This window comes from Galendromus occidentalis, unplaced genomic scaffold (genome assembly GCF_000255335.2).
Source record: "Galendromus occidentalis unplaced genomic scaffold, Mocc_1.1 scf7180000077526, whole genome shotgun sequence".
Classification (NCBI taxonomy): Eukaryota; Metazoa; Arthropoda; class Arachnida; order Mesostigmata; family Phytoseiidae; genus Galendromus; species Galendromus occidentalis.
Genome location: NW_003805514.1, coordinates 95400 through 165907, shown reverse-complemented (window position 1 = coordinate 165907; position 70508 = coordinate 95400). Strand labels below are relative to the sequence as shown.

At 51.7% G+C, this 70508-nt stretch overlaps 4 protein-coding genes and 1 pseudogene across 4 annotated transcripts in view; 4 read left to right on the top strand and 1 right to left on the bottom strand.

Annotated features, from left to right (window-relative positions):
• LOC100906609 (netrin-1) overlaps positions 1-4982 on the top strand; it is a 20350-nt gene extending 15368 nt beyond the window's left edge. Inside the window, exons 2-6 of the mRNA XM_029112730.1 lie at positions 3248-3436; positions 3596-3745; positions 3866-4021; positions 4192-4380; positions 4511-4982. Coding sequence (XP_028968563.1) covers positions 3248-3436; positions 3596-3745; positions 3866-4021; positions 4192-4380; positions 4511-4641 — 815 coding nt within the window. The 3' untranslated portion in view covers positions 4642-4982. The remainder of the gene's footprint in view (positions 1-3247; positions 3437-3595; positions 3746-3865; positions 4022-4191; positions 4381-4510) is intronic.
• Positions 4983-11847: 6865 nt separating this feature from the next.
• LOC100900998 (netrin-1) lies at positions 11848-29379 on the top strand. The gene is made up of 7 exons (XM_029112729.1): positions 11848-13126; positions 27135-27323; positions 27479-27628; positions 27712-27726; positions 27818-28033; positions 28213-28404; positions 29243-29379. The coding sequence occupies exons 1-7, from the start codon at positions 11848-11850 to the stop codon at positions 29377-29379; spliced, it is 2178 nt and encodes a 725-aa protein (XP_028968562.1).
• An 8566-nt stretch (positions 29380-37945) lies between these two features.
• Positions 37946-41128, top strand: LOC100906466 (uncharacterized). Its single transcript, XM_018641202.2, has 5 exons — positions 37946-38194; positions 39418-39621; positions 39781-40011; positions 40176-40304; positions 40458-41128. The coding sequence occupies exons 1-5, from the start codon at positions 38096-38098 to the stop codon at positions 40626-40628; spliced, it is 834 nt and encodes a 277-aa protein (XP_018496718.1). The 5' UTR covers positions 37946-38095; the 3' UTR covers positions 40629-41128.
• A 12541-nt stretch (positions 41129-53669) lies between these two features.
• LOC100905884 (uncharacterized) lies at positions 53670-62958 on the top strand (annotated as a pseudogene).
• Positions 62959-64455: 1497 nt separating this feature from the next.
• On the bottom strand, positions 64456-67748 carry LOC100905741 (calphotin). Its single transcript, XM_003747916.1, has 5 exons — positions 67672-67748; positions 67363-67522; positions 66645-66746; positions 65178-66497; positions 64456-64914 (listed from the first exon to the last, which is right to left on the bottom strand). Exons 1-5 carry the CDS (start codon positions 67746-67748, stop codon positions 64456-64458), a joined length of 2118 nt encoding a protein of 705 aa, XP_003747964.1.
• Between the last annotated feature and the right edge of the window lie 2760 nt (positions 67749-70508).

The following is a 70508-nucleotide window of genomic DNA, read 5'->3' as shown; positions in this document are numbered from 1 at the left end:
CAGAAACATGTCAAGCTGACGGAATTAACATCGATATCTTCGCTCTGATGGCCAGCATCAATGTGAGTAAGGGAGCTCCACATTTAATCAGAAGTTGCCGTGAAGACATCGCATCCGTTCCGCTCACAACTCGCTCGGATCGCCAATCATGCAGAAACGTTCATCGCGTCGAGGTGGAATTAACAGCTCAATGTCATTAGATCGAATCGAACGCGTGCTCAGGTCCGGCCCGCCGAGAGATCACACGACGAGATTTATTTGCAAACAAAGGCGGCGACCAGTCTTCAAAAACCAATAACGATGCCAGCGGCGAAAAGCAATCGAGCCTCTTTACGGTTACCTATTAGGAGAGGCGTCTCATTCACTCAAAGATGACGAGCTATTTAGATTGGCGCCGTGTACTTCGTATAATTACTTCATGTGATAGGCATTGAGCGTCTTGCGTGATCGGGATCAAGCGGACTTTGTCTTCTCCATCGTGGTCGTCATCGGGTTCGAGCTTCACTTCACTTTCTCTCGGTACGAAGACGGAGAAGTGATTATGAAGTATTCGCTGCGCCCCCGCTTATCTCGTTGTCTGATGGGCGGTCGGACGGGCGGCGCCGCTGCTTCGCGTACGCCGACTTGGAGTTGCATGGCGGAGTAGCACGACGTCGAAGCCAACGAAGACGACGGCCGGCGGAGAAACGCGACACGGTGTGAGTTCACTGTAGCTGCTCGTCTCGTGTCTTTCGGTCGTAGCTTGTTTGCTGTGCTTCCTTTCTGCTGCTATTTAAGGGAAGTTAATCCGGATCGAGAACTCATTCTGGCCGACCTGCCGAGGATCCAACGTTACTTGAAAGGAAGAAAAAAGCCGTACGCTCATTTCGGGAAGGGACTTTCGAAGAACAACGAAGGAGGAGTCTCCGGAGTCCGCGAACCGCAGCGTTTCAGTGGTGGCAAGCAGTAGTGAAGATGTTACAATTTCGTACAACGGTTGTAATCCGCTTGTCGGTTCCTTCTGAATCGTCTCGCGCTCTCTCATCGTCTCTTTTGCTCGACAATCTCTTTCGCCGCCGCCGCCGCGGCATCGGCAGCGGTGGCTTTCTACGATGTGAATAAGGGCCATAAGATGGGCCCCTTATCGCGTTTATTCGAGCAACCGACACTGACGGCGATAATCCGATGACACACGAATCACAAATCCACTTCGTTTTTTACGCTCTTCCACGACGCCTACGAACAGAAAGAGGGAGCCGACGGTGTCAAGCACATGCCACTTGGCAGCTGCCTGCGACGGCGCTTCTTTTTAATTGAACGCTTCGGTATCCGGATGGTGTGCCGACGTGATTTACTAGTCATTCGCAAGATAAATAAGAATACATATTTCTCCTCTCGACATGAAGATTTCTGACAGCGCCATAACCTCGACCGTATCGGATATCGCGGTGTGAAAAAATGAAGCGGAAAGGAATCTGCTCGGCGTCTTCTTCTTGAATGAGCCGCCGAGCGCAGGGTCGGAATGACGACGCCGCCGAAGACAGTTGGATGTTCTTTCCAGTCGAGCTCACCGAATGAAAAACATGAAGCGATATTTTCTCATCTTCAAATGCGACCGCTTCTCCCAGAATCCGATGCCGTTGCTTGCACAGCGGCCGTTGCCGCGGTGGAACATGGAGGTGTTTACGTACTCCAAAAAGATCCCTGAGTGGCCTCGCTTCATCCCTGTCCAATTTCTCATGGTCTTTCAAAACAAACCGGAAGAGACCGTGACGATATTCCTCGAATGTAATCGACTCAAAGATGCTCCTGCGTTCCTGCATCCGAGCTCAGAATCGAAATCAGTCTCCGTTTTTTTCCGGAAAAAATATTACCGTTCTCGATTCCCCCTCTAAATGGGGGACACTTGGTGGTGCTTCATCCAGTCTTCGGCCGAACAACTCCCCCGTAGAGGGCTTTGCGGGGGAAAGGATTTACGTCCATCACGGCGGAACGCGCACTCAATCGTTCGAATGACAACAATCGATTAGTAACAAACGCAAGCGTATCCTCCGCGTCCGAGTTTGAGTGAGTAAGTGTGTGTGCCGGTTTAATGAAGCACTGTGGCCGACGTAAAGATACCGAAGGCCCCATAATTCCCGTTTTGAAAAAGCAGCCGTATAACAGCAACAGCGGACAGATAACCTAAGAAGGGCAGAAAATACTGATCGTCGTCTTCTTCTGATCAGCGTAGCAGCAAGAAGACAGGTTCCTCGAGCCTTCTTTTCCTTGCTCTTTATTAATACGCCATCGAGGGCGAAGGGATCTGAGATCTGAGCAAAGAGCGGCTCTGAGCGAAGAAGAACGCTCCCCTTAGAGGCGCGGTCGCAGTAAACATCGCTGTATCAAACGACTACTGGCAGAAATAATCCACTATCCAGTTTGGCTTCGTGTACAAAGAGATAATACGACGCATCCATGAAGATGCACTGCCGTTCGGCCCGCATCTACATGTTGCCAACCTTAATTATTTCACTCGGCCAGGCGGCCGGCCGGTCATTCTATGGCCCGGGCGTCCGTCACACAGTCGCATATAGACCCGAGAGGGAAGTGATTCTACAATCGCTAATGCTCCCTCGAGCCTCCATCCGTAGGAACGACCGCCATGTCAAATCCATTGTAGTTCTGTGTTTCCTTTAGGATTAGGAGGGAGAAAAGAAAGTCCCCGGCTGAAATACGCCTTAGCCACACGTAGAGCACGCAAGCGGGCATCGGGCACGGAAGGCACGTAAGCCGCTCACGACCATTACGGATGAATGAGCCCGGTGGAGTCGGTTTTGGGTCGCCGTCCCCGATTCCACTGCTCTTCCGTGTGTATTTTCTTAAGCGCACGCTTTTTTTTTTGAAGAAAATCATAATTTCTCCGCCGAATTCTCGGAACTGACTGTCAGCATGCCCGCTGGCGGACTGACAAAGTAGTTTTTCTAATAAACCATTAAGTAGGCGTTGTCGGTGAATGTTTTTACGGTCAAATGAACGCACCAACTGATGACAGAGAGCGCAGTAGCGGACGGCATAGAGCCGCGTCGGAATCCGCCGTTCTCGGAGGGCTCCCGCGGCCGTAGGAGAGTCGGTCCCCGGGGGGTCGGCCGGCCATTTCGCACGCAGTTTCGAGTGGCCAACCTATCGATTGATTCATCTCTAGATGTTGTCGCTTCCGAGTTCGAAGTCGATCCGCGCAGTATACGACATGTCGATCTCCGAGTAACTTGGAACCCTTTCATTGCAGCTTGCCAATGCAACGGTCACTCGCGATCGTGCCGATTCAACATGGAGCTGTACAAGTTGTCCGGCTCCCGGAGTGGCGGGGTTTGCATCAAATGCCGTCACAACACAGCGGGGCGTCACTGCCACCATTGCCGCGAGGGCTACTATCGCAATCCCGAAGTTGCCCTCAACAACAAACGAGCTTGCAAACGTAAGTCACATAGCGTCGTTGCATCATGAATTCGAGAGAGGATAGCGTAGCGATCTTCGGCTCCACTTGGAGCGGGTATCGGTCCTGTTCGTACAAGGTGGAGTATCAATTGGTCTGGAAGGACAGCATGCACATTATAGTGTCGTGTTACTTTTGCAGAATGCGAGTGCCACCCTATCGGATCTCTTGGCCGCATCTGTAACATGACCACTGGACAGTGTCCGTGCAAGGACGGGGTTACGGGATTGTCTTGCAATCGATGCCAAAAGGGTTACCAACAGTCACAATCCCCCATCGCACCATGCGTTCGTGAGTATACGAAGACGAAAGTGTTCGTCTGATGGAAGAATGCCGGGATAGATAGCCGGGATGTTGTCGGTACGGCTCCGTCGATAGCGTTGTATCGTCTCACGCGGCTCGAACGTGCAGGAATCCCGCAATCTGAGGAACCGCCGATAGCTGACGGACCGGCGGACGAGGATTTCGAATACGACACCGACGAGGTTTCCAGCGAGGACAACGAAGGAGCATGCGCCGAATGCTCGAGGGATATCAATTTTGAAATGATCTGCAAGAAAGCCTTCGGTGAGTTTGAGCTGCACGCCCACGGAGAGACGGTCAAACCCACGGGGAAGGCGGCGGCCGGAGGGGCGAGCTCTCCTCAGCGAAAATCCAAATCACGCTTGAATCGCGTACGTGCTCATCATGGGAAGGAAGGGAAAAGCTAATTCTCTGTTTGGTCTTTTCGTATCTAGCTATCCGTGCCAAGATATTGAGTCAAGAGAGCTTCGGTCAGTGGGCGCGATTCACAATTGAGATCCGACGGATTCTCAAAAACGGGCCCGAGAGACTCCACAAGGGTCTCAGACACCTTTGGGTACCGACGGAGAACTTGAAGTGTCGCTGTCCTCACCTCGAAATCAGCTCCACATACGTCATCGTTGGTGAGTATCGGCGCTTCCCCATCCCAGAAGAATCACGCTCTCGTTTAGCCCGAATGGACTGTGCGAGTAGGCGACAGTTGTCGGTCCTGATTTCCCCCAATCGTAGCTGAATCAAGAGTGCTTTTTACAGGTTCGATGCAGATGCACGGAGGGCAACTCCAGCCAACGTTCGATCCGGACGGAATTATAGTTCAAACATCAGAAAGCCTCGAGAAGAGAATAAGGAAAATGGTTCGTAAACGGAGCCGTTGTCCCGAGTGAAAGCATTTCGCCAGTACTCTCAGTTCGAACAGAGAGAAAGAAACTCCGAGCAGCCCACCTTGACGCTCAGACCCGTTCACAGACGGGGTCTCCCATTTCATGAAATTGATTTCTGAGAGCAGTTTTCTTGCCTTCCTCGAATAGAGTTTTGTTCCTTTCGTTTTTGCAAAATCATTCGATTTCGGAAGCGTCTCGCCGATCCACACCCGTCGAACTGGCGTCGCTCGGACGGCCGAGAAACGAGTCGCCACGGGACGATTGCGTATTCACGACGATACGCCTTTATGTCCCAGACAGGGTGGAGGCCTTCATCTAATGTGTAAATATGGTGTTGTACATAATCCAAACACTTCTAATTTATACAAATGACAAATAAACTGTGTCTCTCACCTAATACAATCCCGGGCTTCTGCTTATTTGGGTGAGTGTACCTCGTCGGGTGGAATTCCGAGCGAGGATCCGTGCTGCAGGTCCGAGACCCTGGCCTCGAGTCAGCCGAGGGAAGCTCGTGTCGAGTCAGATAAGAGGGACAGATCGGAGACGTCAATGATCAGTATCGAAAATCTAATCTGTCGGGTGTTATTCGCTGTTGGAAGCATCCATCTGCAGACGGCGAAAAGAGGGCTATTGGCAGGTGTACGGGCAGGTGCCTTAGCTTTGTGAAAGTTAAGGCTGCCGTTGAGGCCCGGGAAGGTTGTTCAGGGTGGTCGAAAGAGAGAGTCGTATTAGGGAAGAAGAAAGCAGAGTGCGAATGAAAGAGCATCTTACCACGGCCAGCGGCACCGACTGCACCATTTACCCGACCGTTCGTCTGTAGCTCGGTCCGCCTCTCTGTTCATCGATACTCCATCCATATCAATGAAGGAAATAGTGGCGGCGTCATTGTTGCGTGCGGAGATTAGCGGCCGTTGCGAAACACGCACGCACTCACTCACTAACTCCCACACATACATACAACAACGAGAGCGACTGAGTGAGTCGGGGGAAAGCGGACGGGAGGGGCAAGGTGGGAGGGAGGATATCATCCTGTCCGTCAGAGGGAATGACTGCCTTCCTGTCCCTCCGAGCATCCGTTCGCTCTCGAGTGCAGGCAGCGTACCGGCGAAGACGACGCTTACGTTCAGCTCCCCCTCGACGTCACCGATCTGTGAGAAGGAACTACGGGTAAGAAGCATTCTAAGAAAAGCGATATGAGTCGCTGAGGTAAGCAGTTGTATATTCGGATAGCGTTTGTCATTTGGGGTTTCCCTTGAAAGATGTGCCGTCAAGACTCACAGCCAACCCGCTTCCCGCGATCTTCGTGGACTGACGACAAAGACAACGTAGAGACGTAGAGGACCACACTCCTCAGCATCGTCCGCTATCATTCACCTCGTAGAACGACCGAGCGAACGTCCGGCTTTCCCTGTCAGATTGTGTCTCTTCTGACGATATGTACATACCAACAAGAAAACAGAAGTGAAAAAAACGCGGATGAAGCGACTTCTACCGCCGCCGCCGTTGCTGCTGCGGTGGCGCGGGTATGACAAGGGAATGACGGTATCGAGGGCAATTTGTCCATTGGGCCAATGCGGTAACCCGAGGTCCGTTGGCCTGCCTAATCGTCTTCAGCGACGAGCCCGGCGTCAAGAGGACAGTCTCCGTTGTCGTCACCGTGACCATCGACGTCACGGCCGTCGACTGCCGAAGCGAAACGCACCAGGACAATGGCCGCTGTGGACAAGGGGCACGCCTTCAGCTCCGCCCAGACGGTGCCTTATGATGACAATGCCTGATTGGATTGTGGACAGGACAGGCGCCCATCAGCCTGTTCAACGACTTTTCCTCGAGGGCATCCCACTCATTATCAAGATCACCGACGTCGTCGTTCGGCACCATTTTGCACCAGCATTGTAGACGTTACACGACCTATAGAAATGTAGAAGATAGCGATATGAAGAGACTCCCCTAATGGCCATGTCCTTTGACAATCGGAGCCCTGAGGGTGGGATCCGTTTCCTCTGAGCCGTGGGCCACAGCTCTGAGTGTTCGCGACATTTCTGTGCGGGGCACTGCCTGTTCCCGTCGCAGGATTTCTGTGTGCCCGCTGTGAAGGCAATGCGTTTTTTCTTCTTCAATTGGCAGGGAATAAATAAATCTTCCCGAGCTACCAGTCTTCCGTGTGATATCGTCGTGACGTACCGATGGCTTCTGCTCGATTGAGGTTTTCGGGATTATGAGATGGCGGCTTATCGAAGCGATAGCCGATGGAATTACCGGGGACCATAAACGGATAGGAATCGTCCGGCGCAAAAATGCATATGTGACGAGAATCCTCGGCGAGGGAAAATTCCTCAGTAGATTGAACCCTAGCCGTGACCTTGCCCGTGGAGGCTGAAGACTCTCGATGTGAAAAATCCATTAACTCTTCGACGATGCCGACGCTCCACGGGTCCGACCAGAACTCATAGTCTGTAAAGTTCCGGCCTCTAGCCCTTCAGACGGAGGATATGGTCGCGACAAGCTCCGTGAGCAGCCGCGCTGAGAGATAACACGATATGAGTTGTGAATGAGCGGAGCAGTTCACTTCTTTCCTGCATTCCCTTCGGAGGCGATAATACATCTCAGACCGAGAACTCCCTGATAGCCCGAGGGTCAAGTAGATATTTAAGCTCGGAAGGAGGAAGCTTGAGGGAGTGTTCTTCTCTCATAGATCGGGAGAAATGCGCAGATAGCTGCGGGGGTTTTTCTTTGAAAGACAGACATGAACGCCCGATAGAGAGCTCGGAGCGGATCCCAGCGTTTGAAACTTGTTCTACGCGAGATTCCCCAGAAGCCTGAGGAGATTTCCTCCGTCCAAGTCTCAGAATCCTAATTCGGAAACCCTCATTAGCAGAATGGAAACTTCTCGCCCTGTGTGAAAGACACCGCGGTTCCCTTCTCACGACGATCTCCGGACTCGAAACGTCCGAATTCTGCTGAATCCCCGGTATCCACAGATCTATTCGATCGAAGAAGAGGCATCGGAACCGCGAGAGTAGTAATGGGAGGAGTGAGTGGAACGGCAATAAAAGTCCAACGCGACGGAGGGCTTCGAAGCCTATGAAGTATCATCTCCCGTCTCTCAAACTGTTGAATAATTTCCATTTCTCCCTCCTCCCCACGACGGGTCGCCGCCGCCGTCGCCCGTCTGCCGGCTGGGGAGTCCATCCGTCGCACGGGCTGTTCTCCACTCGGCTTTCTTATCGTGGCGCGCGAGTTTTTCTGCTTTCTGCGCGACCGATCGATCCGTCGCTTGATCGGTCGACGATGCGATCGCAGGTTCCTTTTTCTATAATTCTTCTCCGAAGTCTTCTGTGTACCCACTGCGAGATGTCTCGCAGCGCGAAGAGAAATTGGAATCGATTCGAGAGAAATTTAATTCCGATTATAAGTCCTCGAGTGACTCTCGACGTCCGGAACAGGAGAAATTTCGGAGGATCCGTCGCCGACGGAGTTCGGCGTCGTCTTTCGCGCAGTAGCGGTCCGAAGCAAACGAAACACTCGACTCGGGAGCATCCGCTCCTTTCGTCAGCGAGCCAATCAGAGTGATATCTGACCCTTTGCCCGACAGAATTTGACACGTTATTTTCAGCTCTGCGGATCCGGGCGTGATTCGGCAGGCCTTCTGATACGGTCGCATCTTGACAAGAACCCGTTGAGATTAGGCTGCTTCTAATGAGCCCTGAAACGGGTTGCGGATCTCGGCTTGGACCTCCCTCTTCTGAATGGGATTTGTCGTCCGAAACTGAACATCCTCCGCGACGAGGAGCCTTGTCCGCCGCCCCTGCGACCGCCTCTTCGCCCCGTTCTCAGTGAATATTGCGCCGGTGTTGTTTACAAGGTTGTCTCTTGAAACTTTTCTTCATCCGACCCGATACTAGGAAAAGTGATTCAATTGACTGCGACCGACGAATGTTCCCGGGGATTGTTCGACTTGTCTTTCGAGTTGTCGTCGTCCGCAGCGAACGACGACGGCGCGGCGGATGGATGATGCCGCTGCTGCTACAGTCTGTCTGACAGAGAAAAGAACTGGCAGAAGGCGGACACTCGCTTTGAAACGGGATACTACTATCCGAAGGCACGAGAGAAGACTCCATTCGAGGAGGAAATCGCTACCAGGGCAACCTTCCGGGCGGAAAAATGACCCGGAGATTCTCGTGAGTCGCGCCCGTTTTTAAGCCGAGCAATCATTTCGCAAGAATGCACACCGTTTCTGTTGTTAAGTCAAAACTACCGGCGCAGGTCCCGGGGGGACGATGCGCTGTCCACAGAATCGCATGCGGGTCGAAAAAACTCAAAATCGCATATTATTTGAATGACCAAAAAAGAGGGAATCTTCGCCTCGGATAAGCTCCCGGCGTGTGAGACTTATTCTGAGGGCTCGCGTCGGACACGTAGCGAAGTTGACTTTTTGACAAATTGCTATTTTTTCGAATTACAATGACTGATGATCGCTCCCTGACACCGTAGCTCACTCGGGGCGAAGACTGATTTCTCGGACTGAGTTTTCTCCCCGAGAAAACCTCCATCGCTCCCGAAGGAGACCGGCCGCGAGTGCGATTCGCCTTTTTCGACCTGTTCCGTTAGGTTTGGGAATTCCTCGGAATTCCACGTAGCTTGAAATCCTCGTCTCCACCTCCTCAAGACTCCCCCGATGTCCGGCGTCCGCGTCGAGGCGTATCGACTAATTGCCTCCTTCAACATACAGGTCGTGATCCGTCACATTTTTCCCGAATGAGCTCGCTTCAGCTGAACTCTACTACATAGGTACGAACAGGACGAACTTCGAGCCGCGCCTCCTTGAGGCTCAATATTTCAATATTTCCGGCTTTCCAGGACTTCCCCTGCGGTTCCAAATCCATATCTCGTTGCAGCTCCAGTGCGCCGCCCTTGGCGAGAAGCGACACGCGACTCAATGACCTACGTCAGTACTCCAGAAAGATGACAAATCGAGAGTTCAAGAATTGGGTGCATCATGACTCATTTCTTGCGAAATCCCTCGCTTTCCCTCGCAAAACTTGATTGATTGAGGGCAGACGATACATTGAATTCTTCAGTGGCGCGGCTCATAGCGCGAGACCATTACCATTTTCTAGATAGCGTCGGATGATGTCGAATCCACGATCACTGTACCGATTCGCTGTCGCTCGGCGATTGATATATGTATGCACGACGGGAGCAGCCTCAGCCTCCATGGAGGGTCGTTGCGACTCGCTCAGCTGGAAATCCCCGAGAAGAGAGAGTGGATTTGGCGAAGCTCACAATTAGCGACAGAGCCGGAAGGTCCCGTCGAAACAAATCAGTCTGATTCCTCAACTCCCATAAATTTAATTTCCCGATGAAGAACGAGTTGATACCCGCTGCCCCGAGTGCAGTCCTCCGGAAGATCATTCTCACATCATTCTCGAAGCCCATAGGTCGCGGAGAGCCGCAGCTGCAATCAAATTATCGACGAGATCGTTCGGTTTTGCTGGACAGAGAACACAATGCAGTCAAAGACACCGCTCTCCACCTCTTAGTCGGTCGCGCGAGCTTGTCGCTTCCACGACTCCAGCGGAACGAACAATTGTCGGCTTGACTGAGTGAGAGAAACGAGACTCTTCGCGGGTGGAGTGCCGAGCCTCAAATTCCAAACTCCGGCTTCCAAACTTTAGAAAATCGAGAGTTCAAAAGCCGCGCAAAATTCAAGCTCGGCTCAAATATCATCGGATCCGCTGAACACCTGCGCGAGATTTTCTTCTAGCCGAGAATCGACTGGGGATTGGAGATACATTAATCATGAATCAACGGACGGAATACAGACTTCGATTTCGATTTCGAAAACAATCGACATCATGATACTCCCCGTGTGGCTTGTTCATATTCTGTCGGAGACCATCAATTTTCTCGTACCAAATTACTGAAAGGAAATCTATCGCCTCCCCACAATACTAGCGGGCGAGTTCGCTCAAAGTGAAAACGGTGTAGAACAATGATGATTTACAATAGTTTCTCTCTGACCGTCAGTTGGCCGGATAAACAGTTTTTTTTCCTCTCCTCGATAGCTTCGAGACAACACCATGGAAAGGTGCTGGCAGCAGTCATGACGGCGGACTGTTTGTTTCTCCATCGATCGGGAGGCGTGAGGCATCGAATCGCAAACGAGTGCAGTATGTTCAACGATCCATCGTCGACCGATTGATTATTTTTCACGTCAGCGAGATGATTTCCGAGTGCTGCGGAATATTCGTTAATCCCAATCTCTCGTCATATCTCGCGAATGAAGGGATCGTTCCCACTCGCTAGACTAATATTCCACGAACCGATCGACGGTGTCATCAGACCCGCACCGACCGAATCCAGCCGATCGATCCCAGCCTGCGAGCCGTCAATGACTTCGCGGGACTTCGCGAAGACTGGATTAAGTAAACCGAGTCAATCCGAAGCGCTCGCTTTGAATGTTTTGATAGGGGGGGGGAGGTCTGGTATTCGACGACTTTGCTGCCTCACTCAATCACCTAGTCCCGACTTCGAGGAGCCTCGGCCCGGGTGTTCCCGGTCGGGAGAATGTTTGCGCTCATTTCGAACTTATGGCTTGGAAATTCCTAAGTTCCGAATTGCACAATCTCCGAATTGAATGAACGGGAATACGACGGGGCGTGTGTTGGAATGTTCCAATTATTTTGATAGATCGTTTGCCGCGGTGACGGCGATTCCGAGAAAGGCGACACGTCGGCATCCGCGATGTTTGCGTCATCTCAATAAACGTTTTCATTCATCAGCCGACGCGATTATAGTCGTGTCTCGTGGATGTTTCAGTCCAATACTACACACACAGCGTGCATCCTAATGAAGAGCATCGACCTCAATGCATGAATGTACGCCTCTGGCATATCTCAAGTTATTTCAACACCTCGGCAAAGCTTTTGCACTCGATCGCTCGCCCACTCGGTCGAGTCCTAGAGTGGCCTTCCCTTTCCATGTCGGCCTCTCCTCCCTCGGTGGAGGGGTTCCGAGGAGAGTTGCGGCGACTTCAGTCGGCTTCGATCCGCACGGAGTTCGCTCATGTTACCTCGGCTCCTACCGTCGACAGCACGTTGCTCGCGCGCTCCGAACGGGCCAACCATGTGATCGTGCGTGAACAATACGTGACAACTCGAGTGTTTCCTTGTGACAGCTCAGACACGACAACTGTTCCTACTCAAGATGCACGTTCGTTTCGCTCTGCTCGCAGCTGCGGCGGGCTCGATGTTGCTCGTGCAGCTGGCCGAGGCCGGGCCCCGGAAATACCGGAAGAAACATCGTCACTTAGAGAGCGACGAAGACGAAGCCAACTCGTTGTCGTGGTTGTCGATGTTTCAAGCCGAGCAAGCGGTTATCGATCCGTGTCAAGACGAGGCCGGTGTCGCTCGGAGGTGTATACCGGATTTTGAGAACGCGGCCTTCAAGAGACAAGTCCACGCATCGTCCACCTGCGGCAAGATTCCCACGAGACACTGCCAGGTTACCGCCGTCCCGGACTCGATAGGATTCGCCGGAGCGACGAACGAGGAACTCGTCCGAACGTGTCAAATGTGTGACAGATCAAATCCATCGACGAATCATCCCGCCTCATTCCTCACCGATGTCAACAACCCTTCAAACCTGACCTGTTGGATGTCCGAAGCTTTCAATCTGAACAACCGCCAGAACGTTTCGCTGCGACTTTCACTCGGGAAAAAATACGAGTTGACCTACGTCTCGATGCAGTTCTGCGGCGCGAAGCCGGACTCGCTGGCGATCTACAAAAGCAGCGACCACGGCAAGTCATGGCAAGCGTTCCAATACTATTCTACGAGCTGCCAGAAGACATACGGCAAGCCGTCCCGACAGAAGATCACGGTCGAGAACGAGCACGAAGCACTCTGCTCGGACCCTAACGGCGACAAAAACAGTAACAGCAATAATCGCATCGCGTTCTCAACTCTCGATGGCAGACCGTCGGCGTACGAATTCGATAACAGTCCACTGCTCCAGGACTGGGTCACGGCGACCGACATCAAAATCGAGTTCAATCGACTGGTGGATCCTCGTCAAGAGATCCTCCCGGGCGACTCGAGCATCGAAGATGTGAATGCGATTCTTGACGACTCGGACGAGTGGAACGTCAACGACACCCAACAGCTCAATGCCTCGCCGCCCTCGAGCAGTCAGGGCCAATCCTCAGCCATCGTCGCACTGTCGTCATCATCGCAAGGGAACCAGGAATTAAAGCAGGCCTACTACTTCTATTCGATGGCCGATCTAGCTGTCGGTGGACGATGCAAATGCAACGGACACGCGTCACGTTGTTCGGCCGTCACGTCCGATCCGAAAGGCTCTCCTCTAGAGCTAGAATGCGATTGTAAGCACAACACAGCCGGTCGGGACTGCGAGAAATGTAAACCATTCTATTTCGATCGTCCCTGGGCCAGAGCTACAAGTCAATCAGCGAACGAGTGCCGCCGTGAGTAATCATCCAAGTTTACAGATTTCTTTCACTTCCGACCCACTTCCTATTCGGAGTATGTACCATTGTGTGAGTAGACGCAAACACTCCGGACATGGAAGTGGACCCCGTCCTCGGGGCCCATCACCTGGCAGGACGGGAACCTCGGACATCGTCCGTCCCATTAGCCCGAATGAAAATTCCCGCGAGCGGTACGATGAATTCCTGCATCTCGTTTCATTGCATGGAACATCGGAGTATCACGTAGAGGGGCGAGCGACGCAAATACGACGACGAGGATATCATCCTGATTGGGCTTCTCTGCCTCCGGGCGTCGTCGTTGGTACTAATCCGGTAAACACGCCGCTGCTGCTGTTGCCGCCACTGCTACGCTAATTCCGCCCGGGGGCAGCTTGCTCCGGTCGGTCGTAGCTCTTGAAAGTTCATTCCGGGGGATCCGCAGCAACTCCAGCTGCTGCTGCTCCTCCGCCGACGTCCTCTTTTTCCTGCCGCGCGCGCCGCCCTCCGTCACGCCAGCCCCGCGTTCCCTATAGGAGCCGGCGACGGTGACATCGACTCAGAGGCCGCGCACAGCAGATGGAGCGACAAAGCTGTACAGATGGTGGTATGTAAAGTTTCGCTTGGAGAATTGCTGATCAGAATGGAAGCCGGTCGAAACCCACATCGAAAATTCCCCTCGTCAGCGAACGGCCGGTCGGTCCGGGGGTCATCGCATGGAGGTAGCCGCCCGTCTATCCACCCGCCCGGAGAACGTAGGAGGAATCTGCGCCAACAGCAGGTGGCACTCTGCGCTGACGAGAACTCGGAGCGTAGTCGGGAAACGTGGCGGGAAACTTTGTCAAGGTTGAATTAGCGACACTCAGAATTTCACTCGGAGCGAAATCTCTGCAGAAGAAAGTCACTAAGTGTTGTGCTGCTGATTATCGTCATGACAAGCTTTCGTCCTCGCTTTATACTCAATCCAGGGAGAGCACGTAGAGAATATCTTTCTGAGGCTGCTTTTCGAGGCGAATTCTTCCAGCGGCTCGCCAGAGATGGTACGTGTCGAAACTTGTCGCTTGCGAGCGGAAATCGAGACGATTAGATTTTCAAGCCCGAATCAAACTACCCACTCGAGATTCTCGGCGTACATTCACTCGAAACGGGCGGGGTTCCAGGACGTCACGCGAAGGTGATACTTGTGACTGCGTAGCTCCTTCCTGTCTAACTTTGGACGTTCGCCGCACTTCCTTGTGTCCAAATAACTTAGGCATCAGATGGAGGGAAGCTCATTTAGATGCTGCTGCTGCTACCGCTGCTGCCACGGCCGCTAATCACGTTAGTCGGCCGTGTCTATGGGCATTGCATAGCACATATGACTATTCGTCTCAACTAACACAAGACAAGGCGGAAAACAACTCCAGGCGAACTTTTAATGTCTTTACCACTCTTAATGGTCACATTTCTCTTATTGTCAGCCGAATGAAACGAGTGAGCAAGCGTTTTGTCCAAAGCTTCTACTCGCAGCGAGGATTCGCCCTCAGCACACGAGGCTTCCCTTTGGGCCCGCGTTGCGTCTCAGGGATTCCTCTCCAGGAAAAAAAATGAGGCGAATCTTCTATGGAGATCGTTGGGAGCAAATCGATTCGGCGAAAACGATTCCGTAGGAAAATATTGGCTCCATTCCCCGACTGAGAGTCAAGTCTCTCAGCTAGCCGGATCCGTTTTTAACAATGGCTAAAATTTGATCGGCGACCTCTAGGGACAGGTCCGCCGCCGCCGTCGTCTCCGTCGTCATCCCGACGTAAGCCTCTCCGCCTTGACTAGCTTTTGCAGCGCAGTAAAAAAAAGGCCTCGGTGGCTTCGGACCAAGTCCCTCTCCATGAATGTCGGATCAAGAAGCGGAATCGCAACCTGTAAACAAGTAACTTCTTCCTCCAGCCGACTCGGAGACGAAAGAATGGAAGCTTCCGGAGGCTTCCCCGAATGGTATTCTATACACTTTTGTTTCTCTTCCCTCAGCGATCTATCATGAGATTCGACATCTCGTAGAGAAATCGAATCTCAACAATCCGCTTAGATTTCCTCTGCGGCATGCGATGCGCTTCTGATTCTCTCAAGCATAAACACACTGGAACGTTGGCGGCAAGGAAAGGGGAACGAGAAGGGCAAGTCCAATGCATCGTATATCCGGGAGCTTCTTTTCCTGCGGAATCGATGTGGATACGACCCAGCGACTGGAACAGTGGCATCGAGCGAATCATTCATTTGCACAGGTTCGCCGCGACTCCAATTTAACGCTACTTCTGTCCCCCATTTCGTTTGGCCTCCATCCTCCCCTATCTCTGGCCGGCGGTCTCCCCATCGTTTGACCCGTGCAAGCTCCTCCGGTGACCATCCCCCAGCCCTTCTCTCTAATATGTACTAACCCTGCGAGCCGAATAGTCGACCGGTCGAGCCAGCGAACGGGCAGGCTCGCTACCTCGTTGCTGACCTGCCTCGTGATGAAGGTGGCAGCGCTGGTGGTGTTCGTCGTCGTCGTGGTCCATCTGGGTCTCTTCTCCCTCGACGAACAATCTCTTTTTCCCAATGCGTCCCCCCTCATCCAATGCGTGCATACATTAACACAATACAATGAGTTCGCTGGCCAGTCGGTGGTAATCAGTCTGAACACGCGGACACAACGACCGACAGACCGGACGGACGGACGGATGCTCAGACTCGCGAGCCTCACGCATTCATTCACCCACCAACCCACCGGTCAATCCTCGCGCCGCGCCGGTTTTCCGATTCGAGTAATCGACAAGTCTGCCGAATGTTCCGCTCCCGCGGTTCCGCTGCGGACATTCCAAGGAAAAACACTCGACTTACTCTGGCGGCTGAGATCTCCATTGGAAAAAAAAGTATCCCACCATAGCAAACTGGAAAAATTTCAGTCTCCTCCAAGTCGCGAACGACATATCCGACGCCTGTGATATCTTTTATTGGGGGAGGCGACAATAAATCGCACCGTGGAGGAAAGGATGGACTCGTGAAGGAACGCAGCAGGTTGCTCGGGGTCCACTATCGCTGTATGAAGGAGCGAGACGCTCTAGAAGTGCCACCGCCGCCGCCGCCGCCTCTGCCGACCGGGGGTCGGGCTTAGTCGAGGTCACAGTGACTCATCCGCGGCGGTAGTCATTCAGTCAGTCGGTCGGTCGCTTAGGCTGGCTGGTTGGCTGGCAAGTAAGCCAGGTAGCCTCCAAGGCGAAATGTTCTTAAGAAGAGAAAACCAAGTGTGCCAAGCAGCTTTAGCTGTCAAACTGGGGGACGCTCACCGAAGGAATGCCAGATGAGTTCTGCTGACACGGAGGGGCCATGCATCCATCGAGCGCCAGTAGTAGTAGTGGTACTGTTGTAGTCATCGTGGTAGATCTCCGGGTCGATTGGAGGGCGCGCATTATGCTCTGCTCTGCATATTGACGCTTCACGACGCGAAGAGCGAAAATCATTTACTTCTCATGACTCGCTTAGCGATCCGTCCGGCGAGACGGCGAAGCCGTTGGCTCCGCTCTGGAGACGGGACCGCGCTTCAAAGTCTCCCACCTTGAGGATTGATCGCGATCGCTTCCGCGAGCTCGCATTCGGCGGCGCGTGAGAGCCTCACGAGAGGAAGAGTCCGCGTCGAGTACGCTCGCCGTTGATCGAGCGTTTCCATACGAGTCGAGCCTGTCACGATAATGTTCATTAATCGATTGTGCCGGTTGACCGCGACAGGGGGAGGTTGCTTGTTGCCTAGACTCCGACTTCGACCTCATGATATACGAGGGTCTTCTAATACCTTTCCTCAGGCAGACCGTAGCCGCCGATTCGCTGTCGTCCCGGAGGCTGCAACAGAACTGAGTTATGATGATCGCTTGCAGTGGAGCGGGCGTAATTGATAAGATACCGAGATGGAGATGAAGAGAAAAATGGAGAGGTATACGACAAGGGATCGCCTTCCTTTTGGATCCCGCCCCATTGGCCAAGGTCCCTCGCTGTGGACGGAAGATCGAGCGAACTTGCAATGAACACATTCTAATACGAAGCATGACTCCCATTCGGCGCCGGATGTGCTTGTCTTCCGTAATGGATGACTCTGCGGAGGGAGCCGGGAAACTTTCTCGCGCGAATCCGAGCGGCCGCTGGGCTCGCCGCACGGGTCGAAGGTCTCGGAGCCGAAGGCGAGGAAGCGGCCGTCGGTCTGGCAAGGGCGGGAAAGTTCTCCAGGATTCACGGACCTTTGTTGAGGAGTGGCCAACCTAGCACCTGGGTAGGTTGTGGTATCTAGCGATCCGTCTTAGTTGCCCATTGCTATTCCGAGCGATGCGTGGTCTATGGAGAAGTCCAGGCCTTGGCCAATATATGTGGAAATCAGACACTCTCTCTCTTTCTCGACGTTATTCCTTTCTCCAACCCTCCGGCTTCCTCGTTCATCGTCCGACAACTATTTGGATTTTCAGGGCATTTGCTTGACCCTTGGGTGCTGCTAAGTTTCCGCGACAAAGTTTGGAACGACATTTTTCCTCCACCTCGGATGAGAAGACTACGTTCAGAGCGGGGCTCCTGATTGAGTCGACCCGGGCTCACTTGGGTCAAGGAAGAGCTCCTCAGAAGGTATCTCAGAAATTAGCTGCTGGACGAGTCTCTTTCTGTCTCTCGACTTCATTACCGAGCCGCTAGTCGGGGTCGTCGAGTCGACGACCGGGTGAGCTCTTTGCGTAGCATCGCTCGCTCGGTTGACGCTCCCACTCGATGCAAATATGCTGCACTTTCTCTCCACCCAGTGTATGATGAGTTTAGATATCCGGAGGAAATTGCCACTTGCCTTGTCTCTCGATTACTCAACGCCGAAAAACGAGAGGGGCGTATGGGCAAGAGAGACGCTAGGGCGGACAGGCGTGAGATGTCCTGCCATGACCGACTTCACTCAGCTCCACCGAGGGAACACTGTGAGCGCGTAGATGCGTTTACTGAAAACCACACCCGAATATTCCGATGTTTGCGGCATTTGCTCCGGCTGCGGAACACACAGAATCGAGCGGCTCCAGACATGATTGAGAGGATTTCCCTGATTCTCGGCGCAAGCCACCTCAACCCGGAGTAGAGTTCCTCAAATCCGAATCCAGATTGGTAAACCTCCGCTCTCGATTTCAATTTGTCCTGGCGGGGAAAGCAATGCCGTCGGGGAGCCCTCAAGATGTCCTCGGTGTCCGTGGTCGGTGAGCGCGGAAATCGGAACAGCTGACAGCGTGCGTAGTATGCAAGGGAAGGGAATTTGAGCGACATTCGATCTGTTGGGCCGCTTCCGATAGGAAATTCATGGAAAACCCCGCGAGAACCTTCGGTCCGCTCTTGGTGTCTCGATACTCGTGTAGAAGGAAACGCAATGGAGCGGCTTAGGCGCGAAACCGCCTCGCACCTCGGAAAGATTCGACGTTCGGTTGCTCGAACTCGGGCTTTCGCGGTCGTAGACATCGCGCTCTTTTTTTCGGTCGCTGTAATATTCCCGATCCCTATTCCCGAGAACTTGACGTGGCTTGAACGCCGGTAACCGAGAGCTAGTGGAGCAGGCGGAGTTAGCTAGCTAGCTAGCTAGCTGAATACTGAAACGCTCTTCGCTTCCGAAACCTTAGGGAAAGCAAGAAGACTGCCGTAGGTCCTCGAAGTCGCAGCCGCGCGAAACATGATCCAAACGACGTAGACGGTGACAACTCCTGCGAGTTCCGAGCCGCCGACGTCTGCGTGATGGTTCTCCATGCTACAGAGAGGAGGCGTGCAAGGCCTGGCGTGCTCACGCGTCTCGAAGTGCTTCCGCCGTGGCCAGATTGTTATTACGGCGAAGGCTCGAACGAGTGAATGAGCGGCTGCCTGTTCGGATGAACGAGCTCCTTCCAATTCTCATTCGTCATCACGTGCCGCGCTGAGCCCCGTCCGGGACGTTATACCGTGCGTCAGCTAATTTCGGTAATGTTTTCCGGGGAGGGAGAAGGGGAAGGGGGGCGGGGACCTTTGGCGCAGCATTTGAATCTCGAGTTTTCGAGTCCTAGTAATCCGACGGATCTCAATCCGGAGGCAGAGATCCGTCCGAGGTTTCTAAGCTCGTTATTGAGGCATCGACTCTGTTCTCGCGGAGAGAATGACTTCCGAATCGCTCTCGGTGGGAGAGGACGGTTCCGGTTGTTACTCGTGCACTCACGTCACCTACAGAGAAAATTACGAAGGGAATAAGAAAGCGCATTCCTGATTCGAGCTGCTTTCGAGACACAAATATTTACTCGATGCTCATTTGATCTGCCTTGTCGGGTGTTGTTTCTAGCGCTGAGCCCGGAAAGGAAAGTTTTTGTCCCGCATTTCTAAGTGTCCTCAAATCCCCGAGCAGCGAGCAAACTTTGCAAGCAAACGAAGCAAAGAAAGAGGCAAGCTCCAAGAGGGCCGTTTTCTGTTCAAAAACTCAGAAAGACGACACCTCTCTCGAGGAGATTTTCCCTAGGAAAACCGAGCAAGAAAACGAGCCGGAATGTTTTTTACAGCTGAGGGCACCAGACGTCGCTCGGTCGGTCTCTCCCCCTTCTTCTGCTGTTAAAAGACTGCTGAAGCCAAAAAAAATTACTCCTTGTCCTCCTGCCAAGAGCAAAACGGGGGACGGGCACCCCTTCCCGGCCCGTCTCCTGTGAACTTTTACTGCTGCAGGTGTAACCATGCACAAATTCTTCGCTCAAACACACGTCGTCTCGGAACGTCGGTCCTGTACACCCGACCGACGTACCGAGTCCTTTGATCGAGTTTACTTCCACCACGCTGCGAGCCAGGAACGCTCAACTCGCTCTGACTGCGAGCGATTCTCGAACTTTTTTGCTGGTAATCAAAGTTATTTGCGAATCTCATTTCATTAGATCCCGCCAACTCCGGCGGGTGGCTCGAACAAAATCGTCGTCATCGAGTCGACGGCCGACGTTCGGTGTTTATCAATGGCGAGCATTGAGAACCCGGTCTGAAGTCGCGTGCGGAAATACTTTCTCGAAAAGTGGAGTGCCCTACATACATAGTCCGGAGTGGAGTTGAGCTGGAAGTTCGTGGAGCGACCCCCGCGACTTCCGTTGCCGGGATGTGCTCGTTAGTGATTACATCAGACGAGACGGCAGGGTTATCGACGAGCCTGGATGTGCACATGGGGGAGCTCCGCAACGACATGCGGGCGCACGGAGGCTCGCTCGTTCGTAAGCAAAAACACGAGCGCAAAAAACACGCACCGTTGCAAAAGGAACGTCGTTGGTGAGGTTCCCAGCAGAAGCCTTTTTATCGCCGTTGGTTTTGCCTCTGGATGAATGAGCAAAAAGTCAAAGACAGCGGGCACTGTCGGGCCAAATGAGAGAGAAAAAACTACTGAGCTCGTCGACTGCTCGACGACATCAAAGGGAGCTCTCCTTTGACGCATCTCCAGGACTACCTACTCCTCGAAGGTGGCTTTCGTTGACGGTGTAGCCGACGTCACGGAAATTATCATCACCCAATTAATCGCTGCGAGGAGAGGTGTCACCGGGAAAATCGACATCTAATCCCTCCCTGAGCGAGACCGGAACCGAGTTCTTCCGCGAGATTTCGCTGAAGGAGAGGTTGCCGAAAAAGCTGCAGCTCCTTGAGAGCTACTCATCGTCTGCTGATGAGCGTAATTTTTCGAAACGGCGCCGGCGATCTCTTGTCAGGGCTTCTCCCGTGATGACCGAAAGATGAGAGCCACCCTCTCGAGGAGGAAAACGAAGACGGAGGTCGTTTGGTGGTCGGCGACGAAAACGCAGGACAATACGAGAAAAATGACCGTTCGGCGGAAAATTTACCCACGGCCTTCATGGGTGCGACCGTCGAGGAAAATGAAGAAAAAAATTGAAATTTCGTCTGCGGGCGGCGGCCCGCGCGCATCCTCTTCCGGTTTCGATTTCCAATCAGAGCGATCGGGAGAGGAAGATAGCATTGCTTGTAGAGGAAGGTCGAGCAAGTTTGGCAAGACGATGATGGTCACGTCAACGACGGGGAGCCAAATTCCTAGATTCGATGCTGCCCCTTCTCCGCTTCTCTATCTTGTCGACAATGTGATCTATGAAGTTCCTCGTGACCCTCTTTCAGCTTTCTATTGATTCATTGCGCTGTTCCTGTTCGTCGGCATCGACTTCCGAAGCAGGGGACCGCTTTCCAAAACCAGGGCTACACTGCTCCTCCGCCTGTCCTCGCTCCTGACTCCATTGTGAGGCGGACGAACATGCGACGAGCGAAAATCGTCGAAAGTGCAGGTTTTCCCGAAATGGATGTAGAGGGGACAAGGAAGCGGAAGCGTTGAAAGAAGATGGCATCTTCCACCGAAAATTGCTGTCTCAAGTAAACCAAAAGATAAAGGGGTCCGTCGTGGAATGGATGTCTACCCATCGCAGGCGATGTAGGGCACGGCATATTGAGCTCCGACATTCTCCGCGGAGAGGATGACCCTGTCCAGCTTGTACATCAGTTCGCCCCTCGATCAGTGACCCCGCCCCCCGAGCCATCTTAATGAGCTCCATATCAAGTCTCAAATCATTGCATTGCGATCGCAGCGCAGCCGAGCTTCATGTCGCGAATCGGGAATGGAATTCCTCGGAGGAGATATCAAAGCTCAGGGAATTGGTTCGGGAACCCTTGGAGTCCTTGGGCGAACTCCCTGCTTCGGAGTGAAATTGGCGAGACAGTAGATGACTGCCTCTTGTGATGCCGCTTGTATTCGGTAAGATGACTTTTTGGTGAGATTATTCATTTCCTGTGCGCTCGGCAATTTGTCTCCCGTCCCTCCCGCATTCCCCATGAGGATCCGATTCTACTGCATATATTTAAGTACAATTGCGTCCATTCGTGTGAGCTGCGGAAACACTACGTAGACCGTTCCGCGAGAAGCGCAGTTTTCGAGATACCCCAGCATAGAGGTATCGTCGGACGGAGACAAGGAAGATTCAGCTCCTCATCGAACGGCAGAGTCCGCGCGAAGAGAGACGGTACGTCGCTTGGCGGGGTCGCTGAGGTCGACCGTTGCGGCTTTGACAACGCTAAGACGTTGTCGGCGACGACGATGGAGAAGACATCTATCGATTCAAATCCATCCCGTCGCTTGATCCACCCGCGCACCTAGGACAAGTCGTGGATCCATGATCGATGGTTCTACGATCAGTCCAGCCACGGGCTTTTGAACGATTGTTCGCAGTACATCAAGAGATCGCGCGTTCTACGCCCGTTCGCTGGCAGCTAGTTAGCTCCCCTGCCGGCTCGTCTGCCTGCCTTTTCAAGATGAAGAACGAGCTTCTCAAAATGAAGTGCGGAGTCATCTTTGAGATGTCGTGTTCCACAAGGCGAACCGTTCATCTGGGCGTGACTGAACAATGTCGATCAACACGAGGCTCCACGCTCACAAGGCGAGTATCGAGCGGAAACAACGGAGTTTGATTCTGAATTCGTTCTGCGCGGCGTGTCGCTCGGGAGTTCTTTTTTCGCTTCGAAGACCAGGGCGTCCGCTTCTCCAACAGGGATCCACAGTACATTGCTGGAGTTTTTTCTTTTTCCGCTGGAAAGTATTGAGTTCTTCTATTGAGACTCAGACGCGAGTCTTTTTGAATCTGATACCTCATGTTGTCCCGAGCGAACTTGGTTTCGAATTTGAAGCAGACTAGAATGCGTGGAATTCGATCCGTAAAAGCCCGATCTCGTCGAGGAGAATTTCGTCGGATTCCGCTCGTCTTCCGACGCGCACTTGGATCTCCCGCAGAGATATTCCGATACTAGTTGAATCCAGTCATAGTTATGATGCTCTTCCGCGATTGTCCAACTAATTTCCGGATCCAGTCGGACCCGTTCGGACCAATGATTACCGAATTCGGTCGTAGCGCGGCGAGAGTGCTGCTGATCCGTATCTCTCGAATAACCGGGGAAAGTGATTTTTCTCCGACCCGAGAGTTTATGAGGTCGACGGAGTCACACATCAAACGTCCAGATCCTGGAACTATGTCGAGTATCTCACCCACTGAAAGAGCCAGAGGGAATGGAGACGATACCTTTGCACTTCATGAGATGTGATCCGACCGGAAATTCTCTGTCCTCAATCCGCACCATGCTGAGCTCGGATCGAAAAATATCGGCTCATTCTTCTGTTCACGGACTCGGTAGGGGTTTGAAAACCGTGGAGACTAGAGTGGAATCGATCGAGCTCGACCTCGGCGCGTAAGGAACAAGCTGAAAGTGCGATGTGCCGCCGACCTAACGTCCACGCCTCGCTTCCCGTCTGCCCTAGTCCATTCCAAGTCGGTTTACGAGCGGGCTGTGTTTGCTTGCTCTCCGCTCGCAGACGTACATCCGCACGTAGAGAAGGGCCGGAATGCAAGTCACGGATTCAAAGCCGTTCATTGCGGTAGCCAACTTCGCGTATGTAGCCTTGCTCTTTTATCGACTCCTCTGGCCGAGGAAATGCAAAGGACTCGCAAATCCTATTCCTATAAATAATAACCGAGAACAAACCGCTCAGGTGCAGGGGCGGCCTTCGCGTCGCCTTTTCCAATCGGCAGCTTACTCGCTGAATAATTCACTTGGCAACTTACTTCTAAAGACGCTGTGATCAGTGCCTTTTTCATCGCACGCTATCGCGAGCCGCATACGTCCCCGCCGGGTTGTCATCGTCCCGAAGGAGCGAGCGTCTCGATGCCGGAATTTTCTGTCACAGGCGAACTCAGAGAATCAAATGTGATCGCGTCTGGACCGCGATCCTGCAAGGAGGCGGGAAACGTCGTCACTTCCGTACGTTGGTCGTACCGTGGAGTGCTGGAATAGATCGCGTGGAACGATATCTGGGCGAGCGAAGATCTCGCCCTGAGGGTCGAGCGTGAAGTGCAACAGGAGCTCATCTCGGACTCGCTCGAGAGCGGGGTCTTTTGTGCAGCGTGCGTTAGCCAGTGAGTCCGCTGGGAAGAGAGAAGCAGGCTTTTTATCTGATGGCTCTCCCTTAGGGCTGCTTCCATCTCCGCTTAACATATGCACCTCATGCATCTCCATGAATGTGTGTCTGTGTATGTGTGTATCTATGCCAGGCACTAATCAGGACTGGCTCCGCGTCGCGTTTTGCGTTGTGACCCTCGTTGTGATCGTAGTTTTTCGGCGGTCACATGACGCTGCGATAAAAAGGAGGACCCGAGACAGTGCAACAGAGCCTCAACCCATTCATTGTCTCGAGGGGGAGAGCTTTTGTTCTAATCATCGCTCGGTCTTTTCCAGTGCTCTCATACGAACGCTCGAATCCTGCCGGTCCGCTGGCTAGTCAGTCGATTGCAATTCACTGACTCTCCCGCTCGCTTGCAGCTTTCCTTTGACGAAGGTTCACACCTTCTTCCACCATCTCCAGCAGTAGCAGAACTAGTCGGGCCTCTCGGTTCATACACAGACATTTCATTCGGTCGTATATCGCTTGGATCCGAGCTCCGGTCGAAGCCGAGACATCCGCAGCGGGGAACGACTTCGAAGTGTAATGAGCTCGAGCCGAGGGCTCCGCAGCGAGCGTTCCAGTTCCTAGCGAATTCCTCCTCGGTTACTCAGGGCGGCCAGTGAGAGATCGAGAGCCCCCGACGAGGGAAATTAGTGAAAGTCTCAAATATGTCGTTCAAGGGTTCTCACCAACAGCTGAGCCTCGGGGAAACTTGCTGAGTTGGCTTTTCGAGTCCCTCCAACTTGTACATACATACTGCATACATCATGAAAAGCAGGAGAATTTTGAAGGAGGCCATAATATGCATGGTCCTCGTCATTTGTAAGTAGCGGTGATGCTGCTGCTTCTGCTCATCAGGCTCGATAGAGATCCGCTCCTAGCCTCTCGTCGGTCATGCAAAGTACGCGCCGGCTCTCCGGAATAAAGCCGCGTGAGCGTTCGGCTAAACCCTCTGGCGGAGGACGACGACTGGCTTTGTAACGGATAAGACCGTAGAGCATTTAGGTATTCCATTAGCTTATCGTCAGCCGGCAGCGGCGCCTGTCGCTCGTCGCCCGCCTACACGCCCTTTCACACCCCTCCCCGTCTGCCTCGTTCGCCCCGTTCCCTGAACCCCAGCCCCCCCCTAACCTCCATCCCTCCCTGCCCCCCGATCCGACTGAGCCCCCGCTGGACTTGTGCGCTCCCTATCCCGACTCGCTCAGTTGTCCCTCGCATAGTATGAGCGGAGCCTCGTGATCCCTCCGATGTCCCCAGCCGTTCTTTCCCCGCCCTCCGTCTCAGTCAGCGAAACCCCTCGCCACCGGTCCCGGTCTCGTCTCTAATTGCCAAAGTTTTCACCACTGGCAAGTGGTAGTGCTGCCGCTGGTGTTTCTCTTTCTGCGACTCTTCCAGCTTTCGGAGAGCCGCTCCCCTCGCACTGTTCCGTGCTCTCTACATTGGCTTCGTCCATAAAAGTTATCTTGACCGTTTTCGGAGACGAACGGAAGTTCATCGGAGTCGTTAGCGACGACTCGTCTTCCCCGGAGGCTGATTCATCGAAACCGCGCTCTTAGGATTTTTGGTGTCGTCCCTTCTCTGCCGATGTACAAACACGATACGATAGCGTGGAACGTCGTCGGCCCACGTTCTTCCGGTTGTTCCGCTGTTTCAGGCCATCTGCTCCGATGCGGCTGCTGACGCTTTCTGAATGCAGCCCCCTGATGACTTCGTCCGCTGGTCGATAGACTGGAACGGTCATATCCACCCCATTGATAAGAAAAGTGTGCTCTCAGCATATTTCCGAGCGGTTCGACGCTCCGAACACACTCGTATGGGGTCCCGATCGCCCAATCGTTTGTTGCTCGTTTTCGAAATCACGGCCGAGCACGGAGCCGGACTTGACGTAGTACTCGCCATTGAGGAGTAGTACCCACTCCAGATCCGATGATCGGAATAATTAATTTTCCCCGACCCACAATGAGATTGAGTGCGAGAAAAGAGACTCGGGAGCTTCAAGGCGGATATCCACAATAGATGCTGCTCGCCATCGCGGCTCAACGAGCGATAAGTCAGTCTCGATCCGTGACTCGGCTACAAGACATTTTTCACTCGACGGACATTCCCGTCGTTCGAATCGGCACCGAATGCCCTTATCCGAGGGAAGAGGCCGGAGAGTGGGAAAGCTTTTAGGCCGAATTAGAATTAGCAAAATTGCTCTCGGTTCCGCAAGGAGCACCGAATGGTTGACAGTTCAATAAGGAGTGGGAGCAGGACGAAAATCCCAAAATGGCGGACTATCGAGCACTTCGACTTGACCGACCGGGAGCCGGACTCTCCGTTGCTCCGTTTCATTGTGGAGCCGGCCGTGGAATTAATACTCTTTCTCGCCACTCTCGTCGTCGCGCACCCACCGGTCGGGACTCAGGACCCATAACCGGATTATGGCACCCGGTAGGCTTTGCTGGACTTACATGTTGTACTGTTCTTTCGACTTTACGGGAGAGGTTCTGCGCCGGAAGAAGGGAGGTAATTTTCGGGGTGCTCGGCCGACAATGGTATCGGTACGAAAATGAATGGGGGATCGGGAGGGGAGACTTTGAAGGTCTTCTGATTCCCGTAAACATCGAGCTTTTACAATCGTCCAACCCTTTGCTTCCTGCTGCCGTCACCGCCACAATCACCCCGGGGCGGAAGCAGAAGAAGGCGGCAAGGACGTCTGGAGCACCGAATAGGCGTTTCACGCTTCTGTCAGTCAACCTTATCACAACAGCAAAGGCGTCGAAGAACTCGAGCCTCTCTGGCTCCGAGCTCCGAGAGCCTCGTTCGTCAGAGTCCATTCGAGCGGGGAAGTCGAACTAATTCCAGGGGCCCGTCGCTAAATCTCAATCCACTGCCCTGGAAAGTTTCGTATAAAGTTCGATATCTGAGCCCATAGAAGGACTGCAGCTCACAGCGAGAATTATTGGGAATCGGGAGTTTGGTAGGGGAGATGGAATATCGTCGGATTTATCCTCTTTAATGATATTCCTACTCTGATTCCAGCCTGCCAGTGTAATGGCCACTCGCGATCCTGTCGTTTCAACATGGAGCTCTACAAGCTGTCGGGAATGCGCAGCGGGGGTGTCTGCATCCGATGCCGCCATAATACAGCTGGACGTCACTGCCACCACTGTCGCGAAGGGTTTTACAGGGATTCCAAACTGCCCGCAGGTCATAAGCGCGTCTGCAAATGTGAGTTTCACCTGCCGCGCCTACCTGAGCAACACCTCGAGCATCGAGTTGTAAACCAACGCTGGATTGTAGATTACCGAATAGATCCGCGGAAATCTCGTTGCATTATGTTTATTCAAACCCGCTATCACGAAACTTTGTTGCAATTCCCACAGCGTGCGATTGCCATCCAATCGGATCGCTGGGCAGGACGTGCAACATGACCAGTGGTCAATGCCCCTGTAAAGATGGTGTCACGGGTCTAACGTGCAACAGATGTCAGAAAGGATACCAGCAGTCACGCTCGCCGATCGCGCCTTGCATTCGTGAGTTTTCTATTCACGGGAGAGCTATCAAACGAGTTCTATAAACCTGTTCATGGTCCGGTAACGGAGCCTTTTTTTTCCAGGGATGCATGAAACAGGTGACATGCGGTTGCAACAGACCGCAAGGGAACCAGGTAGGCATCGAACGGGGCTAGCTAGATATCACCTTGGAAAAATTCCCTTTCCTAGATGATATTCTGTTGGGTCTTCCTCCGATTCTCCGGAAATCAAATCCGAGTTCTTCAGAGCGATTTCTCTCAAAATTTAATGGCGCTTCCGCAGACGAGAGCTCAACAGAGCAGGATGATTACGAAGACGATGAGGGTCACTACGACGAAGAGTGCGGCAACTGCCGCGAGAGCATGAACGAGATTTCGTTCGCGAAATTCTGCAAAAAACATTTCGGTGAGCTTCGGAGATGAAGATCAGGAATCTATCTGCGCAAGCTCGATTGCCCAGTGGGCCGGCTGGATTCGAGCTTTTTTCTAATCGAACCTCTAATCGAAGCGAGTCGTGCCGAGGTCGGTCGGGACGAGCGAAGCGCCGAAGACGAAATGAGTAAAGCGGCGGAAAATTTATTGCAGCAATACGAGCCACGATTCTTGCCCGAGAGACCTTCAGAGATTGGATCCGCTTCTCAATCGAGGTCAATGAGGTCTTCAAAGCTGGCTCTGCGAAACCCCGTAAAGGGACCATAGACAGTCTCTGGGTTCCAATGGTGGATCTCCGATGCCGATGTCCCAATATCAAGCTGAAAGCTACATATCTTGTTCTCGGTGAGTGAGAACTTTCGTTCCGGATGATATTCCAGATGAGGAACAGCAGCGCTCGTGACGGCTCCATGGTCGCGCAGCGCAGGAAATCTTAATGGAAGCGATAACGACCAGCTTCTTTTACGTTCCGACTGTTTTTTACGTCCACGGACATTCACTTGAGTCAGCTATAAATATCCCCACGACGCGTTCCAAAGAGAACGATGAGCTCGATGAACGAATACGAGAAACGCACGAAAAGAGTTCTAGATCTTCTCAGCCGTCAGAGCGACGCGTCGCTCGTCAGATAAACGGAGTAGTACATGTGCTCTGGATAACATATTCAGATTGAACGGATAAGAGCGATGGCACTTGCGACATCGAAAGCGGCAGACTACTCCTTCGTCATTCATTACTCTATCCCCGCACGATGCGCGGACATTTTCGCGACGATAACATCTCGATGCTAATCAGGGTCTGCAAGAAATCCACACCGGAGTCAGAAGTGATCCAGAATTCGATGAGAAAGAAAATTCACCACAAAACTCTCATCGATATTCAGGTTCTAAAGTGTGCTCAATACCGAGCATGAAACTTTCGAGTGTGCCGAACGCTCCGGCAGTTCCCAATCAGACGCTGCGGGGGAAGCGACGTCGGGATAAAATAGTAGCTAATTGTGGCCGATCTCCAAGTTCAAAAGTTTCGTCGTCGAACCGCGGAGTACACAAGTCTTCCGATCGGAATGAGAAGCGTTGAATAAACCACACAGTCGATGATGAACTCGTTCGGAACTTCCGATCCGGCGGGTACTTCGCAGTCGCTCAAGAGTTACAATTCGCTGACGCCGGTTTCTATTTCGCAGGTTCTAATCAAATGCACGGTGGAAAAATGAGCATGACCGGTGATCGGAACGGAGCTCTTCTCAACGCAACAGAGGAAAACGTAAAGAAATTCCGTCGATATCAGGGACGAGGCAGACGATGTTCGAAAATGACTTGAGCTCGTCGAAACGATCCGGGGAAAAGATCAGCGAGCACAGGGAGTGACAGCCGCTCGTGCCTGTATCAACGGTGTCCCGAGCGGGACTTCGTGCGAAACAACGTGGCGTGACACGAAGCATCGTGTACATACATATCATCCTACAGTCTCGATTCCAATACAAAGTCATCCGTACACAAATTGATATTATCTTGCTTGAGAGTCGATACCATTATTATAAATATATCGTCATCGATATTACTATATGAACGACGTTGCCGAAGGCGGGGATTTCATCGAGGAACCTCCAGACGGCATGAGCATCATTTGACGTGTTTTGATGAAATAAATGGTCGGAACTGAAATCTGTGACGAAGCCTGGGTTCACCGTGGGTGTACGACTGGGAACGGGTGCTGCCCAGAATAGAGATGGTGAGAGTTTTTCTGCGACTCGTCCGTGTTCGTTCGTGACGGAATGAAATCGAGACAAGAGTCAGAAAGAGAGACGCAGTTGGCGCTGTCTGTGAGCGCAATAACCCCGATTGAGAGGGAGGGGGGGGGGAGAAGAACGGGCCAACCGTGAGGGGCTAGATTCATTCGCAATGCCGAACGCGGCGGGGTAGACGTATGTATGAGCGCCTCACAAGCTTATCGATATGTTGCCCTCGGCGGATCACCGCTGAGCTGTAGCATCGGAGGCAGCGGCTCCGCGGGAAGATAAGACTCGACGAGACTTGATTAGATCATTTACTCGTTCGTTCCCTCTTAGCCTCTTCTATTCGACGAAGCATGAATTGCATTCAGAAGGAAAAGACGACAGCGGGGGAGTCGCGGCCTAAGGGAAACTACATCGAGGAAAGATATTGGCTCAGAAAGAAGCCGGTTTCGACGTCTCAGGGTCGGTGAAGACGCCGAGAAGAAAGCATTCAATAATCGCACCCGATCGTCTTGTCAAACATTCGGCTCGGCTGGACACTGCTGCGTGATGCCGCTTTCCCACAAAGTCCAAGCTCCCATCCCTTTCTTGGGAAACCGTCGAAAAATTCCTGGATTGGCGGTATCTTCCTCGAACACCCTCCGAGAAGAAAGGATTTAAACAGTGAGTTTGCAATTTTGACTGAGGGAATGAGCACCTGATGCTCGCATGTCTCCATGGGGAACTCATGAGATCTACGCCATCACCGAGGCTCCTAACGGAAATTTTTCCCGGGACAGATCCCAACCTCGCGGGGAGCTTCACAGGAATGAAATTCCCGAAGAAAACGTCGCACCCTCACAGCTTCAAATCGGAGGGTGGGCCCAACACTCGGGTGGTGCAACACTTCTGCCCTGTTCGGCTCCGTCAAAACATGACGATTCTTTGGAGTCGCTATCGAGTTGTGGCCACCGGATACGCACAAGCCCACGGTCGGAGGAATATATCGGCGACCCCACCGTCATTAACACTGACACGGCCTGGGCAAAAGGAGTTTCAACGTCTTATCGTGACAGATCCGCAACAGATCAGCTGGCGGACGTTTTGGAGCAAGATGAGAGCGGTTCTTTCGTATGCAGATGCTGCTTACTTCCAGAATCAAAGATCAATAGTTAGTCCACGCCTCCGGCTACGGGATTCGACTGCCGTGCATTTTTCCGAGGCAGTTCTCAAAAACCTACATCTTCTGTTAGCCGCGGAAGGTGACGATGAGCTGGGAGGTTCATGACCGGGTAGGTTTCCAACACTCATCGTGAGTGTTCATCGATTATCATTATTAGCGACACGTCGGCAGTCTGCTGTTTGCTCTCGGGTGTGGCAGAACCCTCTGATGGACAGTAGACGATTCTGTTAGAATTCCCGGTTGAATTTCAAGGTGTGTCTGTGCAACAAGGCTTGCGCATTCATTTTCAACTGCGATCCACGTCTCGCCTGAGTAAGTCGTCTCAATCGAGGTGATCGGAGAGTCCCTGATTAGCTGTATCCCGCAGTCGTCCTCCGAGATTTCCAGAGGGACGCATTCTGATACTTCCGAGCTCTCCAGACTCGCCGTCCTTGAGTCCGGAGGCAAGGCGAGCGAAAGCTGTCCCTACAGAGATGACGTCAGTCGATACAGTGCGCTTACGAAGGGAGATTGCGACGGCCGCCGTGCTGCGGAAGACCACCGTTGGTGAACGACAGCATGCCAGGAGGACTCGTAGGGACACGAGAGCGAAAGTCTATCCTCTGGAGCTGTTACGCCACACTGGGAACGATGTTGCTGCTCATTTTCCCTTTGGCCTTCTGGTGCAGATGGCATCGGCGGCGGCACCGGGAGCAGGGTCGTCGAGTGGATTTTCTCGTAAGCCGCTTTGGCGATCGAGGATCACAAACGCTTTGGCCGAAAAGGTTTTCTCCTACTCCGTCTAGCTCCCTTTTTCGCTAGCTGGCTCGCTAGACCGCCCTGCCGCTCGCTCGTTCGGTCGTTCGTTCGTCCGCTCGCTCGCTTCCACATGAACGCAGAAAGAAAAGGCAGGGCGAAGTTAATACCGAGGGCGGTGGGTCTATGAGAGGTTTGCCGGGCCGCCGTAGCCGCTTGTAGGCCGGACCGTCGATGCCACGCGACCGACCAAGCAAACTCGAAGGCAATCGACGCTCTGTTTCTATGCTGCACACTTGAGCAAGGCTAAAGAACGACAGATCTCCTCGAGTGCCACCGCCTTCGCCCCTCGGAAAGAAGACCCGCCGACCGGCCAGCGGAGTTCGCGGCGGAGACGCCGCGCCGGTGGGACTCTGCCCTGCAGGAGTTGGGGCCCGGGTTTGTTCCTCCATATCCCCGTAATCTGAGCTATTCTCCTCGCTTCGGCTTCCTTACGCAGAACTGCGTCGGTCGGCCTGGCAGGAAGCAGCGGGAAGTCTCCGTTGAAAGAACGTGTTATGACGAGAGCGCATGTATGCGTTCCTGCATATGATTTTCGATCGAGAGCTTCGGGTTGAGCGAGATTCAGCCGAGTCCTCCGCCGTGTCGGTGGGAGCTCGATAAAGGTTCGAAAGTCTTTGATTTTTAAACCGAATATACATAACACCCGGAATGCGTCATCAGACGATTCTCGCTTGTGGAGATCCAATATTCTTATCGGACCTAAGGACAGCGGTTTCTATTTCAAGGGCTCGGGAACCTACTACCCATGTCTTCCCACGAGAATCTCGCTGTGCGTTCGATTAGAAATTCGGTCTCGGTCTCTATAGATCCGAAATCCGGATTTTCCGACCAGACGAGCCACGAGGCTGGGGTCTCGTGTCTCGTGTGTGGGAAAGCAGGTGAAAGCGCGTTGTCTCGCCTCGTTCAATCCTGGATGCGTTCAAAAAGAAGGACACATGCAGAGAGGAAGCGATGAGCATGGTCTGGTCATGAATTCTGTTCCCTCGGACCAACAATCCAGGAGAACGGACGATCATTGTCAAACTTCCCGGTTAGCCGTGACAGGCGACCGGCTGTCAACTGAATATCGTTTGAAGCCGCTGAACGAAAATTCTTGACGGCAGCTGGCGAGCTGCGAAGCGCACCGCTCGTTCGCCAAAGTCTGTCGCGTGCCCGATGGCAAATAACGTGATCGACCGTCGCAGATTCTTGGCGACGATTTTCTTTCCAGCGGCGTCGAGCTTGTTCTCTCGATTTTCGTGCGTCCATCTGTTGTTCCATGTTTTCGTTTGTTGCAGGTGCTCTCCCGCCCGCGGCCAGCTGCAACAAATGGTCTGAGCTTTATCATTGAACAAAAACCGCAAAACCCGAGTTGCACGCTGCTCCGGATCATTCTTCCACCCTCTCTCTTTCTGGACTTTTCGTTCCTTGTCGACAACATTGTACTCCGAGGATTCGATGGTAGGCCGGCATACCTTGAAGAAACTTTCAAACTCCTGCCGCATTTCCTTTGATGATCTTTCTTCATTCCGCTCAAATAAATCCGCGAAGAGGCTGACTCGAGCGGTCGGTGGCGCGGAGGCACGCACGGACGAGCGGACCTGGGGAGAAAGGAAAAGCTACTGAGAGATAGTGCGCGCCTCACTGCCCCACAAAAGAAGACATCGCCATTATGAACAACTTAGACCGGCGCCATTCACGTCCGTACGTTTCGTTTTTCTTCGCCCTCACGATGAAACTCGATCCGCGCCTCCATTTACAGTCTCAATCTTTTATTCATTCAGACAGCCATTCCCTCCTCTCATTTGTTCGAATTTATCCTCGGCGTCCCCTCCTCGCTCCCTTCCCTGGCTCCCGAAGTTTCCTCCGTCGTTGCTTCATCAGACGTTCGGCCTGCAGAGCCGGGCGGATACCAGACACATTATCGTGAAAACCTGACGAGTATACCCGATGCGTTTTGTTGTTTCTCTTCCCGAGTGAGATCAAATATTAATCAGGCCGCTCCGTATCTGGACCCCTTCATTTCCTTCTCTATGATAGTCTCGGGGTAGAGCTTTGCAGATATCGATTATTTCCTTCAAGTCGTGGGAACGGGAAAAGGCTCCCGGAATAGCTTTCCGGCCGTGGAGAGTACCGAGGGTCGGATGGATGACTCAGAATGCCTGGAGTCCCCTCACCCCAGAGGGAAAGCTCTCTCCGTTCCAGACTGGCTACGTGCCGGTAAAATCATGCCCACCGTTACATGACTCCCGCCCGAGTTCGTCCGGAGCTCACATCTGGTATCCTTCCCATAACGGTTATAGATAGCCTGAGACTTATTATTTGAGAACGACTCGACGAGCGGAGCATTTATTGAGGGCTAAAAGAGGAACATTGCAAATTTCGGAGTTGCTCCATTACAATGGCATCGATCCGAGCGGTATCGGTGGCGGAGGCTCTCTTTCCTCCAGAGACGCCATGGATGCCAGCGGTGGCAGGGGATGATTGTCAAAGTCGTCTTGAACAAGCAGGAAACGGGAGTGGAGCAGAGAGGAAATTCCCCCGATCGGCGGAGTCACTTTGGAGCAGTTTCCGATGGGCTCTTCGTTTATTCCACCGGCTAATCAATTAATCCGATTAATGATCACAGATTCTTATGCACCTTCAGAAGAAAAGAGGAGCAATACCGGGCCGGGGAGCTAGGAGAGCGACGTACAGGGGTACGGAGAACCAGGAACAGAGGGCGACATTCCTCCCTTGGAACGGCTCTTCACGCTCCCTCCTGAGTTCAGTTGTTCCTCTATCCATGCGCGGCAGCTCCCTCGAAATTTGATACTCTCAATTAGGACGCAGGAACTTCAGAGACTGGAAATCTCGTTAATCAAATCTGCACTCCACCGATCGCTCCATCCTAATCTTCTCCCGGAACGAGCCCCTCGAGCGAGCTCTCCTTACTGATTGTGGGAATCGCAGAGGAATAAGAGAGACCTCGCGAGCCGACCCTCCCTCTGGTTCAGTTGGAGAACGGAACACTTATTTCTCGAATCGTCGTCCAAGCGAGCCTGGAAACGCTTCGAGAGATTCTGAGGTCGCATCCTTTGACCTCTGCCGCGTCGATGAGTGTTTGAGTTCCAGGAAACGCCATTGCGATTCAGAATCTTCGCTTGAACCAAGCATGCGCCGGAAAGAGACGATCCATCCGGACAGGTGAGAGCAGAGGGAACCGAGAAGCTCGGCGACGAGACGCTCCTCGTCCGAATAAAACGAACGAGTCAAGGTAGCGAAACCGATAAAAACAACATCCAGAGACAAGACAAATTGAGAGGAGTTCGCACTGTGGGAGCACAAGTTGAGCTTGAGGATCCACCGGCTAGATTGGCTGTGCGGGATCGACGAGTAAGCCGCGCGCCTCCGTTCCCCTTCCGCCTTCCTGACTGTCAGTCCCCCGCTCACCCGTGCGCCCGTTCCTTATAAGGCAGAACAGTGAATCTACGGAAAGGCTATTTGTCAGGGAACAACCACCCCACCAGAGGCGCCTGTAGAAGTCGCTCGCTGGCTTGCTGGCTGACTGACTGACTGGCTTCCCGGGGAGTTAATGGAGTCGAACCCATCAAAGCTTATAAATCGAGTCTCTATTGCGTCCCTCGGACTGAGTCTAGTAATTGACATCGTTTGCTTGCGACTAAGCGGCTGACGGACGGGCCGGAAGCGTACGCCTGGGAGCTGCTGCTTACCAAAGCGAAATTCCACGTGCACAACGCCATCGAACACAGCTGACAAGAAGCAACGCGTCGCTTGCTTTGACCCACTGTCTCCATCGCGAACCCACCCCCGCACGAGATTGATTGAATTGGCCTACGCATCGCTGTTTCGAGAACATCGGTGCTTTATGACCATCTTCTCCTGAGCGAGCGCGAGAGCGTTCTCTGCGCAAGATTTCTGCGAGGGTTGTAGTGAGCCGCACGGGACAGCCGCCGTGCCGAGTGAAAGCTTAGAAACGCCGATGTGAATAAATTCAATTCGATACCAGCTATCGACGCGAACAGGCGTGTTCTCGATCTTAGAGTGCTGAATCACCGCAGGGTTGCATCGGTGTGTCTCGTGATGCTGCGGAGCCTCAAACGGGGGAGTCAGTGAGAATCGTTATGCCTCGACTGGAGATTCTCACAGACGAATATGCTTTCCGTGGAATTCAACTTCCACTTGTCTGATCCCGCCGTCGATCGGCGCCGACGTATGAACTCGCTTCTACGCATTGTGTTTCAAAAATCATGTCTTCGCGAGCTGTATGTACGCGTATCGAGGGAAGTTTTTCTCACATCTGCGAGTTATTCCCCTGTATTCGAGAATCACACCATTCATTCAGCGGTCGCAGAAGAAGTCAATTTCCGTTCCGGCTTAATTGAAGCAGGGATACACGAGCCCTGCTCCAGTCTCATAGAGCCCACGCCCGACTGCAACGTGAAACCATGGAAAAATGACCAACTTATGAGACAGCGACACCGGACACCACCTCTCCGAGCTGCTGCTGCTGCTGCTGCCGTGTGTCCCTCTCGAAAACTGGAAGTCGCGATTCTCATTTTTTGAGTGATCGCTCGTCTAGACCAAGTACATATTTCTCTGGGCCTTATGACCAGAGACCTGACCATGATCACCTGCGAGGGGAGGACGGAAACAAAGCGAAGCGACCGAGGAGCGGGCGCCTGTTACGTTCGGAGAGAGACCCCCCCCCGAATCACCTTTCCGATTCGGATTAGAGTGTGGCATTTCATATATTCATGGGGCTGAAAAAAATCCCCGAGAACCCTTTTCGACATCAACAAGCTCGAGGTTTCGACCCCAAATGTGCTCTCGCTCTCCCGATCTGGAGCGATCCGACTTCTGTAGACACGCAGCAACTCTGGAATTGAAGGTCTGCTCGACACCTTGGCCGCCCGGGGTTCGCTTCCGAAAAAGGGACTTTAAGTGCTGTGAGATCTCCGGCGGTGAGTGATGGCGGAAATTATGTCTCCTTGAGGGGTTCCGGTGGTTTTCAGGGGAGTTCGGGTGTACGACGCGACCGATGCGACTTGTACTCACCGTTGTACTCATTGTACTCTCTACGACAGACCGGTTGGAATCTTCCGCCTCGGAGAGACGTCCTCCGGGAGTTGATCCACTGGAACGAATGCGATGACGGATACTAGGGCTAGCTAAGATCGCGCCGAAAAAATTCTCATTGTCAGTTTCCCCGGCGGGGCATATTCCTGTAGCATCCGCTCAAAGCTCATGGCTAATCTTATCCTCCGCGGAGGGTCTCTCTATCAGTTCTTGATCTTTCTTGACGGGTTTCTGGGAGCCGTGTATCACGAGCCCTGCCTTCGATTGGATTGTCAGAATACAAATCACACTTCACCGTAATAGGGATTTTCGATTCATACGCTTTAAACCGCAGGCTCTCCTACAGGTTTTCTCATTCTCAAAAGCTGAACGCAAAATTGAAAAAAATGAGATGGATCGACACTTTAGTCTCACTAGGTGAGTCTCACAGGGATCAATAGATCGTCGAGATTATAATCTGTTTGACTTCTCTTCGATGACGTCTTGGGGTCCTTCCGGGAGGGACAATTCCTTCAGCCGAAGCTCAGGGAACCTCCCCTCGCTGACTTCGATGTTGGAAGCGGTCACTGATCAGATCCTGTTGAGCCACTCAAACTTCTTTGGTGCGTACGCCCTTGGCCCTCGGCCAAGCTTACCTGCAAAGTCTTGCTGGGTTTGCCCCACCCTAATACGGAGAGAGCTGACGCATCTCCGAAAATAGACTTCCTTAATCGTCAGAAGACGAGCCGACACTAGTGTGTTGACACTACAATTATTGTTTTCATATAGATCGTTCGTCCTCGAGACCGCCATTTGGGAAGCATGCTCCGTGAGGTATTCTCTGGAGTAGAATTTGGGCAAACGAAAGTCGAAAACGTCTGCTCGTATACCTTCTCCGAGAAATTCGGCGTATAGTCGAATATCAGGAGTCCAGGAAGCAGGCTTTCGCCGTGGAATCTAAGACTGTCTCAAAGAGAGGCGAGATGAGGGGTCTAGAATTCTCTGGAGTAGACGACCAGGGTGGGCGGATATGCTCACCATTTACTCTGGGTTCTCCCTGCGAGTCCCTCCGCGTTACTCGGCGACAACAGAGCCCTCTGTTGGCTCCCCGGCGCTCGCGGTCCTCTCTTAGTCGCTGCTCTCAAACATCCTACACAGCATCTCGTCCCTGCGGTAGAAGCAGCGGCGGAGAAGAAGATCGACCTTACCAACACGATACTCGTAGTGAAGAGAGCTTACCGCTCGCCATGTGGCCTTAGATCGTTTCTGTCGGACAACAACCGAGACGTGAATCGGCAAACGAAATGGATACGCTCAGTGTAAAAATCATGATGGACAGTGAGGAGGTGACGCAATGCCTCGTCGATAGACCATCGTGCCTCATCGACGACTCGCAACTGAAGGTGAGATCGGCGTTCTCTGTCGGCCAGCGGTTGCGCGTTCGCAGATGGCTCGATTCGCGAATGCGTATTTTAAGTATGTAGTATTTTACTCAGATGTGCGCAGCCTGACATACGTTTGCGCAACCTCGGGCATGTGACCTTTTCGCTGATGAGAGTTCAGCTGGGGCACGCACATGCAGCGTGTCATATGGGCGAGGTTCGTTTCGCCGCGCCGGACGTGGGCCTTTTCGGGCTTCGACTGAACGATGGATTGGCAACTTTCTAGAAAAAATCGGATTGCCAGGATCAGACCTATTTCTATGAACGTTCGGCGATCGGAGGCAATTGTGGAAAAAGGGGGAACCGAGGTCCGGTATTGTCACCGCGAGTCGCATCCGCTCCCTCCACAAGTAACGAACTCTATGAGGAATGCCTCTGATTGTTTTCGGTTTTTTTTCGCCTCCCATACTACTTTGTCCGTATGTCCGGATCGCAGGTGTATGGAAAGTGAGGAGGGCTCTCGAGTTCGAGAGCAGCGATTGTGCCAAGCAGGTTGAGGAAAAAGTATACCTCTTTCATCACCGGAGAGGAATCAGTTTTCCCTCCGCTGCTACCGCATTGAGCGGGTCTGTTGAAGATGGAGAAGAATCCCGGTGATCCATGACCTAACTCACAAGCTGGACTTCTTGGTATCCTGAAATCGACTGGAGAAGGGTCCATGGTCCGGGAAATGGCACCAAAAAATGTTCTCCTCGGCTCCCACTCGGCGCGGCGGCTCTTATTAGTGGAATCAGGCGGCTCGCACGGGATACATTCATAAATGAAGATACATAGGTTGATTTTCATCTGCATTCGAGGAGCATCCTCCGAAGCGAACATCATTAAAACGAACAGACTTTGTCGATCCCGTCAAGTCCGCTGTGAGGAGATCTCACTGTGTCACGATTGCGGTTACTCCGCAGTGCAACTCTCACGGATCGTTACGCCGTCTCGACGGTTCGTTATGAACAGTGTACCGAGACATACTCGGAGTATCGAATGTCACCCAGCTTACAACTGATCCGTTCGTCGATTCGTATTTATGCTCGCACTTTTGAACGCTATCTCCAGAGGGCAGGGAACTTACATACGCGTACATCTTCGAGCGGGCTCCGGTTGGCCCACCTCCGGATGTGTTCCGAAGCAGAAGAATTTGGACGTGCGTCGAACAACTTACTCAGCACGATCGTTTCCCTTGCTTCCAGTCAGTCGCTCTTGAAGACGAGCGGTTGCCGTCGGAGGAACCAGCCTCGAACTCGCAGTTTCTCCTTGGCGGGGTTGGGACCAGCTATCGACAAGCACCTACGAGGTCATTATCGCAAGGAGCTAGAAACTCGGCGAAATTCCAGATATATTGGGACAAGACTTACTTCGCGACGCCTGTCGGGGCTTTGCGACTCTCCATCATGGTATGTGTGATGACTGGTCAGCTCGCTCCGAGTATTCAGCGAGAATAATAATTGATAGCTATCTCGAGAGAGTGAGGGAAGTGATGAAATCTAGAATCTAAATGCATGGTGCATCTAGATGCATCCTCCAACTCTTGCTAGCCATGAGGTACCTTACAGGGCTGCATGACCATCGCCATTCTGCTCTTGAGTTTTTTCCGATCCGACACTTGTCTTGAGCCGAAGACTCCTAGCTCTTCGAATCCGCAGCAGGATGATCAGCCGTTGAGCTCATCATTTTTCGGCATTCACCTTTTCTTCTGTATCCTGTCGCTGATTGCAATGGTTGCTTGGATTGCGATCGACAACTCGTCCTTCAACTACCGATTCCCCTTCAAGTGGAAGTTTTTCGTAAGTAATTTGGTACTTTTCGACCCAAGGAAATCTCGGCGGATCGATTTTCGGATCGAAGAAATGAGTGTTGCGTGAAATAGAAAGTTTCATGCCCTACAGAACTAGGAAATCCACGTGGTCTCTCACTGGATCCACAGCTAACCTTTCTTTACGATTTCAAGGACTGTTGTGTATATTGTGTACTCATTGTTCTGCTGCTGATATCGAGTTCGGTACTCGTCAAGCTTCGAAACAGAAGCGCTTTGATCACAGCTTGCGGAGAATCTGTCGGAAAACTCGATATGGCCATCGTAAGTTTGTCTAGATCACCAAATCTCGCGAGCAATCTCTTATGCGGAAACTCGTCCGATGTCTCGCAACCATCGGCATCGGAGTATTGTTATTATCGACCTCGACTTGTTGTCCGGAGTGTGCGGCTAGTCTAAACACACCGTTCCTTACAGACGTTCTCTTTCTTGGCCGTAATGATCGTGTTGACGTTGATCACGATACGATTTTTCGAAAAAGACTCCCCTCAGCCGTCGTCGAGAGCGAGCGCGAACCCACTCAACTGGGTCAGGAAATTCTCGAAGTCGAAACAACACGCCCTCATCCTCCTCCAACAGGTTCATTGAAGAAGGATCTCGAACAGATTATGGACGGTCAGTGAGCGCGAATGTTCCGATGCGCTTCACGCCTCCTTGGCGGAAAATGCTCAAGACTTCGGATGTACTCGAGGATCTCAAAACCTGTGGTTGAGGCTCTCCGGCTCAGAACTGGGACCGGAATCGGGGATTCGTCCTTGTCACCGCCAGAATCACGTCGGAGGCGAATGTCCTACATTTCGGAATAGCATTGAGACTCGTGTTCCGCCGCGGGACAAGTTTTTTGTTGTCTGTCACCTCCCTCCAGCTCAGCAGGGAAGCCTCGGAGACTTGTTGTGCACGATTTGGATACGGGATTTCGGTCGACCATGGCCAAATGGAGGTACCCCGGCATCTTTCCGAGGAGAATACCACCTCCGGAGGAGCTGGCCGCCGTATCCGAGAAGGCGACTTTCCCCGATGCGGTCCAAATCTGCATGTGGTTTGCAGACCACTCTGACCTCACGACCGCACGACGCCGACGGTTCAGGATGAGCAGGAGAATGGAAAAAGTCAGTGTTTTAGCTAGAATCTATAACGTACCTATACTTTGAGATCGTCTGTTTTATATATTCAGTATTCCGACGTCGGGCTGGGAATAGCAGTGGTGTATAGGGGAAAGGAGTCATATAAAGGGAAAATGTACACCGTATCTCCCGTACCCCTGTCGCCTTCATCGCGAATAAAATGATTTCTTTGAAAGTCCGAAATAAATGATTGCAGAACTCCGATGACCGGAGTGCATCGATATTGATGCTATATTTTTTCGAATCAAGTTTTTTTGGAACTTTTGACGCTCGGTCCCGTCCTGAGAACGGGTGTGGGGAGTTCCTGGAAATTTCAGAGGTAATTCCACATCCTCTGCCGAATAAGACTCCAGACGGCGAGGACTCGCCTCCGGCTGGCTTCGCTGGCCTCAAAGCGAAGTCGTCCGAGATTTTCTCCCCGTTGCCGAAAAAGGAGGCGCCGTCCCCTCTGCCCAAGGAACATTCCGCACAATCCCTGCAACAGCATTTCTGCGATCGCCAAGCGAAGCTTCGTCGGACTCGCCGGGAAATCTCTTGAGTCCGGCCCGGTTCCCAGCTCTCCTCTGTGGTTTGGGCTCTCCACAAAGCTACATGACAGGCATGCTTTCACTGAGTGATCTCCAGCAACCCAACGCGTTCCCTCTCGAGCTTCAGCAGCAGTTGGCCGCTCAGCCACTCGCGAATCCCGAGTTCCGCTATGGTGAGTCCGAGCGTTTCGCTCCGAGTTTGGCCATAAGGATACCACTTCAGCACAGCATAAGCGTAGCTCTCGTTTCCGTAAATAATGAATGATTAATGGTTTATGGTTCTTGAATTGATATCGGAATGTGAAACGAGTTATGGATAATATTGCAGGCACGGCGGGCTCCGCGGCTCGCGGCGGAGACAAGCGAAGTTTTCCGTCCGCCGGATCGGCAAGTCCTCCCGGAGTCTCAAAGAGACCTCGCACGTCCAACTCGACGTCCACGTCGTCGTCCTCATCTTCCTCGACGACAACCGCGACGGGAACGACGAAATCAGAGGAACCCGTTCCTGAAGGATATCTCAAGTTCCGCTTTAGTGAAGATTGCGGCTTCCCGTCGTGTGGCTACCGCGAGCACCAAACGCTATTCCACTGCACGCGGTTAAATTGCAACTATTCATTCTGCGACCAAACTCGCTTTTCGCAGCATTCTGCGCGTCACGAGCGAACTGATAGCGTTATGGGGGACGAATTCCAGCAATACCGAGCAAATCTCTCGTGTGGCCGAGCGGATTGCGCGTTCAACGCGGCAAATCCCAGAAACACGGCTGAAGCCTCACACTATCACTGTACGGAGTGCGACTTCCTCCGTCGCTTTGATTTCGAGCTCTCATTCGGACGTGATCATTACAATTCATGCACCCAGGTTCAGATTGAGAATATGCGTCCGCAGCTACTCCGAGCCGGATTGTGTTCTGAACATGCATCCCATTTCGGAGACATATGTACCTATTTCAAGCCGTAGAGAATATTTTCTCCTTGTTTATCATCGTTCATGTTGATTTGAGCGCGTTCGATAGAATTCCGAGAGTTCGGCGCCGTGCTAACACTTCATGCCGGAGAACCATCGCAAAATGTTGTAAATATAATGTAGTTTGAAGAATTTAGATCTCGGTCATCACACTTAAAACCCGCTCTAGAGAGCGCTTCTGTAAGAGGGAACCACATGGCAACGGCCATGGTTAGAGTTCTCAGTAGTAGAGTAGAGAGAGTTCTCTTATGTTAGAGTAGAGAAGATGCAACCGCTTTCCGTAGGCTGGTTCTGTGACAAGCTCAAAAATCAGAGAACCTCCGTATTATCCCCCCCTACTTTATAGTGACATGTCAGACGATTACTCGGGTACAGTGACATGTCACTATCGGTGACCTGTGCCGATGTCCGCAAATATGGCGATTCAGTTTCAGTGACATGTCGGTAAATTCGGGTTAGTACGGTATCTCATTGGTTGAGAATGCCGGAGTTCGAGAAGGCTCCAATCCCGATGAGGACGACACGTCGAAAGATGCTGACCCGGAGAACGATGAAAGCGACTAGTCCTTGCTTCGCGAGCCGGAATTTATTGTGGGAAATAAGTTCCCAAGATCCGAATCAGTGTCGAGGCCGATGAGGCTGCATGGCGAATCAGACTGATGAATAAGAGAGTTTTGAACTTTTTTTTATCTTCTTGACGATGTGAAATTTTTACGCGATCGTTCCCGACTTCCCAGTGTATCTCTTGAGCACAGACGTGTGGGAGGACCCGGAATCGGATTACAATGATGATCGCGACGATAGTATTATGAACCTGAGAAAGATCGACTATAAACCTTTCGTGTGTGACATGTGCGGAGCCAGATACACTACAAGATTCGTCCTGGCTTATCCCATTACGCTCCCGCGAATGGATCGTGTTAAGAAACTCCTTCGACGGGCGCGCGATCAACCTCGCCGGTGCCACAAAGGAAGATTCACGGCAAGGTACTGAGCATCGCCCTCGGCATGCTTGCGAAAGTTCCAAGACAACTTCCTTTCTCCCCCGCCTAATACTAAGAACAATCGAGAGTGGCCATACGGAGGCTGCGGTAATCAGTGCGATTTCTGATGACCTGGGAAGCTTCGTCGCGAGAGCGGAGTGTCGTGGAAGCTGAAAATGGGCTTCTGGAGGAGAGGGAGTAAGACAGCAGCTGCATGAGCCCTACGCTTCCGAATTCTCACTCCGATTGATCATTGATCCCTCTCTTGAGTAAAGCGTTCTCAGCCACTAGTTCCTCGTTCCGTTGCCTCTCCTGGGCGAGCAGCGATCGCAGAAGCCGTACCTCGGCTCGAAGTGCCTCCTTCAAAGTCAGAATGTGATTATCGTTAAAATATGAAATAATGCTGAACCGAGATGATTTTGAATGCTGTCGAGTCGATGGGCTATTGTAGGAATAAACGAACGCACGTTTGACTCCGAGAGTCTCGGCTCCAGAGGTGGCATCATGGTCTGGAAGATCATAGAAATCTTGAGTTTCTTGAGGGGCGCAGACAGTGAGAAAAGTTTAGCTCGGAATCTCCCGATTGAGGAACTTCCCACGCTAGAATGGAACTTCTCCCTCATAGCGTGCATCCACTTGAGAAATTTGTCACAAGGGAGAATTCGGTATTATCATTGACCAACCCTCCCAAGATTCCGGGAGGGTGCGCACGCTACGAATGCGCTCGCTAGATTGCGCGGTTCTAATGCATTCGACAGACGGACAGTCAGACAGACAGGCACTCGCTTTTACATATATATGAAGAAAAATTAAAGATCGGACGTATATAGGCATTACCCTGTTTTGCGGAGGCAACTCGCTTGCATCAGAAGAATTCTGTGAGCTCTCGGATGAGGAGTCGGACAAGAAACCAGACTGCAAGTTGCAAGCGTGACGGGGCAGAAATGAGAAGGACGTGAAAGACATGACTCAAAGGGATCACCACATCGGATAATGATGAGGAGCGTACTTTTTGTCTGGAAGTAACTTTCGCTCGCTTTTTTCGAGGACTGCCTAGGGACGATGACGAAGTTGCCTGCTGCAAGAACAAAATTTCTATGGAGAAAAGTCAATGTTCGCAGGAACAATTTCTCCTCGCATTGCATGAGAAGCGAGCTCTTTCTTTCAAAGAGCGTCGATGAAATAATTTGGAATGTACGATATAAGAAAACTCCTCCTTACGAAGTAATCGTGATCCGATACCGGAGCCTCGTCAACGACGATCTGAGATCCTCGGCTTGGCTGGGGAAGATCATTTGAAGGTTCTTTATATATAAGAGTATATATTCCGGTCTACCAATTGAAGCACTCCATAGAGAACGAATTGAATGTTTTGGATTAGTCCGAGGCTACTCTCCTCACCTCGAAGCTCGGAGGATTACGGAACCATAAGTCGACCAAGTTTACAAGCTGTGAGAGGAGTCTCTTTTTCGTTCTTTTCTCTTGGTTGACATTTTTACCGTGGCAAACTAGGCGTTCGAGTTCCCGGCTCTCGCTCTCAAGGCCTTGTTTGAGATAACGGAGCTTCTGGAGTTTGCTTTGTAAAAACTCCTCGTTGTCCACGAACGTTGGCCTTGCTTTCTGCGCTATTGTTGTGAACGTCTCAAACAGCTCTCGGAGATGAGCTAAGGGACAGCGCGTCAGGTCCGCTCCTCCTTTCTGATTCCATTCCGAAGGGACAGCGGGAATCAAATTTTCGATGCACGCGAGGAGCCTTTGCAGCGCGCTCTCCGTCTGGCGCTTCGCGATCTCTTCCTTTGGCTCCCCATATTGCTCCGACATATCCCTGAGGAGCGTGAGAATTTCGAGGTCCTTCGGTCGCTGAAGCAAGAGATATAGAATTACCAGCCGGCCTCCGGCCGGCTCTTTTCGGCTCCCGGTGCCTTCAGAGGACATTTTCTCGGATTCGGGCCAGATAGACCCATCCAATTTTTCGGGCTGGACCACGCTAGGGGGGAGGGGGGATATAGAACTCCTCAATTCACCATCTGACTGGTGCAGTGATCATCAAGATTTGGTGAACGGGTTTCTAGGTCCCGACCGGTGGGGAGAGGCGAAGCTGGAGACGCCTCATTTAATGAAGCGCTCGCAACAAGGAGCGAATTTCGCAAGTCCCTGAATTGTCAACGGGATCGAGAATCGGCTGTAGATTGGATGCACCGAACTAAGAAACTCCGTTTGCTCATTATTGGAGGTCTCGCATAAGGATAGAGGTAGCCTGGGCAGCTCGGGATTGGGAATTGTCGTCCCGCTGTGAAAGTCAAAGATGAAGGAACCTCGGCTCCATGTGGGGTCATAGCGGGTATCTCGGTTTCATTCGTGTCCGGACGCCGCATGAATGGGCCGCAATGCCGTGCGCCATATCATCGTGGCAAATCAGAGTCGTCGAATCAGTAAGTTCCAGCATCATTACTGACCTCTACGTTTAGTTCGGGCAGGAAGCTCTCTATCACATAGGCGACGTATTGTTGAGAAGGAGTCGACGGGGAGAAAAACGGCTTAGCGAGGGGCATAATCGTTGAGAGCCGGCAGGAGTATCCTGTTGTGAACGGCGGATTCCCTGGGATATCGAGCTTTTCCGCTATCATCTTGAGAACACTTTGCTTGCAGGCTGGCGTCTGTGCAAACTGTGAAATGGAAGGAGATCCAGGTTCAGAGAAATGCATAGGATTTGAGCTAGAGGACAGTAGCACGGTTTGGAGCCCAGTGTGAGCACCTGATATCTCTATCGAGCACGAGTTCTATAAACGAACTTGGTACTGCGCGCCTCTATCGAAAGTCGAGCACCGCCAAGATACCCGTCAGATTCAAAATCACTGCTCTTAATTCCAGCGCTCCGCCCAGGGATCGTCGGCTTGAGTGCGTCGAACGTCCGCTGTAGATAGCCCCTGAGCTAGGCTTCGCACTTTAAGTGCCTCTCGATGTTTAACTTGGTTCATGGTCTATTGCCATGCATTGTACGGACGCAGGGCCTATCCCGACAGTCCAATCACTGGGACAAGATCGACAGAAACATCAAGACCCTTCTCGTTCGTCAACGATCTCCCTGCCCACTCGTCGGCGCCGAAAATACAGAAGTAGCGTCTTTACTCTGACTTCGCCGCTCCGATGAGATGCATATGCCCCCCAGAAGGCGACGATTCTCGTCCGGAACGGCTCAAACGGAAGCATCAAATGAGGATCATCACGAATCGTTCGACAATCTGATTTTCCAGGAGCTGTGCACAGAATGAATATTCGCAAACGAATCGACCACCTCCAAGAATCCATGCAAGCATCAAGATGTCAAACGAATATCCTCATCATCTGCTGATTATCAACAGGCGCGGAAATCTGAGGGTTCTCAAAAAGCTTCTTTCCTTAACTGAATAAGGAAGGACCTAAACCAGGAAGTTCGAGCGCCCCGATTATTCTATCAAAAGAGACCACTGTCCATTAACGAACGAAACGACAAATGGAATCTTTCTGCGGCCCTCGACTAGGACAAGACCCGACTTGCTCATACCGAAATGATGAGTAAGCTGTCCCTTCAAGAAAGCAAAAGAGATGGGAAGCCGCCAAACTACGGAGGCATCAGGACGATAGACTTTCCGATCATTGAAGCTCTGCGCCACGCCGCGCCGTTCGCTCCCCATGACTATTCAATGATTAGATGAGTAACGGCTTCCGTACACAAAGAGCGAAGTCGAGCTCCGGATCAATGTCTACGGGACAGAGCGCTGGGCATTCCGCAAAGACGACATTGGAGACCGGCTTGAAGTCCGATCATGGGGAGTCGGCAGTTCACGACTATCGGGAACCGGGAATCCACCGATTTGAACGACTATTTTCGAGTCTAGGAATTCATGCGCCGAGCGCGTTGGAAAGCTGAGCGAATGCGAACCATCTCGGCTCCGACTTCGGAGCCGTCTGTTTTCGTAAATCTTGTGTTTTCAGGAAGATGCTCAGTAGAACAGGACCGAGCTCCGAGCTTGAGACAAACCCTGAATCAAGAATAGTTTGACCGCGAGGACATGGAAGCCGCAGATGATGAGCAAGGCCGGGGAAAAGAGTGAGAAGTGCTCTCGATCGCTTATCCGGAGCTATATGAAATCGGTCGGAGAATATCTTCTGAGAATCTGTCATTCTGCAGGTCAGAAGATGGCCCGTCAATATACCTTGAAACCCGAAACGAACTGGATCAAGCCAATGAAGGCACCATCATTGATTCGGGTGCAGACTTCAGCGCTCTTTCGAAGGATGATTTCCTGTACGTCTACTTCGAGTGATAGGCCTTGCAGCTTCTTGCAGAGGAATAGGACAAACGCATTTGACGCGTCGTTGATCGACGAAGTCTTCATGTCATCGAAGACACCTTCAATGGTCATCGCCGGGGACCTTTTCAAAACTGAAAACAAGGATTGCTCCACGAGACGGAGCTCCGCTTGGCATTCCACTGTCAAGCTACGATACAGATACTTCGCGATTCTGCGAAACCGAAAATTTGGTCAGGTTGGCGAATTTCCCACAGAACAACGCCTTCTCAGCAGACGCTTATTTAGTCTCACCTGACGTTATCCCTCTCATCAGCGGAGAGATGAGGAAGATCGAAAAGCGCTTGCTGGCGTACGCGACTCTCAAAATCACTGCACAAATCAATTGCGGCCTCGAAACAAGCTTCTTGTGAAGCAGGGAAGTGTTTGTAGTACCGCCGCAGAACGCCCAATAGCAACGTTTTTTCCTGCGGGATAGATAACCGATATTCAAGCCAGTGCGCGACAGATGAAGGGGTCTGCGAATCAGAGAGGCCGCTGATTCCTTCCAGCAATCAGATATTGCAAACCTTTATGCCGCCGAGGCGGTATGTATCCACGATTTTTCTGTAGAGTTTCTCTTTCGCCGCTTCTTGGCCGGTGCTGACCGCCTCGATCGATTCGTTTACAGCGGCTCTCAGCCCATGGAGCTCACTTTCCATTGCGTGGAATATCTCGATCGGAAGTTTTGAATCACAACAAGAACCCGACTTCGACGGGTTGATCCACTAAATATCTCGCCCTCGCTTCCGTCTCAATAGCGGACTCCAACAGTCTGATGAACCGACAGTTGGATTCGAATCCGAATACTGCCGCTGCAGTGGAATACTTTCGATTTCAGCGAGTCGAGCGAGCAGCGATCGAAGATTTCTTTCATGAAATCGTGGGGTGTTTTGCGGCGAACCCGCGCTCTGTAGTCTGTGGGAGCATCGTCGTCTGCTGATCGAAGCCACTCATACTCATCGACAGGGTCACATCTCGAATCTCACATCTAACCTAAACTAAACTTTTTCGGGCTGGACCGCACAGCCAAGGTTTAACGTCCCCTTATCTAACTGTTATTCATATTGCTTCCGAGGACGGATCCAGAGAGCAAATGTACCCAGGAGCATCAAGGCCGAGAACCTGCATATTTTTCCTGCAGCAGGGATCGAACCCACACCGCCTCCCGCGCGAGTGGCGTCGTTGCGGCTATGCACGTCTGCACGAGAAGCGACAAACGCGACCACTCGACCACCCGTCGGTTTGGCGCACAATGGAACTCTTCCCGTACAGATGTTCTCTCGGCGAACCTCACGAAACGAAGTGGGATAGCTCGATTAGAGACATCAGTCGACTCATCGACCAGCATCGAGAAAGAGGAGGTGTTCTCAATCATCTGCACAAGCTGACTCTCCACATCAGCGGACATTTTCACCATCCTCCGCTGAATAGTCTGTTTCTGCGTCTGAGCTTCACTGAGGAGCAGTGATGAGACACGGCTTGATCAGCTTCTCGCCGATAGTGTATGGTTTTTTGTTTTTCGCGATGGAGCTATTTCAACGAAGCTCTCCGTATTTTTTCTTTCTTCAAGTCGCTTTCGGCTTCCGTCTTTTCCTGCATGTCTTTATAGAGTTGCTCAGAATACTCGATCGACTTCAGAGACAGATTTGAGTGTTGCGAGCGGAAATGTCTGAGAAGTTTCGATGGTTAGGTCCCAGTAAGCCGAAACCTTCACGCCGAAACCCAGAAAGCCGAAACCCATCACGCCGCTTTATCGCATCATTAGATAAATTTTTCTCGCATGCAAGGCACAGAGGACGCGGAGCGGTTTCGCTACCGGCTACCGGGCTCCATGACGAACCCAAAGGCCAAGTAGTCCGGGGCGTACTTCCTGATAAAGTTGGCCTTCTTCGCAGGCCGATTCTCGGCAGATGCAACCTTCTTTTCTGATATTCGCGTGGCTTGATCCCGATTTTCTTCGAAGACTGCGACGATATTCCTTGTGCTTCGCGATTCTCGACTTCCATTATCGCCACTGGACATGCAGTCACTATTTCTTCCATCTCGAATCCTGATCATCGTCACTCATTTCGAAAGAATCAGCCCGAGTCGCGTGACTACTCTCGCTCATGCCGAGGCGCTGTGAAGATTCGGGGTGCTTCCAATTCAGAATCGAAGTTGTGCAAGACTGCACATGTGACCTAACATTCGCGGGCGTCAGACATCCGAGCTTGAGCCGAGGAATTTTAGCTCGAAGTTGATTCCGAGGTGTACATGTACAGGCGAGATCAAATGATTCACGGGTATCCTTGCGATATGTTAATGTGAAATGTAAACGAAGGAGTAATAGAGCTTGCCTTTTGCGGTCATCAAATGTCTTCGATGAGACCTCAGACTTGACGCGCCGTTTTGTGGATCCGGAGCAAATACGGTCGTGGACGTAGCGAAGTGGCCGAGAGTCAGGTAATATTATTCGAAACGAAGACGACAATGCTACAACCGCGCGACGCGCGAGGAGTGCTCCAACGAAGGACGGTTCATATCATCAGAGCGCGCGGAAATAACGAAAGGGTACAGCTGGGTAAGGGGAGGTTTTCGGCTACGACTCCGATTTTCGAAATCGATTGCGTGGCGTAATTTCCCACTCTTTAGGTGCATATTGACGCTTTCAGATCATCTCAATCGCCTTTCAAGTCCGAATGGTACGCGAAAGAAAAATTAAAGTGTGTTCGGACCCCTGAAAACACCTGAAATCTTTGAACGGTCATTGCGCGAGAACGGAATAAGCCACAGACTCGCGCTTGGTGGCGTTCGAAAGCTGGGAAGAAGGGCTACAAATCATGCCCCAATCACCGTCCTGAGATATTTTCTCCAGGAGATACAGACCGATTTTCTTCTGGAGAAGTCATTTTTTCGTGATTTTTCCGGAAAAAAATATGATTACCCAGCAGGAATCGCTTGGGACAAGTTTTTCTAAGACCCTCGCGTTCCTACGAATGCGATTGCTTCGGTCCGGTGTTCTCCCTTTTTGGTATTGCGTCGTTTCCGAGCGTTTTCATTAAAAACCCTCGATTTGCGGGCTATCACACTAGAAGCATGCACTACCAATCGATCCTCGTAAGGAAAAGCCATCGTTGCGCTAACATTGCATCAATCAGTCTTCTCGGTTCATATTAATTTATCCAGTTTTCATCGCTATTCTCTTCGATTACGGGCACATTAGCACCGCGATTAGAAAGCGAGCTGAGTATTGCCGCCGGTCGGACGATTTGAGCGAGGTACCGGGCGTAGATAATAAATGACGGTAGCTACATGAGAACAGCAGCCCACCGTCCGAGCTTCATTTTTTCACTCGCAGAAGTCACGCTGAATCGCAGTGATTCCCATTGAAAACGGGACATAGTCCACGTAGCACCGGTATTTCATAGCCCCCACATGACGGGACTGAACTTGGATTTCGAGGATAAGGCGTTTCTCGCGATGGCACTTCAGCGTCAGCTTGCCATCTTCACTCATCATCTCAGCTGGATACGAGAGTGCCTGAGAGAGCTGATAAATGCTTGTGAAGAGGACCTCCAGATCATCTTCATTCAGCTCCGGGAAGTCCTCAACCAAGTCGGAGTTCACTTCGAATCATGGTCGCCGCACTGCATTCCGTTGTTGGTTCGTTTTGTTCGTTCGAACTTCCATTCCCAGGGAATTCGGAACAATTGTCGTCTCTTTCATGCGCTCCACCACTTCGACGAACATTCTCTCATCAAACGTCGGACGCTTCCCGGAGCGGTTGTTCAAGTAACAGGCGATCTGGAGCATCGTCCTGATCCTTGGAAGTGAAATATTGTCGACTCTATGGTCGAAAGTCCTCTACTTATCTTTGATGATGCCGTGAACGGCTTCCAGAGCCCACCGAATTCTAGCCGTTTTCTGACTCCAGATGGAACGAGACGACGCGCAGCCGTTGAACCGCAAAGGAAACACAACCTCTCAGTGCTGGCAACTCTGTTGGAGGGCACTTCGATGAGTTCGACCGGTTCAGGTGAAGCGAGAGGCTCTTCGTAGTCGGAGTCAAAGCTCATTGGTGACTCATGAGCGCTGCTGGTCGATTGACCGGCGACTGGAGCTACCTCCATGTTCTTCTGAACATCTTCCGCCACATCCTGTCACATGAAAACACGACACGATTCACATACTCCGTCGCCGATTCTCACGTCAATGTTCGGGAATGTGACTCGACTTAGTTGTGCGACTTCGCTGCTCTTGATTCTTGATCAAGTTCACACGTCTCTTTCCTTTCGGTCACTTCTCACAGGCTCTGCACTGAATATCCGGCATCTCCACGAATGAATGGTGAACTCGGGAACGAACACAGGTGGAGCAATGAGTGATAACGGAGCGCGAGAACAGAGAACTTGGCGGCGAAGATTTTTCCAGCAGTCGTTCCGTGAGCGGCGCGCGCGCGTACGGTGTTTCGTCAGCAGTCGGCATTGCCGGCTCTCTCTTCCAAAGAGGGCGTTTTTTCCCCGCTTTTTCTCAGAGAGCTCGCGTCTGCTCGAAACGCGGGAACATCTGAATTATCGCCGCGGCGATTGGCGACTCCTTGGCATGTCATTGGAAGACGATAGCCATGAAGACTGGTGACTTTTCCTTACGGGGATCGATTGGTAGTGCATGCTTATAGGATGATGGCCCCCAAATCGAGGGTTATTAATGGAAAACGCTCGGAAACGACGCAATACCAAAAAAAGAGAACACCAAACCGGTGCAATCGCATTCGCAGGAACGCGAGGGTCTCAAAAAAAAACTTGTCCCAAGCGATTCCAGCTTGGTAATCATACTTTTTTCCGGAAAAATCACGAAAAAATGACTTTTCCGGAAGAAAATCGGTCTGTATCTCATGGAAAAATATATTTCAGGACGGTGAACGGGACATGGTCTTGTAGCTCTTGTTCCCAGCTTTCGAACGCCACCAAGCGCAAGTCTCTAACTGATTCCGTTCTCGCGCAATGACCGTTCCAAGATTCCAGGTGTTTTCAGGGGTCCGAATACACTTTAATTTTTCTTCCGCATACCATTCGGACTTGAAAAGCGATTGAGATGATCTGAGTGCGTCAATATGCTCCTAAAGAGTGGGACATTACGCCACGCAATCCATTTCGAAAATCGGAGTCGTGGCCGAAAACCCCCCCTTACCCAGCTGTACCCTTTGAACCAGGAAGACATCTCGACTGGAAAACCTACGATTATATGCCTGATATTGCCAAAACAGGATAGATATTCAGCTCGGCGGTCCGCGGGGGCAAAACCAGATTTCGACGGTCCGCGGACTCGGAGAAGTTGCCGTCGCCTGTTATAGAGGCAGGGTCCAGATCGGAGTCTCTATCACATCTCATCGAGAGTACGAGTGAGAAGTCGAGTTACCATCCATCAAGATAATGGGAGACACCCGGAATGGTTGGCTTGCATGGCTACGTCAGTTTGAGTGCATACACCTGAACACGTAAGGAAAACGAAAGTGTCCGGACAACAACGATATCCCGGATCCCGAACGTCGACGAGTTGAGAAAATCCCGAGGACCAGAGTATCCAGAAGAGTTATCGTGTTCAGTCGCAAGGATCTGCCTACCAAAGAGAGGAATTCACGACCAATCATGAGACAACCCTAAGCTCCACCCCTCGAATCGGATCTTTTGGCACCGACAGCAACTCCGGCAGGAACATGGGTAAGTTCGATTTTTCGAGATCTGGGTTTTCATAGAAACTTCCTGAACCTCTCATGGAGGCTTTGTCGAGGATCGAGAGGCATTGAAAGGGCGATCCTCCACCGCAGGATTCGCGAACCATCCGCCGATGTTCAACACAACTCCTTCGATCAACTTCCTAGAAGACGAGGAGCGTCTTCCGATCCTAGCCGATGAGGATACCCGGACTCGATACATGAATCGTTATCCCGTCGGCGACGTGTGCAAATCAGATTGCGATCTGATGTGCCGCGAGCATTACCACTGTATAACAGGTAAGCTCCGTTTGACTTTTCGGAGCGAGTCGCCTCCGCGACTCCCTGCGCAATCGATTCCATGAATTTCCCGAAGAAACGCGAGAGACCAGCCAAGCTGGATTCACCGAAAACTCCCGTTCCTACATCGTTGGCTGTCGCGCTCAGCGCCTCCGCAGCTTCCGTTACCCCTCTGAGTGGGCAGCTGACGTATAAAAAGCTGAAGATGCTCTCCGAGAGCAGAGACGGATTCAAATTGAGCGGAAACGAGTCGCTGTCCGACGAATCGTTCGAAGGATTCGATGTCTTTCAGGACGGGGCTCAATGCCACGACGTACTGTGTTCGTTTTCCGGCAAACGCCATGTCCATTGCAACGTCGAACGATGCTCCTACGCGACTAATCGCGATGACATTCTCGACCTTCATTCTGGTTTCCACCAAAATATCGACATAAGCGAGAATTATGAGGTCTACGACAGCAGCATCGACTGCCGGCGACCTCACTGCGAGAGCAACCGAAAGATTCGTCATTTCCACTGCACCCGCCGTAAGTATTCGAGCCAGATGTAGCTGTCACATCACCGCAGGTTTGGCTAACTGTGTTCTCGGGCGACATTGTCGTTCGTTCAATGTCAGTCACTGTCGGACATGCTTCAATTGGAACCGAGCGACCGGCGCGGCTCCGGTGCTAGACTGGACGGCGAACGAGCCCGTTTCGGCGGACGTGCGGGTGCACATCCGAGCATGCGGCTGCGATCAGTCGTTCGTGCGGATGTCCGCCGTGAGCGCGCATGACGCGACTCACGAGACGCTTGCGACTCCGGTCAAAAGCGAACCGATGGCAGCGAATCTGTCGTCGCCCGAAGACCAAAGAAACGCCAACTCGAGTCCTCTGTCGAAGAAGACTTAAGACGGCGAGGACTCGCCTCCGGCTGGCCTCAGAGCGAAGTCGTCCGGGATTCTCTCCCCGTTGCCGAAAGAGGAGGCGCCGTCCTCCCTTCCCAAGGAACATTCCGCACAATCCCTGCAACAGCATTTTAGCGGCCTTCTGAAGCTTCGTCGGGCTCGCCGGGAAATCTCTCGAGTCCGGCCCGGTTCCCAGCTCTCCTCTGGGGTTTGGGCTCTCCACAAAGCTACATGCCAGGTATGCCTTCACTGAGTGATCTCCAGCAACCCAACGCGTTCCCTCTCGAGCTTCAGCAGCAGTTGGCCGCTCAGCCACTCGCGAATCCCGAGTTCCTCTATGTATGGTGAGTCCGAGCGTTTCGCTCCGAGTTTGGCCATAAGGATACCACTTCAGCACAGCATAAGCGTAGCTCTCAAAATTTCCGTAAATGATGAATGATTAATGATTTATGGTTCTTGATTTGATATCGGAATTACAAGTTGTGGAGTTGTGGATAATCTTCCAGGCACGGCGGGCTCCGCGGCTCTCGGCGGAGACAAGCGAAGTTTTCCGTTCGCCGGATCAGCAAGTCCTCCCGTAGTCGCAAAGAGACCTCGCACGTCCAACTCGACGTCCACGTCGTCGTCTTCATCTTCCTCGACGACAACCGCGACGGGAACGACGGAATCAGGGGAACCCGTTCCTGAAGGATATCTCAAGTTCCGCTTTAATGAAGATTGCGGCTTCCCGTCGTGTAGCTACCGCAAGCACCAAACGCACTTTTACTGCACGCGGCTGAATTGCAACTATTCATTCTGCGACAAAACTCGCTTTTCGCAGCATTCTGCGCGTCACGAGCGAACATGGAGGACGAATTCCAGCGATACCGAGCAAATCTCTCGTGTGGCCGAGCGGATTACGCGGCAAATCCCAGCAACACGGCTAAAGCGTCACACTACCACTGTACGGAGTGCGACTTCCAATGGATTTCCAACCAATTTTCCAATGGATATCAGGTTCTGCTTCACATCAGGAAAGTAGAGGACGTCGGTCAATTTGGAAGAAATTGTCTTCCCAGATACAGTGCATTCAAGCGGAATGGATATAACCCCAATGCAATGGATAATTTGACCGCCGGCAGTGAGAATGGATTTCTTGTTGGTGAGGGATTCGTACTCCGAAAACCATTCCCTCCTGCTGCAGAGATGCCTTGCAGCACTTTTTGTCTGCCAGCCAGAAGTCACTGTCTCCCCTTCTGGAGTGCATTCCGCGCTGGAGAGCAATTCTTTACCTTGCTGACCATCCGTGGATTTCTAGTGAGCCTGAGTTGTGTTCGGAGAACTTTGTTTCTTGTTCTCGCGATACTCGTAACACTTGAATTTCTTGTGCCTTTTTTTCCCACAGAAGTGGCATAAACCGCTGAATTTCCGCTGAGAACCGGACCTCGAATCATGGCTCTTCTCGAGCAGAGCAACCGTATTTTGGTTCTCTTGAACGGCAGTAATCGAGCTCGTGTCTTTTGACAACATCTTGACTTTCAGCAAACGAGGAATGAGGTTGAGCCGAGTCTGCTCAGCTGCTCCGAGATCATCCCATGCCACCACCAAACTGAGGTATTTCGTTGGCAGTTGCAAGAGTTTTGAGGTTACCTCGTCCTCCCCAAAAACTTTTCTTAAGTCTGTCAGTCTCTGTACCATCGACTAGACATCCGAGATATGCTTAGCCATATCCATCGACTCAGTCATCTTGTACGCATAGAATTCTTGCCTCAGAAGGCTTACTGACAAGTGTGATCGAGACTCATAAAGAGTTGATAGGCGCTCCCACATATCCTTCGCTGTTCGGACATTCATGATAGCCCGTACGACTGATGACTCCACAGAATTGAGGATGACTGCCTATGCTTTCGCGTCGGCTCTGTTCCAATCCCCAGCTCCTAGAACGATAGAACCGTCCACAGTACCGAACCAGGCGTTCGCTTCGAGATACGCTTGGACCTGAACTCTCCAAACTGGAAAATCATTCTTGCCATCGAGTTTCGCCACTTGCAATTTATCCATCCTGATTGTCTTGATCTCTCTTCCTCAGTTGCGCTCCCCTTTTTCTTTGCTTGTCAGCGTCGGCTTGGGCCAAACACCTGTGAAGGTTGAGCAATGAGTGTCACACACCCCTGGATATTGAGAGAAAACACTGGCCAATGTTTCCGACACGTCGTCAGGGGAAGACCGTGAAATCCGGGAGCGACCCGGTGAGTCCGCACTGCGTGGCGGTTCGAGCCTAACTGACTTGGAAACTGATTCAGGGGGAAGAATCGATGTACTTCGTCCTCCATGCAACGAAATTTGAGGCACTTTGCGACCCTGTAACTCGTGTCGTACTACACGTATCCACTAGTTGTATGCAGCGATGGGGAGAGAATTAATGGAGGTATCTGTCGTTCAATTTCCGTGGTTATTCCTGGCGGTCTTGGAGGTTTCCGGGAATGATTTCGGAATTTCGGATGCACCTGAAATACTCCCGGATAGCGTATAAATAGGGAATTTTCTCCGAATATATTGAATTTCTGTGAAACATACGAGAAGGGTAGCGAAGATTCAGATGAGCTCGACCGGCGGGAAACAACTCATTGGTCTGAACGAGTCGATCAAGGAGACAATAAATTATTTCCTGATATTGATTGAGATCAAAGCAGCGATTCACGGCGTTCGACATGGTTTCGATTCCGAATCCCCACCGAGTCGCTCGGTTCAACAGGGAATGGAACTTTTTCAGGAAACAATCAGAATTGGTCCCTACCGAGTGCTCGAATAACGTGAGCTCAGCCTTCGCATAAAAGCGCTTGACAAACATTTTGCGATTTCGAACGACGATGCTATCAAGGAGGAGCTTCTCATTGGGAATTCCAGTCGAGAATCTGCTAGGCATTACTTTTACTGGCCATAGTATTGAGGCTGTTCAATCGGGAATCTGTGAGACCATCAGGACGACTCTATCGCAAGACCGAAAGAAGCATGAGACCGACTCTTAAAAGTAGGAAGGCGAAGAAACGGCGGATGGAGAACTCCTTGAACCGACCTGCGGAGAGAGCTCTGACTTCCACCGAAAGATCAGCGCGACACCGAGCGAGGCGTAGTACTGCTGAGGATTCGACAAGTACGCCCGCGATGCCCCTTTGTGCGCAGGCGGGTGCGGATACTCGAAATCTTTCCTCATCATCCAGGAGCCTGCAAGTTAGTGATGTCGATGCCATCTCTAGGTCTCGAGAATACGCCCAATACTGGCAGAGAGCGAAGGCTTACTTCCATCGAACATTCGTAACAAATGAGTTTGGACATGCCTGCGACGTATGCGACCGATTGTGGTTTGAAAGAGACTTGAAGCTGGTGTCTAATCAGATAGCGGAATTCCTCGTAGCTTTTTTCCTGCCGAAGACACAATAGCATTCAAGCTCTGTAGGAATTGCTCCAAAGTTTGTAGGACAGGAAAAATCCCATGCATGAGCAGAAGCAACGGGTATAGATATCCACCGAGGCCATCGAATTTACCTAAACTGGATATTTTGACTGAAAGACTGGTATCGCCTCGAATACCTTACATGCAAATCCGACGCTTGAGACGCGACGGTTCATACGGCATCATCGGGCAAGTGATAAATGTGCCGGTTGACGTTGACACGATGGTTCGTAGTTTGCCTAGGTCTCTGGACGATGATTATGCTTTCAATGTGAATCTCAAAAAAAACATCGTCCATAAATCTTCGTATCTCAGCGGCTTCGTGAAAAAATCGACCGTGGAAACCTGGCTGCGATTCCTCGTAGAACAACCACTTTACAAACACCACAATATAAGCGTGGATTGGTCCGTCTTCAAGAGCTACGCCGGAAACCCCGACGCTGAGCACGACATCGAGCCTTCAGATGCGGGGACGGCGCCGGAGTCTGAACTGATCAACTCAAGGCAGCACACAATGGTCTGGAACGAAGAACATTGTTTGGACATCGCACCAGGCCAAAATCGAACGCCCGAGAGTTTACTATTCGACTCATTCGCCGAGGAATTATCTTTTCCGGCCATATATCTTGGGTGTGGACGCCAAATCTCCACCGATGGTGGAGGACAAGCACGCTCAACAGCGTACAAAAAATGCATGTCCGAAATCAGGAGACGCGACCGTCGCGGTGTAACACCGCATCATGTGCTCTACATGGCGATGAAGATACTCCGACTCCGAGTGCGAGACGGTATACAGAACATGTTTCGATGCTTAAGATCATCGGAAAAAATAACTCGGGCATTGATAGAGAATCGGAACTTCGTAGAGAGATTGATCGATGCCAATCAAGCTTTCTTGAAAACAATCCCGAATTCTGTACAATATTGGGCTTCAAGGAAGAGAGACCTATTCGCCATGATTCGGCAATTGGGCAAGCCCACAGCGTTCCTGACCATGAGTGCTAATGAGACCCACTGGCCCGATCTGTTGAAAATTCTTTACGGTCTGTCAGAAGAATATAAATCGGATGCCACTGACATCGGGATAGAGAATATCCTCGACAGACTAGACAGATACAAGCTTGCTCATCTGGTCGCAGAGGACCCGGTGACATGTGCCATATATTTCCACAAGCTTGTTCAAGTTGTCATGTCCATTCTACAGTCAAAAAATCTCACAATCCGTTCGGCAAGCATAGAGTCATTGACTACTTTTTGCGAATCGAGTTTCAACATCGGGGCAGTCCCCACGCTCATATCTTATTGTGGTTGGCAGAAGATCCGAATGAGAGTCTAGATGAACACATGCCTCACACAGTTCAGTTAATAACCGACTTATGCAGCGTCGATAAAAGCGATCTTGAGGACCAAGAACTGATTTGTAATCAAACTCACGCGCACACCTTCACCTGCAAGAAAAGAGGCGAGAAGCACTGCCGTTTCGATATCCCATACTGGCCCATTTGTCGCACCACGGTCCTCTTGCCGTTAAGCAAGGAAGATCCCCGGAGAAGAACCCTCAAAAAAAATGGATGGATGCTCGGGAAAAACTGGAAACCAAAGCCTATGACTCGATCGAGGCTTTCTTACTAGACATAAGCTGTGATTATAAATCCTACTTGGATTTGATAAGGTCTAGTTTGAAGCGTCCCACAGTTCTTTTCAAGAGGGATATGTCACAAATATTCATAAACACCTTTAATCCATGGATAGCTTCAGTGCTGAAGTCCAACATGGACCTACAAATTATTCTAGATCCTTACTCTTGTGCAACATATGTCGTCGAATACGTCAACAAGTCGAACAGGGGAATCAGCAATCTGCACCAAGAATTGTTGAAAATTCACGAGCAAAATCCGGAGTACGATCAGGCTCAACTAATGTCCAAGGTCGGGCTCAAAATGCTCAACAGCGTCGAGATGCCAGCTCAAGAAGCAGCATGGTACCTGTTACGGCAACCGATGAGTAAAGCATCACGAGCTACTGTTATGATACCCACTATGTGTTCGCATGAAAGATATAAAGCTCGAAAGGCAAAGAGAACAATGGACAGCGAAGGCATACCCGCGGAGAGCACCGATATATGGACAAAATCGATAATTGAGAAGTACGAGGAACGCCCTTCTGCCTTGGAAGACATCACTCTGGCTCAATTCTCGGCCTGGTACGAATCTGGATCGAAAAGACAAGACGACAACGATCCCAGCGATTCAATGGATAACCATTCTGATAACAGTGATGATGAGAATAACGTCACTACCTACAGACGCCGGAAGATTTGTAGAGTGATAAGATACCGGAACTACGATCAGAAAGATGTGAGAGACTATAAGCGGGAGATGGTAACTTTCCACGAGCCTTTCCGTAATGAGCTCATAGAAATCATAGACCGGGACGCATTCCTCGATACCTATACTGAAAAAGAGTGGCAGATCCTGGAGCGACGAAAGGAGTTCGAATCCAATATCGACATAGAACTTATTATGAAAGAAATCGAAGCTCTATGCACGATGGACGAGAGATCTGAAGCGAATCCTGATGAGCCACAAAATATGACTTCCGATCCGATGAACGAGCCCAATAATGATGACATACTGGAGTTCACGAATCATGCCGCAGTGAGCGCGATAAAACCGCGGAGCAATGTAATGAGCAAGGAAGAATATTGTGGCATGATGCGTCAAACGAATGCAGAACAACGCGAACTAATCTTAGAAGTGATACATCGCTTATCAACACCCGATCGCAAACCCATACAAATTTTCCTGACCGGACCTGCGGGAAGCGGCAAAACGTTCACGCTCAAGGCTCTGATGGAAACCTACAACCGATACTCCCAACAGCATGATTCTATCAATAACGCTTACATTGCTACAGCAACAACAGGCAAAGCAGCTGTCGCGCTTGACGGAGTGACTGTGCATAGTGCATTCCGTTTGACAATATCGAGACAAACTCATCAACTATCTCATGATCTCCTACAAACTTATCGCCATCTGCTTCGAAATGTGAGATGTATCATAGTCGATGAAATAAGTATGTGCAGTTCGAATTTATTCAACGCCATCAACTCAAGGCTACAGAGCATGACCGGGAACTTCGATCAAAACTTCGGCGACGTAGACCTCATTGTTTGCGGTGATTTGAAAGAATTACCTCCGGTCAATGCTGCCCCAGTTTATAGTGCTACGAAGAACTCACTTGGAGGGAGGCCGCTTCTCTGGCAATCTCTGGATTATTTCCCTTTGGTGCAAGTCATGCGTCAGAAGAATATTGACTTCTCGAATATTCGGACGAAAATTGGGAGCGGCGAAGCGTTGACGCCACAAGAAACGGATATCATTCAATCCCGATTCCGAACACGAGAATGGTGCGAAACTCATCTATCTACAGAAATAGTGCGCTTATATTTCAATAACGCAGACGTCGAAAAATATAACGCCAATGCTATTCCGACAACAGAGACAACGGAAATATCAATCGCGATGGATTCGTATACCGGGTACAGAACCGATGGTGAAAGGCGGGAAGCTATCGGAAAAGTCCACAAAATGAACTCACGCGACACCGGCAACTTGGCATACCAGATAACATTGACCAAAGGTTATCCATACATGTTGACCACAAATATTAATGTGGAAGACGGACTGGTCAACGGAGCGATCGGCGCATTACGTTATATCGAGCACTTGCCTAACTCACAGGATGAACACGACTATAGACGCCTATGGCTGGAATTCGAATCAGACTTGATAGGGCGCCGTATCCGTGTCAAGAATAGAGCTCATAAACGGAGCAAATCTGGAGAGCTGGATGATCGCTGGGTCCCAATCGACCTACGATCACTCAACATCAACATCACTCCGAAAATCAAATGTCGGCGCCTCCAATTCCCCCGTATTACCGGCTTGCGCCTTGACAATACACAAATCACAAGGGGGAACATTCGAACATATTGTTTATGACTACCACAAGAATCATAAACAACAGCTCGTTTACGTAGCCATCAGCAGAGTGACACACTTGGAAGGTCTCTATCTCACAAACGTCGCTGATGACTTCTGCTTCATCATGCCAGAGGCTCGAATACAACATCAATCCGAGAAGTACAAAACGAGTATAATCGATTAGCAAGGCATCGTCTTCCTACGATAACATCAAAGATAAAGGAATTCATCGATGGGGTCGATAAAGACAGTAGACATCTGATGATTGTGAACATCAATGTACAGAGCCTGAAAGCTCACGCCGAGGACATTTCCTCAGATTCTCTCTTGAAGAAAACAGATCTCTTGGCGGTGACGGAAACATGGATGAATCACGAAACACAACCAATCGCCATCGGAGGCTTCCACATGATCGATCTATGCCCATGCGGGACACGGGCGGGCGGAGTAGCTTTATACGCAAAGAATGAATCAGGAATAATTACACTGACACCCATACTTGCCGAAACGCAGGATCGAGAAAACACAGACGCCGTGCATTGTGGGGATATGACAATTTCGCAGGTATGCTGCGCCACGGGGCAAGTTTTCGACCTCATTGTCCTCTACGTGCACCAGGGAATCGGCTTTTTGGCATTGATGAATTTTTGGATCGAAAATTACGCAAATATGAGATCCCTCTTCTAAGCGTAGGAAATTCCATGCCCATGATCATGATGGGAGATTTCAATGCCTCAGTCGACGAACGACTGAAATTGACGGATTTTCTGGATTCGAAATACCAGTTGAGACTCGACAGCAGAATGTCCGAGAAAACCACGCTCGGCCAAACTAGCATTGACCTGACATTTTCAAGAGGAATGGATGTAGCCTGCGAGCCATACATATCTTACTTCTCATATCACTGCCCCGTGTTCAACGAAGTAATATCCATAAGAGGGGAAACAGACGACTTCGGACGCCGAAAAAATTCGATCACTGATACTATATAAAGCCGATCAATTTTCGCTAATTATACCGGACATCGATGATTTATAGAAATTCAAGGTACACGCGACTTGATTGAAAGCTAAATGTACACGATGTCATTTCACAGCAACAGTAGAGAACTAAAATTTCAGTGTTGAAAAGGTGAAAGACGTTTTCACGCAATATTACGGTAGTGGTGTCGACACTACCTGCGCGGGTTTTTTGGTTGCGAGGCGAAGGAAGTTACTCACTCGACTTCGGGCCACCCTGGAAGCTTCCCCCGACGATTATTTATTGCAGAATACCAAATACAGATCATATAGTTTTCCCCTCCCGATGGAGCAGTCGCTGAAAACCGACAACGACGGCAAGAGCTATCGCGGGATCGGACTTCGGTCCGCGACAATGAGGAAGAACTAGAGGAGTAGATCGGAGAACTACACCGATGATAAGGGCGAAAATGACAAGTGATTTAATCTATGGAGAATAACGATTAATATATATATGGTAGTCCAGACTCCAGACATGCGCAGTCAGGGTCAACGAATCTCCATCTTAACAGGTCTCAAATAAACATCGTCTTGAGATGCAGGGAGAAAGGGCGATTGACCGTTCACCTTCTGCTCCCGACATTTCGCGCTATACGATCATAATATGATCCCGAGCTTGAGCTCGCAGAGGATACCATACCTTCGTACGTACTCGAGTCGGACCTCCACGCTATGCTGAATGAATTGAGCAGAGCTCACCTCAGAATCTGACTCATTGTAAGCGATCTCAAGGTTCAAAGGAATCTCGGACATTTTTCCGTGACAATGGGAAACCTCTTCGAAGAGCTTTGGTCTTTGTTGCTCAAGCGATCGAGTGGCGCTGGCGTACACAGAATTGATTCGAGACTCGTAAAGTGGACGAGGGACGGAATCGAACAATCCTGTAAGACTTCAGAGGCTCCCGGCGGATAACAGACTGCGAAGAAAAATGCCGGAGTCGAGTACTGGCACAAATTATGCGAGCGTCCATCTCAGAGTTTATTTCCATCATCAATATACATAACTTGGGATAAATCACATCTGAAACACACGTAGCTAATGAGACGTTTATTGACGAATGAGTCGGATGTTCCATGCTGCGTGATCAGTGACGGAGGATCACTCGGAGACTATGTCTACCGGTGAACCGGAAAATCAAATAGCATGACTCATGTGGAGGAAGTTCTCATTTTTTCCTGTAGCCGAGAGGAACCGGCGAATAGGAGTATCCATAGAAGGACGGTGAATGTCCATACATGTAGTGGTATACACGGGTGTAAGCGTTCGGCTTGACGAGCTCGTGGGTGTAACCATTGACGTTTGCTGTCACGGAAGAGACACCGGTAGAAGCGAGCGATGCTCCAACCAAAGGCCCGGCTGGAACAGCGTGCGCGGCGACGGGCCCTGCCAACGGCGCGGGCTCATCGAAAGCTGGAGCGGCGAACACAGCTGGCTTGGCGATGCTCGATTCAACGCTCAGAGGTCCGTAGCTATAGATGGGTCGGCTCGCAGAAGGAGCTGCGTAAACTGGTGTAGAGTAAGTCGGTAGAGAAGCCAACTTTGTGACGGGAGCGGCGGCGTAGGCAGCCGACACTCTAGCGTAGGCGGGGGCGGCGACCGGGCCGTAGGCGTAACCGGGAGACACCTATAGTATCGAATGCATTTTACTTTCTCGCTTTGGGCTCCGAGTCTTACTGCGGCCAACTAACCGTATGGGAAGGTTACCTCATGGGAACCGATGTACTCTCCGACGGGAGCGTACCCGGCGAAGTCTTGAATCTGGAAGATCTTTTTTAGGAGGGGAAACCGAACACCCGACAAGTCATCACCAAGTAATCCTCTCATGCTCAGTAGAAGAAGGGAACGGGGGAACTCATTTCTGAAAATTTTGTTCCCGAAGGTATTTACCTTTGCAACTGCTGGACCCGAGTAGGCGTGGTGAGACGTTCCGTAACCCAGGGCAGCGGGACCGTAGGCCACTTGTTTCTGTACGACCGGAGCAGCGGCTACAGGGGCGGCGGCATACGCGGCGCTAGCGTACTGATTCTGCACGAGAGCAGGGGCAGCTGAGTAGGCCAGGCTTTTCCCGATGACAGGTGACACCGGCGCTGCTGAGACGCCGTAGGAGCGAATGGGTGCAGAAGCGTACGACACGGAAGGAGCGTACGAGGCCACGGGAGCTGCGCTCGCGTATGACGCAACTGGAGCTGCGGCGTACGATGTGATCGGAGCCGCAGCGTATGAAGCGACCGGAGCCGCGGCGTATTTCGCTACGGGAGCGACGGCAGCGTACTTGGTGACGGGGGCGGCAGTGGCGTAAGCAGTCACGGGAACCGCAGAATAAGGAGCCACCGGGGCAGCCGCATAGGCGGCTGCAGGAGCGTAAGACGCGACAGGGGCGGCGGCGACAGGGGCCACAACAGCTGAGGCGACAGGTGCGGCGGGAGCGACCTCAAGGGTCGACGAAACTACGGGAGCCTCTTGATAGTGCACGGCGGGACTGTGTAGCGATCGGTAGAATTTCTGCGCAGCGATGTGCTGAGGCACGTAGTGGTTGAGCATGTGGTCGACGGACGGTCCGACCACGGTTCCGAAATGCGCGGGGGCTTTGTAGACAACGGGGGCGGCAGGAATCGCCGGGGCGGCGGCAACGGGCGCATAAGTGTGAGCAGGCGCATAGGGCTGGACGGGAGCGATCGGCGCATTGTAGGCGATAGCCTTCTGCAGAGGATGGGCTGCTTGGGCCGCAAGATACGAACCGATGTGCGCGGGCATACCACCGATCAGGTTGGACACCGAAGGCCCCAAAACCGAGCTGAAGTGCATCGGTTGCTTATGATAACCGACCGGAGCGATAATCGGAGCGGAGACTTGAGCCACCGGAGCGGAATACGCGCCGAGAACAGGGGCGGCGACAGAATGAGCGAGACCGACATTGATGCCCGTCACGTGGTCGAGATGCATAGGAGCTGCGTAGGGAACAGCGACCGGGGCTTTGTTGATGGTCGTGGCCGCAGGATCCTCGGGGGCGACACCGGGCTCGTTCGACTGCACGGCAGCTCTGAAGCCGTGCTCATCCGCTACGTAATTGACGACACGCACCCGACCGTCGGCATCATGCAAACCGTAGGATCCGATTTTGCGACCCAGTCCATCGCCGGTCTCTTTGCGGAACGAGCCACCGGTTGTGTGTTTCTCATCGTATCCGAATTGATAATTGCCGAGACCCTGGAAATCGGCGTTCGAGTTAGATGCCTTGAATGGCTTCGCCCAAAACCACACGAATCGAAGCGCATGCTCGACCCAATAAATTCCATGTCATCAGAGAGGCGGAGAGCCGTGATTGGATTGCGACTCGATGTCCGGAAAACTTACGTCTTCGCTCCGGTACTGCACCGAAGCACCCTCTTCGTGCACCTTCGGCACCACAACGCCGGCCTTTGCCGCGGCCAAGGCGCACGCTAATGTAAGAAACACCTGAGGAAAGGAATGGGATGAGGAGCGTTGCCGGAAGCTCATGTCACTGCGACTCTAGCCCGCTCTCGGGCTAGTATCTCTTATCGAAATTAGCAAGCTTAGGAATGAAGTTCTACAGGGTGAAAAGTCCCGCTCAAAGGGTCTACGTGGCCGTGTCTCTTACGATGTCGGCATCTGGGATGGCGGCCCGCAGGGGTCCCGCCTGTCTTCTCAGACTTCGGGAGTGGATTCAATTGCAAACGAGCGAAACCGCTAATGAATGAACGAAAGTCCAAGTGCGGGCTCCTTCCCGAGTTTTGTTTGTTCTTCCACTTTCGCGCTAATTGCGAACGCAGTGAATCAGTGCGCTGATCAGAAATGCACTGCTGTCCAAATCGTTTTGACGTCTTTTGTTGTCGGGTGTTTCGCTCTTCAGAAGAAACTCATTGTTGTCCTTAGCGCCGCGGAGAGGAATCCGCTCGGATTTTTCAACAATCCAGATCGCCGTCCTTGTGGGTTCCGATTTTCTGGCCTTATCCGGCCCTTATTTCGTCGACTTCATGCTCATGCATTAACTCCGCCAACATGTGCGTAACACGACAGAAAACAGCATCGGCCCGCTCAGTGCAGTACCAACAGTACTGGGCAGCATGTCGGCATAGTCGTCGAGCGGCCTTGCGAAAAAGTCAAACATTCGCTGCTGAAATCCGCCTCTAGAAATCGTTGTCGCCGTAGCGTCGTCGTCGAAAACCGTTTCTAGATCTGACCCTGAAGACGCGACGGAAAGGCGGTGGCTTCTGTCAGAAGATGAGTTGGTCACTTCCTGAAAGTCGGACAAACTCGCCGCCACTGGTGCTATGCCGATCAGTTCACTTACGCACCTCGACTGCGGTTTGTCGATAACGGACAGAAAACTGAGCGAGGCGTTGGCCGAACCGGAACAAACCTTGACTCTTTATTCTCGTGCGCGACTTCCGACAGAGTTTCCTCGTCTCCGGTTCCTTCGACAGAGCCGCGAACCATGCCGAGAGGATGCTCACCCAAAAATATCCCCACAAGAAGGTGCGGCGAGGATTCAATCGATGGCAGAAAGGCTTGACTTCGAGAACTCGCGAAATTCCTGGCAAGGCTCCAAAGAAGTTGGTTCGCGGGTTCTGTGGAACTTTTGTCGGCTTTCTCGAGGATTCCGATGGGCGAATTTTTCTTCTGGGAGCATAATGAAGCCCGACGAGGCGTTGGCATCCGAACGAGTCAAAGCGCGATTCGGCTCAAAACTCAGCTCACGAAAACTCAGTCGGGTGAATTCCGTACACAAACCGTAAGCGGTTAAACCCCTGCGCCGACGGCAAGGTAATTCGGTAGCAAATAGATCGATTCACAAGCGAAATATCAGCAGGTCGCCTATTTTGAGTCGTATGCTGGACACAGAAACCGTATTCTGACAAGGCTCCCGCTACGCGATATCGTGATCTTTGCCGTAACAATGAGTGCGCGTGGGATCAAATGGTTTATAATGATTTTCACGTCAAACTGTTCTATCAACGCGGTGTCCCAGAATGCATGTTCAGTCTCAGTCGGATTGATAGTTGGGGGAACGGAATCCGATCGCTCGGGATTTACGTGAAGTTTACTCCGGAAGTCATCAAACGCCTGGTCCCCATTATGATCAGATGGAGGGGGAATATTGCGTCAAATTCGGGGATGTCCCGACATACATTTGGCGAGGAGAAGCCTCGCAGCCTCGAGAAGGGCGCAGCGACTTCTCGAAGAAAATAAACCGTCTCCGCGAATCGCGGGAAGAAGAGTCGACTGAACCTGAGTCCACCACTTTCGAAATATGGACTCTTCTGGGAGACCTTCGACGCCATCAGTCAGATTATTGGTCCAGAGGGACTCGCGCCTCAAAAACGAATTCCACGTTTCCATCTCCGCGCGCAGACACCAAAACTCCAGCAACGGCATGTTCGAGCACCGTATCCGTCGATTGTGAGTAACGCGCACGATCTTGAACGGTTTCAAAAAACCGTTATTCGCTTGCCTGACAATAGCGTCTCGAAACACAGCCCTGCTTCCACGTAATTGAGAATCCTAGCTGAGCACACAAGAAGACTGAGCTAAACACACGGGCAACCGTACCTTCATTCCGAGATTGTCCACTTCGAGGTCCAGACATTCGTTTAAATACGTACGACGTGAAGACCGACCCACCAGGGCAGCGTCAAGGTCACCGCGAGAGAAGGAAAGGATTCTGGCTTGAGCGGCCACTGGCGGCCATCAACGGGACAAACTTCATGAATCACCGAACGCTCCAGAGGAGATCGAACAACAACCGTTACTCGGAACGCATGGAGACGCAGACCATGAAGAGGATCAGATAGACAGCTCCCCGACGAGTCGTTGGGGGCAGCGCACTTCTGATTTCGCGGGCCGAACGGGGCGTGCTACGAAAATCTCACGGAAACTGAGGGATGGTCGTAGATCTTCATGAGCTTTCAGAATTTGGATGAGAATGGAGATATTCTGCGTAATATCTCTTACCACCACCTCGCCAGCGTCTTATTTTAAGTCTCTGTCCCAACCCCGACTTTGAGCAACAGGTATGTGGGATGAGACTTTTTCAGAAATGCTTCTCCGCTGGCGACGTTTCGGTGTCAAGGAAGGATTACATCGGTCTATATGATCCTAAGGCGAGTCCGCACTGGACCGGAGCACGATTCTCAAATGACTGAAGAGAGGATCGCTCTCTGTTGATGAATGCGCCGAGTCTTCCGTCGAGGGAGCTCGCTCGGTGTTCTTCGCTTCTCACATGCTTTTCCCGAACATACTTAAGCTCGTAGCTCCGATGAATATCGACACATTGTACACCATAAAATAGATCGCAGGTTCGTCTGGCTTGGGACGAGGAAGTACTGCCTTGCAACGATGAAGGAGATCCGATAAACAATGGCGCTTTCTACGTGAACCGGTCGGGATTTCGCCCTTCCGACCGAGCGAGTCTTGCCAATGCTCCCCGAACCGAATTTCTCAGGAACCCAGCAAGGAGGGAAGGCTCTGCGAAAGGGGGCGGCGACCAGTCATTCTCGGAATCCGGGCCTCGCATGCCTAATGCCTAACGACACCTTCATAAGGGATTCTTCATTTTCCACAACACCGACAGAAGCTCGCGCTGAGATCACGTCACATATCGATATCCCTCTGAAAATCGACGATCCGCTGTTCGGGGTTTTGTCACAGCCTACCAGAAACCGCGGAACTGAGCTCCAAGAGGAGTATTAAGGCTTCAAAATTATCGAATCTTCCTGCAGGAAGCAAGAAAGTTGAAAAGGAAAAAAATATAATGGGGGTCGGTTGCAATCGACCGTCGGGTAGGATCGATTCCGTTCGCGAGTATCAAGGTATCCAGTAGCCCTCTCTTCCCGCAATGATTCCCATACTAGCCGCAATCGGAGATCCTGGTCAAATTCTGTCGTGGTGTTTGGGGCGACACGTCATCTCACAGGAATTCGATGACCGTGATCCGAAAGACGGGCAGCATGTCGGCATTCTCGGGATAATGTCTCGGATTTGATTTCCAACGCTTCCTGGAGGAGTACCTGCATGAGATCGCTATCTCTCTGGCGCGAGAACTCTCGTCATATTTCACGGACAAGGAGTCAGAGCTCGAATCACGCAGAATCCTAGGAGGCTGTGACTTCCCGCCGATACCCGGAAACGAGTCAGAAGAATCACCAGGAAATTGGGACGTTTTGAGAGACTCCGGATACCGATGGGAACCAGAAACCT

Coding starts and splice junctions, on each gene's coding strand:
- LOC100900998 (XM_029112729.1), top strand. CDS start 11,848: ATGCACGTTCGTTTCGCTCTGCTCGCAGCTGCGGCGGGCTCGATGTTG. Junction 27,324..27,478: donor TCATAAGCGCGTCTGCAAAT/GTGAGTTTCACC, acceptor CAATTCCCACAG/CGTGCGATTGCCATCCAATC. Junction 28,034..28,212: donor ATTCTGCAAAAAACATTTCG/GTGAGCTTCGGA, acceptor AATTTATTGCAG/CAATACGAGCCACGATTCTT.
- LOC100906466 (XM_018641202.2), top strand. CDS start 38,096: ATGGATACGCTCAGTGTAAAAATCATGATGGACAGTGAGGAGGTGACG. Junction 38,195..39,417: donor TCGACGACTCGCAACTGAAG/GTGAGATCGGCG, acceptor CCTTGCTTCCAG/TCAGTCGCTCTTGAAGACGA. Junction 40,012..40,175: donor CCTTCAAGTGGAAGTTTTTC/GTAAGTAATTTG, acceptor TACGATTTCAAG/GACTGTTGTGTATATTGTGT.
- LOC100905741 (XM_003747916.1), bottom strand. CDS start 67,748: ATGGTTCGCGGCTCTGTCGAAGGAACCGGAGACGAGGAAACTCTGTCG. Junction 67,523..67,671: donor CACGAGAATAAAGAGTCAAG/GTTTGTTCCGGT, acceptor ATCTTCTGACAG/AAGCCACCGCCTTTCCGTCG. Junction 66,747..67,362: donor CCGACATGCTGCCCAGTACT/GTTGGTACTGCA, acceptor TCCTTTCCTCAG/GTGTTTCTTACATTAGCGTG.